At 46.3% G+C, this 72089-nt stretch overlaps 1 long non-coding RNA gene across 1 annotated transcript; it reads right to left on the bottom strand.

Annotated features, from left to right (window-relative positions):
• Positions 1-32928: 32928 nt before the first annotated feature.
• On the bottom strand, positions 32929-47114 carry LOC127692920 (uncharacterized). The gene is made up of 6 exons (XR_007979538.1): positions 47061-47114; positions 45019-45102; positions 43059-43244; positions 40638-41996; positions 33954-34208; positions 32929-33314 (listed from the first exon to the last, which is right to left on the bottom strand). It is a non-coding gene; the product is annotated as an uncharacterized LOC127692920 (long non-coding RNA).
• Positions 47115-72089: the final 24975 nt, after the last annotated feature.

Below are 72089 nucleotides of genomic sequence, written 5' to 3'. Positions count from 1 at the left end.
AAGGTGTGTGTGTGTGTGTGGTAAGGGGAGTCCTTGGCTCCTTGTGAGGGCTGTGCGGGGAGCGATGCTGTAACCCGGTGAGTCTGGATTCTGATATTGACATCCTACCTTCTCTGTGCTTCCGGCTCCTGTGAGAATCTTTTATCTCTGGATCCACGAGGACGCTCCAGGGCTAGTGAGTCTGAAGTGGTAACGCTGCTGTGGGAGACGGCCTGAGCCTGTGTGGCTTGAGGGCCCCTGTGCCCTCCTGTACCTGAGCAGCTTTGCTGGGCCTCCCAAAACCTCACGTCCTTCTACAAGCCCCTCCTGATCTCTGGAGATCTCTCCACTGACTTTGGACCTTCTCACGACCATCAGCTCCTTCCTCCACCTCTGCTCTTAGACATACTCACTGGCCAATCAAAGCTCAGTCCTGGCACAGTGGGCTCAGCTCTGGACACTTTTCTGTGTGTCCAGCGCAGCTGTTCCAGCTGTCTGCTGGGTGCGTCCTATACACATGTCCTGGGCATGTACCTCTTCCTGAGTAGACTTCCTCCTGACCAGCAGCTCTATGACCTGCTCACCTGGTTGGAGGAAGCTCCGCTCGTCCCGGTCTCCTGGTCCCCCTAACCCACCCAATACTAATGATTATAATACTAGTTCTAATATATAATATCAGTACTAATGATAATAATACTAGTTTCCTGTGCTTGCTTTTTCTCTACGCATCTTCTAAGACCCAACTGTGACTGTTTGCTTCCCTTATCCTGAAATCTACAGGTCCCATGAGCCCCCTGCTATATTCCTCTGTGTTGTGGGAAATATTACAAACGACCCGCCAGCTCTCCTGCTCCAGCCGGGCCATCCCTCAGGTGGTCCTGCGGGCCTGCCAACTCTCTATCCCCCACCAGGCCATCTTTCCAGCAGGGGGTCCCGAATACCTCTTGCTTTGCCCCCACCCCCCACCCCACAATCAGCCATCTCAACACTTAATTACCCGGTAGAATCGAGACCCTTAAAGCTTAATTAACCAATCAGATTTATATATCAATAAAATCACAATTTACAAGATGCCAATACAGTAATTTCAGAGCCAATTGATAATGATGAATGCTTTATCCCAATATTTCTAGCCTTGTTGTGAAATCATAGCTACTTGTGGCTGTTATTGGCCATGCAGATTCATGACTGTGGCTGTGGTTCTTCTCCTCCTCTGGGACGCTCCCTCTTTGTACAACTCTTAGCTCCACCCCCTTTTCCCTGTCCAATCACAGACCTACTCTGCACTAATGTAATTGGACAGGGAAAATCCTGAGGCATCTGTGCATGCCATTTCTAGTCTCATCATAAGACAAAGGATACGTCCTAGGAAGACTCCACCTGCCTGTCTCCATGGAAACCCTCTAGAACAGTTACCTCCTGTTCCTCTCAGTATTGGCTGGAGTCCACGGCCCTCTGTTGGTACTTAGGCTTCTGGGTCTCAAATTATAATTCTTGTCCTATGTTAGACTCCCCCTGTCCTGTGCTGCACCCTCTGACTTGTGGGGTGTCTACAAACAGCAGGTCTGGTTAGAGTAGTAATCCATAAGAGGCAAGAAGGCAATCCAGTTCAGCACAACTCAAGAGTTGGTGCTCATTTAAACTCCTAGAATCTGACACCTGGCTGTTTACATTAGGAATATTTAAGCATAGCACCATTTTGGAAGAAAGTTTCCCGACAATAATTAACTGAATCCTGAGTGTACCACAAAGCTTAAGGCATGCTTACATTTGAATCTCTTTACAAAGTACTTATGACCTCCTCTGTAAATGATGGGTTTTATTGACTGAGAGACAGCACTCAAGTAAAGGTCTAAGGAGGAAGAGTTTGGGATAAACATAATTGCCTGCAAGAGTCAGGTGTGGCCTTGTGCTTTCTACAATGACCCTTTCCTGAAGACCCGACCCATTCTGTAGCACAGAGGTCACCAGGATGTTAATTGTTGTTGAGGTTTTTACTGTTAACTGTCAGGTTAAGAGCTACTAGCCTCCAAGATTCGGAGTCTGAGGGACCCTACCCTCAGTTGATTCTGATTGGTAAATAAAGGTGCCAGTAGCCAATATGCTGGGGAGAAGATATATAGGCTGGGTTTAGGTTTCCCAGGCTAGAGACCACAAGGAAGGAGCAGAAGGGGAGAGAGGGGATAGGGAAGAACATGCCAGCGAGGAGAAAGGAGAGCTGCCGTGGGCTAGGGGCCAAGGGGACGTGGCCCAGAGGGCTGCCTAAAGGGAGCTAAGAGCAGCCGAGATGAAACGTGGTATGTAATAACATGGGTTCTGGACAGGAGGCAGAGTCTAACAGCATGGAGGGTAAGCAGCTGCTGCTATTGTGCTGCTTAAGGCACATTAACTATAAGGGCTGAGTGTGTGTCTTTCATCTGGGAACATAAATGGTCTAAGGTGGGAATTTTTAAAAAATATTATTTATAACAAACTGTACCCATTCCAAGCCTTCTGAGGGGAAAATACTCTCTTCCATTGAGGAGACAACCCTGTGTTTAACATTCCTGCTTTCTCCAGTGTTTGTGTGAACACAAAGGACCTCACACTCTACACCTGAAGACCCATTCCATTCTGTCGTTCCCATGATGACTCATGTTGTTCTCTCTTCCATGTATGTCTAGCTGTCGCTTGCTCATGATAGTTTGTTAACGTGACATAATTTAGAACTATATGGGAAGGAAGTCTCAATGAGGGTCTAGTTCAGATTGGCTTTGTAGGTATGTCTGGGGGGGGTGTCATCTTGATTAGTAAGAAGACCCAACCACCGTGGGTGGCACCATTCCCTAGGCAAAGGATCCCCGGTTATATACAACTGGAGAAGGCAGCCTTAGCACTAGGATACACTCATTAATTCATTGTTCTCTGCTTTCGAGTGCCAGTGCAATATTGCTTCAAGTACCTGCTACCTTAATGTCCCCATAGCGACAGATTGCCAGCTGGAATTGTGAGCCATTTAGAATCCTTTCTTTGACAAGCCACTTCTGTTAGAGTAGTTTATCACAGCCACAGGAAAAGAAACTAATAGACTCCTACTCCAAGGGCGGCAAGGAACTGCCCATTGAAGGTCTTCCCAGCATAGACTCAGGTGAGTACACAGTGTGTCAACTTTGTGCCTGTAGTGATACAGAAGCTGTGGAGGAAAGAGTTGAGCCCTTGGCCAAGCTCCTGGCCACAATGAGTACTTGTCCTGGGATAGTCTAGAATTCTTACTAAGTACTAAATTATATCTCTTCCAAATTCTTGTTGTAAGCCTCACCCCAGGGTGTCAGCCTTAAGAAGCTGGGTCTCAGGGAGGTGATTACGGTTAGATGAGATCTTGAGGAAAGGGACCTAGTACTTTTGTGAGAAGAGACTCTGAGAGGCGTGTGTTCTTTCTCATACACATAAGGACTGGGTATAAAGGCCACTCTCTGCAAAGCATTAAGAAGCCCTTACCACAACCTGTCTTACTTCGCTTTCTAATGCCAGTTTGGGGGAGAGAGCATTTATTTGTTTACAGGTTGGTGCTCATCTACGGCGGAAGCTCAAGGTTGGAGCCTGGAGGTGAGAACTAGAGCAGAAACCACGGAGGAGCCTTGCTTCCTGCTTCCACTCTGACTCACCCAGCCTACTTTCTTTTCTATGTTCGAGAGGTCCAGAAACCTTAGGATTAAGATTTTTCCCATTCCCTGGGAAACATACTGGGCTCCTCAGAGGGAGTCACTGCCAATGGGCCTTTAGTCAATGATGGCCCTGGCTTAGGGGGAACAAGTCTGGATCTGAGTCAGCCCCTGGGACACCCAGCTGGAGGAGGTAATAAGACCAGAACAGACTGGATTCTACAATTCTCCAAGGTCTCAGCAATTATAATAGAACCAACATAGCAGCCAATCAAAACTGTACCGATGTCACTGCTTTGCCCCTACCAATAATATTAGAGGTTGCTTAAGCCTTCTGGAAAATTCCCCTAGCCCTGTGTAAAAGGGGCCTGCAAGCCTCTCCAGTCATCACCATTTTGGTGAGTGGTTGACCCACCCCCTCATGCTGGTATTTTCTGCAGAATAAACACTCTTTGCTTTTGCATATTATTTGAGTCTGGGTCTTCATCTTGGACCCTAATATATTAATTTAAAACATACATTTTGATTAACATACAATTATACCACTTCCTCCCTCCATCCCCTCCCATGACCTCTTCCCTCACTCTCAAATTGATAAAACTGACAGTCTCTTTTATTTTATTAGTTACATATATTAGTATATATATACACAAATGTATAAATATAGCATTCTGAGTCCAAATAGACTCAGTAAATAAGGTTCTTCCATGGCTTGTGTTTATCTGGTTTCAGGGCTGACCACTTTATTTTGGGTAACCGAATAGGGGCATCATCCCTGGGAGAGGTCAATCCTCCCTCCCTCGCTGGGCCGTGGTGGAGCATGCCTTTGATCCCAGCACTTGGGAGGCAGAGGCAGGCAGATTTCTGAGTTCGAGGCCAGCCTGGTCTACAGAGTGAGTTCCAGGACAGCCGGGGCTACACAGAGAAATACTGTCGAAAAACCAAACAACCAAACAAAAATCCTCCCTCCCTCAACAATCTTAGCTGCTTGGAGTTCTTTGTATAAGGGTGGGGCCCCATGGGATTTCTTCTGTTTCGGAGTTAGCATGTCTATTGACACCATCCTTGGTCGGGTCTTGCTTTTTATGCAGCCTTCAGGGAGAGAGACTGTTTCACAGCAGACTTCCTGGTATTCTGGCTTTTAAAAAATCTGTCCATATTCTCTTCTGAGATGTTCCCTGACCCACAGATGCAGGAGCTGTTATGAAGGTGTAGCCACTGGGTCTGACCTCCCCATGGTCTTTGCATTGCTTGTCCGGTTGTGGTTTTCTGTAATTGTCTCCATTACTTTCACTGTAAGAGATGCTTTGTTGATGAGGGGTGTTAGCTACACTTGTCTGTGGGTATAAGGATAAGATACAGAATGCAGCAAGGAATTATGCTGGCCTAGCAAAATGGCAATAGTAATTTCTTGTCCAAGATCCGTGACCTCACTAGCCCTGGAAAATTGTTGAGGTTTCAATCCTCAAGCATGGCTTCCCTCCTGTTGGGTGGGCATAAAGTCCAAATAGAGTGGGTGGTTCCCGCTGACACATGTCACTATTGCACCCTTATGAATGTCTTGCCATGCTGCGCTTTGCCGTGGTTCATAGATGTGGGTCACAGCTGATAGGCCAGCCATTGTCTCTCTCCCTTGGCACCTTGCATAGTACTTTCTGGATCATGGAAGGTAGACATCATGAAGGAGTCTTCAAGGTCAGATCCAGCTTGAATCACCCAAGGTTTGGGTCCTAAGGGTACAGTGTCTTCAGCAATAAAGATTCTCTGGGAGGAGACCAAGGGCAACAGCAATAGCCTATATTGTTTGGGGAGTCACTTGGCCTACCCCAACTCTAAAAGGGTTCTCATGCCTCATACTCTTTTTTTTTTTTTTTTTTGTCTATGGATCCTGGGGGAAGCACTGCCAACCCAAATGGTGTAACTTTGTTAAACACATATGTGTGTCATGTTCAAAGGGTACAGGGTCCCTGCTGTGAGGAGAATTGGGACCCTACAAGACCAGCTGTAAAGAGCAGGTGGGAAAAGATCTGTTAATTAACAAACGCCCTTCCTTTCCCAACAGACCTGGATAAAAATTACATTTCTTTGGAGGTTGGAGACATACTGAAAATGAATTTTAAGCTTTATAGACTCATGGCTGATTTCACAGCTTTAATTGTGTGTGTGTGTGTGTGTATGTCTGTTTAGGGGCATTAGTTATATCTCTTTTGTCAAGAACTGTGGTTGGGGCAGCAAAGGTCACACTGTCTTGGAGGGAAGGGACTCAGGAGTCCCAGGAAGCTGGGGGTGGGGGACGGTGGAGTCTGGGGATGGGGGAATGTTGTCTCACAAACTGTTACAAACAATCCTGGATATTCTTCCTGAGGTGGTTCATCCAGTTTAGGAGGTCAGCGTGTCCTGGGTGAATATGGAGAGACAGTTCATGTCAAAAGGTCACCTGTGCATGGCCTGACCCTGTGTTAGCAAGGTCTCCTTACTCTCTTTGAAGTGTCCCAAATCAAGGCTACTCCACTTTGATTTTCTTCGTTGGCTGACTCATGGGCATGTATAAGATCAGGTGTACTACACTGTGGGAGACAAAACTGTGGTAAACCAGACTTTCAACAGCTCTCACTTTGAGACTCCACTGACCTTTTGTTGGGAACCGAACTATCCCCTCCTTTATACAAGGCTGATTGTGAGAATCAACTGGTCCTTATCTTGGCTGAAATCCTGGGGTTTTCTAGGCTGAACCAGCATTCCAGAAAAAGTGCTAGATGTTTCAAACTGCAGTCAGCATCTGCCCCAGATGATCTTCCCTCTTTCTATGCCTTTACCATTCCCCCTCAGCCCCTCCCTACTTCCTCTCACTGTGTGTTCATAACCAGGCTTACAGCCTTCCATTAAACAGACCTTGACAAGACAACCCTTTGCTTGGTCTCGCTCCCCTTTCTTGCCCGTCTCTCTTTTAGGCTTGGTCCTCCTCAAACACCCCCCCCCCCCAATAACTAGGTCCCTCGGGACGGGATACTACACTAATTACAAAATGGAGACAGACATGCTGGGCAGTACTCGCCCTTAGCATTCATATGGTTCACAGCTTCCATTCAGCATTCCCTGTAGCTTGGCCAACCTTTCAGGTTGTCTCCTGGCTCTCCATGTGAGACCTGAAAGGCACTGAAAAGACAGCTATATAGAAAGTGTACATGTGTGCATGCATGTGTGTGTGTGTGTGTGCATGTGTACGTGTGTGCGTGCGCAGTGTGTGTGTGTGTGTGTGTGTGTGTATGTGTGTGTGTGTGTGTGTGTGTGTGTGTGTGTGAAGCATTCTGTTGATTTGTTTATAAATACCAGACTCCAATGTTCCAGAAAGAATGGAACCAGGCACCATGAGACTCAGGGTTCCGCCCCTGGAAGGAGAGACCATGATAGCAATGTGCCAACACAAGAAGTCAGATGTTGTGTCAGACCACTGAACCATGTGATGGCATGCTGTTTTAAATATGGGCAAGGAAGAAAGCAAAGGCCTTGGGGTGGGGGGAGGAAGGGTGTAGTCACTGAGATGCGTGCAGTAGTGAGTGTGGCTGCCAAAACAAAATGGCAGCTCATTGGAACGCCATTGATGGTGGAGAGTTTGGAATATTGCAGGTGCAGAACTCCATTATATTTTTGATTCAGCTATTTCTAGACTCCTAAAGAGGCATTCCTAGTCTACTGCAAAGCTCTATTCTCCACCACCCAAAGGGACAAGAATGCATCAGGTAGATCTAGAGAAGTGGTTCTCAGTCTTTCCTAATGCTGGGACCCTTTTAATACAGTTCCTCATGTTGTAGTGACTCCCAACAATAAAAGTATTTTGTTGCTACTTCATGACTTTAATTATGTTACTGTTATGAACCATAATGTAAATATATGATATACAGGATATGTGATTCCCCAAAGGGACCTTGAGCTGGGAACTGCTGATCTAGAGCCCGAAGCTGAGGTTTCTACAGTTGGCTGAAACCTGCCTCTCTGGTATTTCAACCAATACCTTTTAAAAATGCTTTGATTTATACTTTTCTTTGTTCTTTTACTATAAAAACTCCATGAAACTGCTTCCACTCTAGAACATGAAACTTGGGGTAATTTTAATCCATGGCCATGGTCATTCAAATTTGGCTCAGAACAAACTGTTTCTTGTTCCTTTGAGGTGAGAACTGTTTTGACGTTGGCATTGACACGTAAGCTTAAGGATCTGTTTGGACTGCAGACTCATGTTGGAGGCCAGGTGGCAAGATGGATCTGTAGGCAAATATGATTGCTGCATAAATCTTGTGTCTTAGGGTTTTATTGCTGTGACAAGATACCATGACCAAAGCAAGTCTTATAAAGGACAACTTTTTTTTTTTTTTTTTTTTTTTGATTTGGTTTTTTCGAGACAGGGTTTCTCTGTATAGCCCTGGCTTTCCTGGAACTCACTCTCTAGACCAGGCTGGCCTCAAACTCAAAAATCTGCCTGCCTCTGCCTCCCAGAGTACTGGGATTACAGGTGTGTGCCACCACCGCCCGGCATAAAGGACAACTTTTAATTGGGGCTGGCTTACAGGTTCAGAGGTTCAGTCCATGATCAAGGCAGAAAGCATGGCAGGGTCCAGGCAGGCATGGTGCTGGAGGAGCTGATGATTCTACATCTTCACCTGAAGGCTGCTAGTGGAAGACTGACTTCCAGGCAGCTAGGATGAAGGTCTTATAGCCCACACCTACAGTGACATACCTGCTCCAACAAGCCACACCCAATACAACAAGGCCACACCCACTCCAACAGGACCACACCTTCTAATAGCTCCACTCCCTGGGCCAAGCATGTGCAAACCATCACACCTTGTGACCTGAATTAGACTCCCCAGAACCTACATAAACACAGAAGAAGAGGGCTTACTCCACAAAGCTGTCTTTTGACTTACACTCACACTCACACACACACACACACACACACACACTCTTTGGAGAAAATAAAAACAACAGACCAAACATAGATGGTAAAGTGATATCTCATCTTTGATCAGTTGGCAAAGGTGTATCTGAATCAAGTGTCCCATGAGACCTGGTCTATATACCCGCACTCCATTTCATCTTGGATGTCACTGGTCCCAGCCACTTGCTTGCTCTCAGGCTAGTTGATGTTCATGATAGCTCTTGGATGATCCCTGGCGGTAAGACCTCTACCACAGGCATCGAGTCCAGTTACGGAGAGCCTCTCACAAGATCATATAGTCTCCTTGGGATGGGAAGGCTCACGCTTTTCCTACGTGATCAGTGTCACTCGAAGTCTGGTCTACGGGACATGTAGAGTGAAGCACAGTTCTAAGGAGAGAGGTAAACAAGGACAGGAAAAGAAGGCTTTCTGTGAAATGGCTGCTTCTTGTTCCCAGAAGGCTGTGGGAACTGGCAGGAAGGCACAGGGACAGGTACCTAGATGGAACCAGTTGAGGAAAGGGAGCAGTCAAGGGGAACCTATTAAATACCCAGGCAGGCATCTGTTTAATGACCATTCAGCCTTGGTTTCTCTCATCCAGAATACAAAGCTCTTATCAGCCTCCTCTTTCTCCACAACTAAGACTTCTGTTGTTCTTAGCTGTTCAATTCTTTGTTCATGCCAGGAAATAAACTTGGTAGTCTTTTAGACACCAACCTCATCACTCCCATTCCAAGGGGACACAAACTGTTCCAGTGGCTGTGAAATAGAGACAAGGTAGTGTCCACAGAGCAGATCGTAGCCAGCCCCTGTGGCCAGCAGACACCCCGTGTTCTTGCTCCAACAGCCTAAGTGTGCTCTTCGGCTGAAACCCACTTGGTCCTGACTGCCATGTCTTCCTTCCATCCCACCTTGCAGGGAAATTCATTAAGCTCAGGAAGTAAACCACTCAAAAGTGTCAGAAATTCCTGGAAATGAACAGATTCACTAACCTCCCACCCCCCCAAGCCTATAGAGCAGCAAGGACTTCGGAGAGACACCCTGAGACAGGCGATGTAACAGAAGCCGAGGACAGATCTTGCTGGAAGAGGCAGCGGCAGCTGAAGTACACGAAGAGCCTCAGACCAACAGAGCTCCTGGAAAGCACGTGCTCCAGCTGTGGAGCTGCATGCAGGTTGTGCAGTCCACTGTAGGTGTCCAGCCTTTGTAAGCTGTCACTCACAATGGGGTGGGTGTTGCTGATGCATCTGTCTTTGAATCACTTCTGCCTCTGTAAGAAATTTCTCACCTATTGGGGTGGTTTTAACAGGACTGTCCCCAGTTGGCTCAGGCATTTGAATACTTGTCCCTAGGTGGTAACACTATCTGGGGAAAGTTAGGCAGTGTAACTTTGTTGGAGGAAATATGTCCCCCAAGGGGCAGGCTTTGAGAGTCTGGGGATGTGTAATCTCACATGTTCTGTTTCCTGTTTTCAGCTCAAGATGTGAATTCTTAGTTTCCTGTTTATTTTTTTGTAGCCCTGCCTACACTTCACAATTAGGACTCTAATTCTCTAACCCACAAGCCCAAATAAACTCTTTCTTGATCTCCAGTTGGTGGCACTATTGGGGAGACTTATAAGGTGGGACCTTGTTGGAGGAAATAAACTGGAAGCCTTGAGAGTTTAAAGACTGGTGCCATTTTGAGCTCTCTCTCTCTCTCTCTCTCTCTCTCTCTCTCTCTCTCTCTCTCTCTCTCTCTCTCTCTCCTCCTCCTCCTCCTCCTCCTCCTCCTCCTCCTCCTCCTCCTCCTCTCCTGTTTACAGTTCACAGTGTAAGCTCCCTGCTTTTGCTCTCATATCTGGTTCTTGTTGCTTCTGCTCCACCATCTTGAACTCCCCTCTAGAACCATAATCCCAATAAACTCTTTCTTCTACAAGTTGCTTTTGTCACAGTATTTTGTCAGAGCAACATAAAAGTAACTAATACACCCACAATCTTGTAATAACCCCAATAAAACTCACTGATTCACAAAGTTAGATATTGGTGATATTCTTACACATTGTTTCCCAGTCTGGGATGAGTAGACATTTATTCATATCTCTCCAGAAATAGTGTTACACAATAGGATCTTCAACAGGAAGGATATTGTCAAGGGTCTAAGATGTTGCTGAATGAACTCTTCTTGAAGATTTTCTGGGTGGGTACAAATGATAGTATTTCCGAGGAGAGAATAAAATTCGCTAGATACATTTGCAAGCACAGGAAGAATAAGGTCAGCCACACAATGGTAGAATGTGATGTATCACAGGAAGCAGGCAGAATATGAAACTCTGGGAATTGGCCTTTTCTAACAACCACTCAGCTGGGAAACTGGAATAACAACTTCTTTGGAAGATCTGGAGTCTAAGGAAATCCTTGAGGTGTTCAGGGGATCTGTGTGATCAACAGGCTGGGCATATGGCTTTGTCATGATGTACAGCTCTTGCCTTACAAACATAAGGACTGAATGCAATGCTGTGCACCCATGTGTGTAACAAGACTTTTCCTGGGGAGAGGGCAGACACATGCCTCTTACATGGGAGCCTACAATAAACTAAAGTACAGATACCACCAATGTCCAACTTGGTGAACCAATGGTAATTATTCAAGTTATTTACAGGGATATGGATCAAGTGTTACTTACAGTAACAGAAATGACTCAAAAGACAACTGTATTATCAAAGCCTATCTCAGCATGGGTCACAGCTCACAAAAGCTAGGAACCTGGAGCGCACTGCACAGTCTGCAGGCAACCCAACAGGTTGGAGAGTGCCCCTTCCAAAGTTCTGCTAGTCTTTGCTTCTTCCAGTGATCTGGTCTGGTCTCAGGCTTTGCAGCTTTGCATGTCTAAGAGTGAGTCTTGGTAGTCTTTACTGCTTGCTCTGGGAGGGAGGGGCCTAGTAAATCTTATCAGTTTCAGGGACTTCCTGAAGCTAGTTTGAGTTGTTTAACTTCCTGTTACCATCCTGCAGGAGCTTCCCTGCAGGATGAAATGTTTTGATCCTAGAGGAAACTTATACACAACAATCTATATGTCCAGAAATGGCAAAATGAGGTAGACCAGATTGGTCCCTGAAAGTACACTGCCTAGACTACTTGGCAAAATTCAAGACCACCTAAAGACTCTGTCTCTAACAAAATGTGGAAAGCATCTTAGGGGTGACACCTGAGACTGTCCTTAGACTTCTATGTGTACACACACACACACACACAGTGGTGGTGGTGCACGCCTGTAATCCCAGCACTCTGGGAGGCAGAGGCAGGCAGATTTCTGAGTTCGAGGCCCGCCTGGTCAGGACAGCCAGGGCTATACAGAGAAACCCTGTCTCGGAAAAAAACCAAATCCAAAAAACAAAACAAAAAAAAACAAAAAAGAAAAAAAAAAGAAAAGAAAAAAAGAAAAGACTTGCCTTGGTCGTGGCATCTGTTCACAGCAGTAAAACCCTAAGACACCTACACACACCTATAGATACATGCTCATAGGCCATGTATGCCCTATGGATGAAAAAGAGGGGGAGAAGGAGAGAGGGAGAGAGAGAGAGAGAGAGAGAGAGAGAGAGAGAGAGAGAGAGAGAGAGAGAGAGAGAGAGAGAGAAATTTTGGTGTTTTGTGTCACAGTTGCCAGCCTCTCATTCCCAGTATTAGTGTTGTGATTGTCTCCTGACAGGGCAGCTACTAAACCTTGTCTTCTAAATGAAACTGCATTCTTCCCAGTCTGATGTGTGCACAAGGGAATAGCATAAAGACTGGCTAGCATGTTTCAGCCCACTCAGGCTGAACCAGCATCTGCCCGAAGAAATTAGAGCGACAGAACGCTGCCTCTCTTCTCTCTTCTTATTAGTTCCAGGCAGTTAGGGCAACGGAGCTGGGACTTTGGAGAGCACATAGCACCAGGCCTGTAACTTTTGCAGAAATAGTTTAGAAAAGTCAGCACATGAACAGATAGGTGGAGTCCTTAACAGATAAAACCAGGTATTCCTGGGGAGAGCAAAGATCAGATTTCCAGAGTTACTATACTAAAACATTCAAAAATATCAAATTCTCAATATGAAAAGCAAGCAAGCAACAGAAGCCATTTCGAGGAAGTCCAGACATTGAATTTACTGGACCACACTTTAATCCTTCTCTATGCTTGATGAGGTCGTGGGCAAGGCACTCAGAAGAATGGCGGGTGAATAAGTATGGACCATTATTCACGTAAGTGAAAGCTTTAAAAACTGGATAGGAAACCTGAAGCTGGAAAGCACAATAGCTGAAATGAACAAGTCACTAGGGAGCTCTAGCCAAACAGATGAGTAGAGTCCACAGGACAAATGGAGTTATTCAGCATTTGATGGGGGGGGGGGACATGAATCAATGTCTGTCACCCCATATAGGCCATCAACAACAGAACAAAGAAATGAGTCCACCAGAGTCTGCCCTGGTGAGTCACTGGGTTTATTGAGGCAGATTCTGCAATACTATGGGGGAGGAGTTATTTACAGGTGTCACAGGTTTTTCCCTGCCCAATTACATTAATGCAGAGAAGGTCTGTGATTGGACAGGGAAAAGGAGGCGGAGATAGGAGTTGGGGAGACAGAGAGTGAGTCAGAAGAGTCGGAGGGAGAGGGAGTTTGCCAGAGGACAAGGGAAGAGAACTGAGATGGCTTCAGATGTGGACCACTTCAGATGTGGCATTTATTAGCCACAAATAGCTATGTTTTTTATAAGGTTAGAAATAGTGGGATAAGGCTTTTATCATTATCAGTTGGCTCTAAAATTATTGTATTGACATCTTGAAAATTGTGATATTACTTATACATAAATCTGATTGGTTAATTAGGCTTTAAGAGTTTTGATTTACTTGGTTACTGGGATGTGGGTCTGCCGATTATGGGGCTTTATGGTAGAGAAGGAACACAGCTAGGATGCTGTGGGAGCTAGCTGGGAGAGAACAGCTCTGTGGCCAGAACACGCAGAGGGGGACCCCACTGGGACTTGGTGTTGTGGTTTGGTGGGGCAGGAGAGATGGTGGGTCTTTTTTTTTTTAATCATTTCCCCGAAAAAACAGGAACGTAAATGACTCAAAGACAGCTCACCACTGGAGGGCCCACCTCAGCACAGCAATGACTCATGGAGTCTGCATCCCTGGAGCTTCGCGAGGTTGAGTGGAGAGTGTCTTCTCTCCATCCATTGCTGCTGCTTCTATAACCTGGGGGGGGGGGACTTTGTGAGTCCTGTAACTTCAAGAGCTTCCTGGGAGATTTGTTTACTTCCTGAGCCTTGTAAACTTTGCTACCTTCTCAGTTGTTAAGTGCCTTCCTTCTCCCTCCAAGAGGGAGCATCCCAGTTTGGAGAATCTTAAGCATGATCATGCTAAGATATGCTATAATCACACTGAAAAAAACCAAAGCACAGTGAAAATGTTGAAAGCAGAAAGAGACAACTTGACATAAGCACTGAATAATCAAGAGTCAGCTTCTTATTAGAAAGCATGGTAGCCATAGGTGGGGGTTGGGATGATGCAGGTGGTGGCGGTGCTACTGCTGCTGCTGCTGCTGCTCATGGTAGTGGTGCTGCTGCTGCTGGTGGTGGTGGTGATGGTGGTGGTGGTGGTGGTGGTGGTGCTGCTGCTGCTGCTGGTGGTGCTATTGCTGCTGCTGGTGGTGGTGGTGGTGGTGGTGGTGGTGGTGCTGCTGCTGCTGCTGGTGGTGGTGGTGGTGAGATTTTTATGCTGTTTAAACAGCAGTAAAACTCCCACCCAAACAGTTGATCATACTGGCACACACCTCAGCGGTGCATACCTTTAATCCCAGTGCTTGTAAGGCAAGAGGCAGGTTCATCTCTGGGAGCTCCAAGCCAGCCTTGTCTCTGGAGCTAGAACCAGGTGAGCCTGGGCTACATAGTGAGACTTTGTCTCAAACAAAAACAAAACCTAAAATCAAACAAAATAATGCAAACAAAACCAAACTTGTCATTTTGTATCTGGTGAAAGCCACCTTTCAAAAATGAAGGAAAAATTTGAAGTATTCTTCTTAGATTAAGAACATGTGATTGTCATCAGTAGCTCTGCCCTACAAGAAATATAATATGCTAAAAGTAATATCTTGGGTTGAAATGTAAGGACATTAGATGGCAACTCAAAGCTGTTTAAAGGAAGAGATCTTCAGTGAGTGTTGCTACACAGGTAAGTTTAGAAGACACTAGTACTGTATTTTGGGGTTCGGCCTCCTCTTCAGATTCCTATGTGATTTAAAAGACAAATGCATGAAGCAATGGTGATCAATGTTGAGGAAGCCACAATGCATTAAGATGTAAAGTGACAATAATAACTCAGAGGAGAGGTAGGGTGGAGCAGGTGTAAACACACATTGTTCACAGCACACAGGACACTGCCAATGGACCAAGGAAATGAGTCCACTGGAGTCTAGCTTTGCAGAGTTTATTGAGGTCACTTAGAGGAGCGTGATTGACGGTGCTACCAGGCAGTGGGCAGTCACAGGTGACCGGTGACCACTGTATCATTGCTAGAGTTCCCTGCATCGCAAGGTCTCCTCTCCTCTTACTGTTGTGTGCTGCATACATGCCCGTTGTATGTGGGGTGGGATGGCTTATTAATCATATTTGTTTCATGAGCGTCTTGGTAAGATTTGTGAGCTCCCAGGAGGAAATATCTCAGTCCAGAGGAAGCAATTACACAATAAATGGGGTGGTAATAGCTTTGGAATTGTTGGTAGTAACTCAAACTACACTGAAATATGCTTAGCAGGTTTATAACTACACTCTCCAAGGCAACTACTGATGTAATAAAGTATAAATATACTGGAAAAGAAGGGAAGAGGAAATTGAATGACACAATAGAAAAAAAATGATCACATACAGAATATGGTTATATTGGAAGAGGAAAAATGATTTGTGAAAATGATACGGGACATTTAGAAAAAACGATAGGAAAGTGGCTTGAATTTACCAATTAGAAGAGACACTTAAAAAGAAACTGAATTAAGTTAAAAGGGAAAACATGAGACAACTGTATGATTATTACTGTAAGCTTGCTTTAGACTCAAAGGAACAAATAATTTGAAAATAAAACAATGAAAAACAGGAAGTGGGTGGCTATACTAACTTTAGGGGAAATACTGACTGCAAGTTAAAAATCATTATACAGACAAAAAGCAGAAAGACAATTGCATATTTATAAAAGTGTTTGTTGATGGAAAGGTTAGAACAAAACCTTGTCTATATACAACGAATAACAATTCTACACGGTAAGGTACAAATATCAACAGACTTGAAGAGACTGGCAACTATTTCTATGGTAATAGTGGGAGCGTCAGTATCGCTGTTAGTAAAGCCGGAGCATCTTTACATCGACAAAGACGGAATAGAGAACTCAAGTAACAGTCTAAAACAACCAGACCTCACTGGGGTGACACATACCTTTAATACCAGCACTTGGCAGAGGCAGAGGCAGAGGCAGAGGCAGAGGCAGAGGCAGAGGCAGAGGCAGAGGCAGAGGCAGAGGCAGAGGCAGAGGCAGAGGCAGAGGCAGAGGCAGAGGCAGAGGCAGGTGGACCTTTGTGAGTTCAAGCCTGGTCTGAACAGTGTGTTCCAGGTCATGCAGGGCTGCACAGACCTTGTCTCAAAAGAAGCAAGCAAGCAACAAACAAACAAACAAACAAGCAAACAATACCCTAAATACAACAGAAGGAAGAGAGGAGTCTATCACTCTAACTTTATATTTTAAGGATGTATAAAAGCTAAAGCAAAGTAAATCCCAAGTGGGGATGTCACTCACAACCAAATTAAATGAAACTAAATTAGAAGATTCATAAGAACACTAGCAATGTACACCAGCACATTTGATCACCCAGGTGAGTGGATGTGACCCTAGAAGTACATTGTACTATTTTCTCTTCTATTGCTGTGGCAGTACACCATCACAAAAGCAACATCTAGAATAAAGGGGTTATAGAGGGGGTATATCCATCATGGCCAGGAAGATACGGCAGCAGGAAGAACCAGAAGGAGAGAAAACAGGAAGTGGAACAGTTTATAAAATCCCAAAGCCTGCCCCCTCCCCCAGTGACATACTTCCTCCATCAAGGCTCCACCCCCTAAAGGTTCCATAACCTGAAGTAGGGTCAGGGGACCTTGTGTCCATCTGGACAACAGGAACCTGGCCCTTTAAGTAGAGTTGCATCTTACCCTCTGAATTCCCCCGCCTGCCAACCCGTTGAGATTGCTGCTGATATGAACTGATGATAGCCTGGGAGGAGGAGAGAAACCCCACTCAAGGGAGGATTCCACAGGGAAGGACCAATCAGAGAGGAGAAGAAATCCCCTGGGAGCATATAAAAAGTCACTCCTAGATCTTCTTGGTTGGCCTCTCACTGCTGGTCTCTTCTCTCATCTCCTTGATGGAAGCTGTCTGTCTATACTAAGTTTGTAGTTTTTGTGTGATCCCCTCCCCCTCCCATTCCCCCTCCCATTCCCCCCCCCCCCCCCGTCATCTCCCCCATTCCCCCCCCCCCCTTAGCTGGTGCTTCTTAGTTCTTTGTCAATCTGTAATTGTTGCTTTCACTCTGTCTTTTCTGTTTCTGTGTCTGTTACTTTTGACTCTTAAGATCTCTACTTGTGCAATAAGGCAGCCCTGTTGGAGTATCCACCTCAGGATCTGTAACTGTTACTTTCTGTCAGAGAGACTACCTAAGATCTCTGTCACTTACACTCCCAGGGAACTGCTGCTTTCTTGTCCCTAGCCTCGGATCTCTAGCAACTCTGTTAGTGGCCTGACATGTGTCAGTTGTCATGTCACCATCCCTTGTGACAGAATTTTCTTTCCAGGGTGTGCAATTTTCAGTCCTTCATATGGAATAAACTCAGCAGCATTTCTAGATGTCCACTCTTCACTGGAGAACCCCATAACCTTCCAAACTGTGCTGCCAGCCGGAGACCAAGAGTCCAAACACATGAGCCTACGGGGGATATTTCACATTCAAACCAAGGTGTAAGCCAACTGACAAAACTGACTTCAGTGGAAATAGAAAATCTCGATAGACCTATAATGAGTAAAGAGATTGAATCAGAACCAAAACCCCCAAAGAAAGAAAAATTCAGGACTAAATGGTTTTTAGTGACACATGCTACCAAATACTTAAAGGAAAATGAATGTAGATCTTAAACTTTCTCCCAAATTAGTAGAGGATAGAGTGCCTTAAAAAATAAATAATTCTTATCTAGAGAGTGGTGGCACATGCCTTTAATCCCTGAACCTTTAAGGCCAGCTTGGTCTACAGAGCCAGGATGGCCAAAGCTATACAGAGAAACCCTGTCTTGAAAACCAAACAAACAAGCAAACAATTTATTTAAATATTGTATTGTGTGTCTCAAGGGTAATATTTTTAAAATTATTTTTGTTCTTTGGCAATTCATACATATATATGATACTTTCTGATTAAAATCTTTCCCAACCTCTCTTAATTCTCTACCATTCCTATCAACCCATGGACTTAAAGATGACATCACACAGCCATCTCAATAGATACTAAGAAGGACTTTGGCAAAACCCAACATTTCCTTATTATAAAAGTTATAGAGAGAGTAGGGCTGGAAGGAACATATGTCAACATAATGAAGGCTATACGACAAAACCATAGCCAAATCACCTTGAATGGAGAAAAATTTAAAGCAACCCTAAAACCCTAAACAAGACAGCGCTGTTCACTGTTGCCACTCCTGTTCAATACAGACTTTGCAGTCCTAGCTGGATCAATAAGACACGCGTTTGCAGAAAGATAGATGCTATGCATGAAAGACCATAAAATGTCCACCAGAAAACTTCCAGAACAAAACAGAAATATTTTTTTTCTTTTGTTTCTTGAGAAACAAAAATGGTAACCAAAAAGTGAGACAAGTCACCTTGTGGTTTCAAAACGTATAAAAAAGCATCAGTAATCAAAGTGAAAAAGCCAGGTTCCGTTTAGATGCTGAGAGCCCCAGTGTCTAATTGCTGTTTCAGCATCACTGAAAAGATCCCTTATACCATCTGTTGGCCAGTTTGATGGGGATTTTGGTCCCTAGCTAGGGAGGTTCATTCACCACATCTTCCCTACCCAAGGCTAGCTACTTTGTATTTACTGTCTCAGGCTCAGCCATTGCTCCCAGAGGACCTCCTTGGGGCAGGTGCATCTTGACTCCAAGAAACATTCAGGATGAGTGTTGAGTCCTCATCACCAGTATGGCTCTCTCCAGGGCGATGTAATTGAGAGGCTTAAACCTGCATCTCACATCCCGGGATGCAGAAGTGAGGTCTGGTCCCACTTAAGCAATTAATTATCAGTCTGAAAACCAAGAGGTCCTTCCAAAGGTTCACAGAAGAGACACTACTTCTCCATCCCTTGCTGTCCCATATTGGGGGGGGGGAAAGCTATTTTTTTTTGTGTTGTTCTGGGGGTTGACTTCCCTGTCTTGTACACATTAAGCAAGCATTCTACTTCTGAGCTATGTCCTGGGCTCACCTCCTTTGCATTTTTTATTTTGAGAAATGTCCTTGCTAACCTGCATTAGCCAGCACTAAACTTGCTCTGTTTTCCAGAAAAACCTTGAACTTTTGATGCTTCTATCTTAACCTCCCAAGAAGTCGCTATCACAGGCCTGATTCTGAAAGGCAGAAAACCCAGCTTCTATGGATTAAAACAAACACCTACCACCCTGTGATGGTTTGTGTATGCTTTGCCTAGGGAGTGGCACTATTTGAAGGTGTGGTCTTGTTGGCATAGGTGTGTCACTGTGGATGTGGGCTTTAATACCCTAGTCCTAGCTGCCTGGAAGCCAGTCTTCTCCAGTAGTGGCATTCAGATGAAGATGTAGAACTCTCAGCTCCTCCTGCATCATGCCTGCCTGGATGCTGCCATGTTCCCACCTTGATGATAATTCACTGAACCTCTGAACATGTAAGTTAGCCACAATTAAATGTTGTCCTTATAAGAGTTGCCTTGGTCATGGTGTGTATTCATAGCAGTAAAACCCTAACTAAGACATACCCCGAATGCCATGCATCTATACTGCTGCCCACTGATGAACATAGGGACACATTAAACTAGCAGCAGTGATCCAGGAGTATAGAGAGTGTGTGTATGTGAGTGTGTTTTCCTACATTTCCCAGCTTTTCAGAATCTAGACCTGTCCTTCCTGTGAAATGAAAGCATCTGGAGTGTGCAAAGGAATTTTAATCACCACATGGCTGCTGTGGAAAGGGATCCTATCCAAAGACCTCCTAGGTCTGTGTGATCTGGCTGGACTACAGACACACCTTTAGTTTCAGGAGTCAGAAGCAAGGAGATCTCTGAGTTCTAGCCAGTCAGTTGAGTTCAGTGCAGAGGAGATGAGCTGAGTCGGTTGGGTTGAGTCAGTGAGTTGAGAGCCAGGAGTCGAGAGCACGGCAGTTCAGCTGGAGGAATTCAGAGCCAGTTTTTTACTGGGAAAGTTTTATAGCGAGGTTTCAGAGAGAACAAGCTAGACACAAGTGAAGATAGAATGAGCCAGAGAATGAGAAGGATCCAGAAAATCACAACAGATTGCCAATTAATTTGTAGCCAAGCAGAGCAATTAAGTCAGAAGCCAAGAGAAACCAGGTTGAGTCAGTCAGTTTGGAGAGGAGCTTGAGTGGGAACAGCAAGTTGAACCAGCCAGCCAGAGATCAGAAAGAGCCAGAAAGGGTGAGTTTGAGTTTATTAAGTGGCAAGCCCGCGAGATGACACAACAGGGGAATAAAAGTTCCTTTTACAGGAGTGACTTTTTATTCTTTTGCCACTCAGTGTGGACTGGGCCCATTCAAGAGCCTGCTGATGAATTTTAAGTTGCAGCCACAAAGTATTGAAGGATGGTGGCCTGGAATGGAGCCAAAACGAGGAGACCCAAACACTTCCTCTTCTAGCCTCTTTCTCTGAAGTGTGAGAGGGCAATGTGAGAGGTTTACACCAAGGCCTAGAGGAGCCACAGAGACATGGCAGGTGGCTGGCTGAAGTTCTGCTTTCCTTGCACAGTGAGATCATAGAGAGGGTCCCTTAGTGAGGTTTCTTAGCCGCTCCAGCTTCCTCTGCCCCTTCCAATGGAGTGCTGGTGGTTGGCGGTCTAACAGATTGCCAAGGTCTTTCCCTGAAACAGACAGGGAGCTGAACATCTAAGAAATACAGAAGACCAGAAGCTGTGGAGAAAGGCAACATATCTTCTCAGGGTGGGTAGGAGCCACATCTGAGAGTCTGCTAAATGGACTCTGGGTTGGATGTTTTGAAAGGGTCCTTGGGTCCTCTTTTCTCCTGTTATCCTATTTAGATACTGCCCCGCCCCTCCACATGCTGTTATAACATTTCTCTTTACAGAGTCTTTAATGAACAAGCAGCTGACATCTCTGCTGTCTTGGGGAGCTTGGTTTTAAGTTCGTATCTGCCTATGTCCCTCTATTTGTTCCTTAACCTGCCCTTTCTTGACCATCTCCCACTGGAACCACTCTCTACCTGGGCACAGTCTGCACATGCTCAGGCCTCTGTTCATCTCAGTCTTTGACCCCGCCCCTCTCTCATGTCCTCCTCACAGCAAGACAGTTGTCATCATCAGGAGCCTGAGCTGACATCTTTGCTTGCAGCTCATCCCCAGGAGCAGGACTGTAGACTGCTGACTTTCCCTCAGAGAAGAAGGGATGGGGAGGGTCAGACTAGAGGCTCCAGCCCTCCCTTCAAGACACTGCTATGCAATTTTGTACTAATTGCATGTGGCCTCAGGGGCTGTGGGGGAGAAACTAATTAAAGGGGTTGCAGTTTTAGGGAAACCATTATTCATGCCTGGTGAATTTTCCAGTATGGCTTCTTTAAGGTCATTAATGCTACCATACATAACCCTTCACTTAGCTCTGAATTAGGTATGCCGAATAAACTCACTGGTCCCAAACTGATCTTTGGTGGAATCGGCCTTATTATTGAGACCTTAACAGGAGGGTAGACATTGTTTACATCTCTGCAGAGACAGAAGGTTCCTGTCATGATCTCTATTCTAGGATGCCACAGGGACAAAGGCCAGAGGGGCACAGAGATGCTGCGGACACAGCATGCTTCACTCCTCCTGTTCCAGACAGCAAGCCAATATCTCACCTGTAACGTGATATTAGGAAGGCTCCTGTCACCACTGTGGGACCAAAGTGCACACGTGATCTTCTTGGACTGCTCTCTGATCACCCAAGCTCTCTGGACATTTCACTGCTTTCTCTTTCCTCTGGCATGTCCTCTCCTGTTGCTCACCTGACAAACTCTGTATGGGCTCAGGCTAGGCAGAACCATCCTTGCGCCTGAGGTGCAAAGATTTCCCAGACTTTGAGGGATGCTTCCACCCGCACAGAGACATGCAGACTACAAGTTAGTACTGCATGCCCAGCAGACCTCTGAAAGGCAGTGCAGCTTTCCCTGGGATGCTGGGAGGAAGGGGTTGCTCTTCCCTTTTCCCTAGTTTCTCTCTCTCTCTGGCTTCTGTGATGTCTTTCCGGTTTGCTTAGAACAACGTATCTTATGAGAAATGAATTGTCATCTCAGCTTGGTCTAGATGCTCATTGCTGTTTTATGGGTGGAGTTTGTTAAGACACCCAGGTTGACAGAATACAAATCAACTCTTACAAGTTGTGCTGATTGTCTAAGCCTGTGTCTCATACATGGTAAGTAAAATGGAAAACAACCTTCTCTTTAGCACGGCTGGTGGAAATACGGTCTTGGGTCCCAGGGATTTGTAATGTAAGTCAAATACTAAAGGCATGATGCTGACTGGGAAGGTGCTCATAGAGGTGGGAAACCTTAGCTAGCCTGGTAAGAGATAACTAGAAACCCCATAGCCTCCTGGCCTCATGCCTTGTGGGTTTCCTCATTCATTCATTCATTCATTCATTCATTCATTCATTCATAATTCATTCATCCTTTCATTCTTTGCTTGAAGTCTGTGGTATGCACAGGCCTGTGCCAGTAGCTAGGATGGGGTCTGAAGTTTTGGAACAGAAGGAATCCACAGCACACCTGGTTCCTATTCACCAGGGAGTTTGTAGGAGGCTGAGATCTCAGGGATGGGACCAGAAGTGCTGTTTACCGTAATATGAGGATGTGACACTGCATGGGGGAGTATGTGATGACCAAAAATGTTTCTGATTTGTTTGGATCAAAGCTATACTTAGAAAAGATAGGGGCTGAGAAGTGGAGGAAAGACGAGGATTCTTTCCCTGGGACTCCATCTCTCCAGGTTTCTATCCAGCAAACCCTTTAAGTTTCCTTGCTTGCTCCTCGTTTCCAGCTGGAGACAAAGCGTGGTACCTGGCTACATGTGCTTTTTACCGCAGTACATATTAAACATTTCCTGTGCGATGACTCATTCGTCAGCTGTGACCTGCACGCGCTTAGTGCGGAGTCTTGCACACAACTCGTGCTTCCTGAGTCGTCGTGGTGGAGAATGAAGGTTCTGACTGTGTGAGCAGGAGCCGTGTGCAGGGCAGGAGTCTCCAGTTCCATTCCCAAGTGTGGCACTAAGATGTCCAGTGAGCGGTGAGGTCATTTCCTGTCTGTGCTGAGAAGCAGAAAAAAAATTGTGGTCTTTCTTTCCGAGCTTCTTCCTAGCTCAAAACCTGTGTGTGTCGCAGTGGAGGGCAGTTTGCAGAGTCTGAAGGGCCCACAGGGCAGTGGCTGTATTTCCTGTCCTTCGCTCTCTCCTTTCTCTGTTTCCTTTACCTCCATTACTACAAGACCCTCAGACCCCTCTGGATGGCCCTCCCCTGTAGATATGGGATTTCCTGCCTGTACTGGTTTCTGAAGATCTGACTTCAGGCTCACAGGTAACTTCCCGAGGCACAGCAGTCTCCGGCTTTAGCACCTCATTCTGCCCGAGGCTGATCTGTGGGGTCATCCGAAGACCAGCGCTCCTATATCACGTGACCCACTTCCTGCAGATAGGGCTCAAGGGTCTGCAGCTGTTCCAGGAGATTAATTATGTGGTGCTAGAGGGCTGAAGGCGATGTCTTTTTTGATCACGCATTGTGCCCATGACAAATGACTGGGTTTCCTGAAAACAGAACTGTGTTTTCCACTGACTGTTGTGCTAGAGGAAGCCCAAGCCTAGATTCTGCAGGTCGTTCATGATCCGTGCGGTAGGCTCTGCCTCCTAGCTGATGGCAGATTAGCCTTCCTCTCCTCCTCTCTTGTCAAAAAGCCAAACCAAAGAGCTAGCCAAAGAGGTGTGGGAGTGTTCCTCACTGCTGTGGTTTTAATGTGACATGTTCCCTGTGGGCTTGCATGTCTGAACACTTGGTCACTCGCCAGTGGAGCTGTTTGAGAAGGACGTGGAACCTCTAGGGGGTGGAGCCTTGATAATTGAAATAGATCATTGTCTGTGAGTCTTCAGGTTTTATAATCCAGCCTCTATTCCTGTTCACATTCTCCTTCCTAAGTGTGGCTGCAGAGTGACCAGTAGCCCTCGGCTCCAGTGGCCATGCCTTCTCGACAGTATGAAATATATGTCCTTGAACGTGATCCAAAACATCCCCTTTCTTCCTTAAGTTGTCTTGATTAGATGTTTGTTACAGTAGCAGATACACCTACTTACCATTGTCTTGGCCATGCTCAGTCAGGGGTACAGGAACACATGGACTGCATGCAGGCTCACAGAGTCCAGCCAGTGATCCCACTATCTACATGGCCCTGACATTGCCTGAAGAATGTTAGTTTGGTGTTTATACAAAGAGAAGGCCAGCATGGATACATTATATGCCTGGTACTGGTTAGGGTGCAGAATGCACCCTGGATGGATCTTTCTATTGCCTGGACATCTTCAGGGACGGGCCACCGTGACATATTACAGGCAGGCCTCACCTGCTGGAGGACCATCACTAAAGGGCTGGGTCTTACACACATTATACACTTGGTTGGTCCTGGCCAAGTTCGGTTCTTCACCAGGGTCTACCACACACTCCCTGCTCTGCATTAAGTCCTTTCCCCTGAGAGCCTGAGTTCAGCTGAGCTCCAAGTGACATTATCCAGCACATGCTTGTCACCAAGGCCTTCCTATGTCATGAAGAAGAATCAGGCATTTGCTTTGCCCTGGGCAGAACTCATACGCCTGCCATTGCATTGCGCTGGCTTTCTTAGTTGAAGTGAGTTGGGGTGCTGTATTAATTCATCAATGCAATGAGAGGCCTAATGAAAGCCATTGAAGTGGGGAAGGGCTTATTTGGGCCCACAGTTTGAGGGTGCGGTCTATCATGACTACAAAGGTACCAAGGCATAACTGTACGGCAGCGGGTCACGTTGCATCTGCACCCCGGAAGCAGAGAGATGAGTGAAGTGGAAACTTAAGGGTTCTTAGGAAAGCCAGTTGGATGCTGTTTGGCTGGGGCAAACCTGTGAAGGAGTGTTTACCTGAGGTGGACACAGGTGAAAGGCTAAGGCAGACTCCTGAAGGAATGTTTAGCTGAAGCAGACACAGGAGAAAGGATGTTCTGCTAAAGCAAGCATGTGAGAGGACATGTGATGAAGGATTCTTCACTAATTAGACGTGCATGTACTGGTTCCCCCTTACATTGTGTAGTTGAGTTGCATTTGTTGGGTACCATAGAGAGAAACACACCAAAAAACTTCTGGCGGGGTGCTGCTGCTCTTTTGCCACTTCCACAGACTCGGGGTGATTGGCAGAGTGATGACAGTGGAGACAGACACACGTGCTGAGACAAGACCTGCGGAGGATATGGGATGTTTGGAGGGTATAGATAGGACTCGATGGACAGTGGTGGAGACGGGGCTTGGCTTGCTGGACAATGGTTGTGGGTCTCACAGTTTCGCTGATCTTCACTTCCCCGAGAGAGGCACATCTGGGAACTTTTCGTGGTGTCCCTCTGGGTCATTCCTGCTGACTTGTGCCAAGGCTGAGGCCTTCCTGTCTCTGCTAGGTAGTTTTGAAAAAACTAAAGTTACAGCTGAATGCTGGTCTTCAGATCACATTTTTTTTCAGTCAGGATCCTATTGTATACAACTAGGTGGATTTCCCCTCCTGTCTCAGTCAGGGGTTCTATTCCTGCACAAACATCGTGACCAAGAAGCAAGTTGGGGAGGAAAGGGTTTATCCAGCTTACACTTCCACACTGCTGTTCATCACCAAAGGAAGTCAGGACTGGAACTCAAGCAGGTCAGGAAGCAGGAGCTGATGCAGAGGCCATGGAGGGATGTTCCTTACTGGCTTGCTTCCCCTGGCTTGCTCAGCCTGCTCTCTTATAGAACCCAAGACTACCAGCCCAAGTATGGCATCACCCACAAGGGGGCCTCCCCACTTGATCACTAATTGAGAAAATGCCCCACAGCTGAATCTTGTGGTGGCATTTCCCTAACTGAAGCTCCTTTCTCTGTGATAACTCCAGCCTGTGTCAAGTTGACACACAAAACCGGCCAGTACACCACCCCAGTTAAACCAACTACAAACTCTCACATAGACATGCTCAGAAGTTTGTCTCCTACCTGTTTCTAGATCCTGTCAGGCTGACAATATTAGCTGTCACAGGCGGGATCAGCAGCGGGTTTGCTGCCTGGTGAAGGCTTTATTCTGAGTCTAGGGAGTGCCTTTGAGCTTGGGACCTCGACAGAGACCTTTCCAGATGACCCCACCTGTGGTTCTCCGCCAGGGTTCTAGACTTGCTCCGTATGCGATGAGTCCTCTACCCTCACTGTGGAGGAGTCCTGTCCAGACCGTCCTTAGGCTCAGCACCCTGGGGCCCTGTCAGGCCAGAGCTTGCAAAGAGTCCTCACAAACAAGCTGGGGGAACTGCAGGAGAGGGAATCTGCAGTGCTTCCTGTAAGTACTGATTCCAGGCTTTTCCCCCAGGTGCCTCTGCCCTCTGGGGTCCTGATGGACTTAGGCACTCTGTCTGCCCCGGTGCCTAACATTGGCAGTGCTGCCTCGCCAACGTCCACTCAACTTCTAGCACCTGATGGGTAGCGGCTACCGCTACACAGCTTATGACACTTTCTCTGGTCCCTCCACAGCATCCCACAGAGATGCTATGGGGCATCCAGACGAAGGAGGAGGGTGGAGGCCAAAGGGTAACCTCAGGTGTTGTTCCTCAGCCGCCATCTACCTTTTCTTTCCTCTTCTTGCCTTTTGTCCTTCCTTCCTTCCTTCCTTCCTTCCTACCTTCCCTCCCTCCCTCTCCCTCCCTTCCTCGTTCTTTCCTTCCTCATTTTCTTTTTATAGACAGGTCCCTTGCTGGCCTGCCTCTCTGGAACCACAAGCCAAACACACCTCTTCTGCATAAGTTGCTTTTGGTCAGGATATTTTTTCCCAGTGCAAACGTGAAACTAGGACACATGGTAAAACAATAACTGCCTTTGGTTTGATGTGATTTGTGCAAATGTAATGTAATTTTTACTGTGGCCAAACTGAACATCTAATTCATATGCTCCTGGAAATTTAACAGTTATACATCTTTATCTGAAGGCTGCTAGTGGAAGACATACTTCCAAGCAGCTAGGTTCTCAAAGACCACACCCACAGTGACGCACCTACTCCAATAAGACCATACTTACTACTCTGACAGGGCCAAACCTTATAATAGTGCCATTCCCTGGGCCTAGCATATACAAACCATCACACTATCTGTCTATCTATCTCTTCTCTCTCTCTCTCTCTCTCTCTCTCTCTCTCTTATCTATTTATCTATTATTTATCTATATCTATTATCTATATCTATTATCTATTTATCTACTTATCATCTATTTATTATCTATCTATCTATTTATTTACTATCTATCTATATCTATTATCTATCTATCATCTATCTATCTATTATCTATTTATCTATTATCTATTTATCTATTTCTATTACCTATCCTTCTATCTATCAACCTACTATCTATCTATTATCTACTATCTATCTTATCTATCTCTTATTTATTTATCTATTATCTATCTATATCTATTATCTATTATCTATTTATTTATCATCTCTTTATCTATTATCCACCTATTATCTATCTATCTACTATCTATCTATATCTATTATCTATCATCCACCTATCTATTATCTATTTATCTATCATCTATTTATCTATTATCTATCTATTATCTATCTATCTATCTATCACCTATCTATTATCTATTACCTATCATCTATCTATCTATCTATCTATCTATCTATCTATCTATCTATGCTTGCCATTAATCTTTGGGAAGTTCTAGGTCATCACATGTCTTCCCTAATGTCTTAAAGCCCTTGGCACTATGGGAAGCAGAGCCTGAGATTTAGCTACAGAACAGCCCAGAAGATGGCTTCTTAGATAGCTGTTCTCTCTTTCCCTATCAGTTCTCTCGGGGGGCATTCACCTAAAACACGAGTCAGTTGCTTACACTGAGCCTCTGTCTGTGGCCTGAGAAATGTGGGCTTCTAGGAACCACCTCCCAGGGAATGTCAGGTGGAACTACTCAGATCTGGCATGAGGCCAAGTCTTGCAGAAGCAATATGGGAAGTTCACTGATGACCTCTGACCTTGTGACCTTTACAAATAAGGGAGCAGAGGGTCACATGCTAAGTCAAGAACTTAACAAAAGTGGGACCTTTAAACATGACAGAGTATTCTCTGTTGTATGAATGGTTTCCCTGGGAAGACACAAGGAAATGTCTACTCCCTTCTTTTAAGAGCTCAACAACAAAACTAAATATGACTTTACCAAAAGCCAACTTGATGAACCAATGAGCTCAGTGAGTTTTCTTACAGACCATGGTGTGAACTTACTTAGAGGAGTAAGCAGTACTGGAAAATCTCACCCAGCGCGGATGATGGCTTCTCCATAGCCACGGAGGTGGAGACACCCCTTCAGCTAGCCTTTCCTAGATTTGATACTCCAGTACTTCCTGACACACACAAAAAATGATGGCAGAATTATGTACAAATGACTGTGAGATGCAGGAGGAGGCAACTAATGACCTTCTGGGGGGGGGGACACCAGCAAACAAGAAGCCAGACCTTAGGGCGTTTCTAGTAAGTAATCTGATTTGCTAGAAGGACCTGCAAGAACTGAAGCTAACCTGTAAGCCCCACTTACCCAAGGGCAGATAACTCCTGAAATGCCGGGGCCTGTGGTCCTTGTGAGACAATAAGCCACAAACTCTCATTTCTCTAAACAAGTTTGTTTGACCCAACAGCACCAGGCGTGCTTGATCACATGTAGGCAGGAGGTGCACAGGTAGAAATCACATCAGGATATATGCTTACTCCTGGTAGGACTGGGTAGGAAGTATGTATCCTTGTAGGTTTGCCTATTTATTTATTTATTTGGTATATATACAGTATTATGTATACATATATGCCTACAGGCTAGAAGAGGACACCAGATTTCATTATAAATGGCTATGAGCCACCATGTGGTTGCTGGGAATTGAACTCAGGACCTCTGGAAGAGCCTTAACTTCTGAGCCATTTCTCTAGCCCCCGGATTTGCCTTTTAAAGCCTCTGCAAAAGGTGACTCATGTCCATGTCTCTGGGAATTCCAGAGTGGACCTAGTCAGTGTCTGTTTTCCTGGCCAGCACGAGCTAAAGCTTGTTAACTGGATAATTGTTAAACTGATTTTTCTCAAGACTCTCAGGTTTAATACACTCCTGATGTCCTCAATGTTCCCTCCCATCTCTTTCCCTCAGTCAGTGCTGAATGATACCTGCTCTGCCCAGTCCTGGTTCTGTGTAATTCTTCTCCCTACATCTCATTTTGTAACACCAAGCTTTAGTTCTTACTTAGGTCTGCCAGTCCCCCGAGAGACATGAACTTCGTTTCTCTGTGAAAGGTGCAGGTACCCTAAAGCGATAACAGTGAAAAGGGCCTGAGGGGGGGGCGTATTACACATTACAGACTTGTTTCTCACAAGCTGTGGGACTTTGGGTCAGTTATATAACTTCTGTGTGACTTAGTTTCCCCATTTGCAACTGTGTCTCAGTTTGTTGAGATGAGATGGGGAGTCTGGGAAATGGCTCAGAGGGTAAAGGGCTAACTGCAAGAGTCTAATGACTCGAGTTAATCCCTCAGCCACATGCTGTGGTGGACATTCTCAGTCCCAGCACTCCTGTGGTGAGATTGGAAGCAGAGACAGGAGAATCGATCGGAAGCTTATAGGTCAGCTGGTCTGGGACATGTGGAGCACTGGGAACAAGAGTAACCCTGCCTCAACATTTGATAGACAGACAGACAGATAGATAGATAGATAGATAGATAGATAGATAGATAGGCAGGCAGACAGATGAAAGATAGATAAGTTAGGTAAATAGATGATAGGCAGGCAGATAGACAGATAGAGAGGCAGGCAGGCAGACAGATACAGATAGATTAGATAGATTATATAGATAGATAAATAGACAGACAGACAGACAGACAGATAGATAGAAAGATATAGATAGATTAGATAGATGCTAGATGCTAGATAGATAGATAGATAGACAGATTTCTCATATACTCACCCACACAAACACATACACATACATCAAGAAAAGGAAGAGGAAGTCACTACATTTAGAAGAGGAAGTCACTAATCATAGACGGTGTCACTTGCGTGGGCTCACCAAGAACAAGATCTTGCACGGGCAGCTCCCTCCATTCCCCTCCTCCCAATCCTTCTTGTGTTCCTCCCTTCCCCTGCTTTAGAGGTTGCATGTGTGCAGGAACACATATGCCACAGCACACGTGTGTGGCAATGGCGGTCAGACAATAGTCTCTGGTGTTGCCCCCAGTCTCTGTCTTGAGTCATGGTATCTTTGATGTTCGCTGCTGCTCACACCAGGATGGTTGTCTCAAAATCTACCAGGGATTCTCCTACACCCGCCTCTCACCTTGCTGTGGAAACACTGGGCTTACAGACTGTTCCTGCATCCGTCTACCTCAGTTCTGCAGGATAGAAACCCAGGTCCCCATGCTTGGGTGGCAAATTCAGCCATCGTCCCAGCCTCTTTCCCTCCCATCTGTTCCCTCCCCACACCCCTTTCTGTTTGTCCTGGGAACTGATGTAGAGCCTTAGGGGATGCTGCACAAGCCCTCTCTGAACTCACTCAGCCTTGTCTCAGACATGCCAGGGGTGAACTGAGAGCCATGCTCCAGCTACACCTTCATGGACTGTCTTAACTCTGTCATGCTAGGCATATGCTGCGTTTCCAGGAAGCTCCCATGCGCGCATTTAGCAGGCAAGGCATCCCAGACCTGTGACAAAGATTCTGCTCCATAACAAGGGTCACAGCCACCATTGTGAGTTCAGAGAGGCCAGCAACGGCGCCACCTGTTCCACATGTCACTCATGTCACCATCAGGGTCCCATCCTGGACCCCGTAAAGCCTACCCAACTCAGGCTTTTCATCAGCTGCTTCCAACTCGACTCCAGAGATGGTTTTGGGGATTCAAGGGGAAGGCTCTACAAAGCCCTGTCCCAGGGGCTTCTCAGGCAGTGGGCAGTATGTCTTCCTCCTTGGTCTGGTCCACAGGTTCCCTGAGCCTCCATTAAGGTGTGGGGAGAAGCCAGTCGCCAGTCTCTGGTGCAGCTCTGCGTTCTCTGTGAGGAAGGCAGCCTGAGAAGGGCTATTTTGTCCCCTCGGGATTGTAGCCCCAGCCTCACCTGTCAGCTTTTCTCTGCAGTTTGTGGTCTGAGGTCTCCATGGAGCCTTCCCACACATGATCTTGTCCTTGGTAGACCATGCCAAGTGGTGTCGTTTGGTAGCCCTCTCCTGGCCTGCCCATCTGAAAACTTCCTCTTCTTAATACTTTAGTTGGCTTGTAAACGTATTGTGTGTGTGTGTGTTTTATATATGTGTGTGTTGTGTTTGTGTGTGTGTGTGTGTATGTGTGTTGTGTGTTTATTATATATGTATATTATGTATGTATGTTGTGGGTGTATGTGTTGTGTGTATATGTGTTGTATATGTATGTATATATTGTGTGTGTTATATATATGGTGTGTGCGAATTGTGTATATGTATGTATGTGTTGTATGAGTGTTGTGTATGTGTTGTTTGTATATTGTGTGTGTTATATCTGTGTGTTTTGTGTGTGTGTTGTGTATCTGTATATGTATGTATTATTGTGTATGTGTGTATGCATGTGTTTTATATATGTGTTCTGTGTGTGTTGTGCGTATTGTGTATTGTGTGTGTGTTGTGTGTTGCATATATGAGTTGTGCATGTGTTGTATATGTGTGGTGTGTGCATTGTGTATGTGTATATGTATGTGTTGTGCATGTGTTGTGCGTGCATGTGTGTATAGGTAGGATCACTTATGTGTTTGAGTTGTCTTTATCCTTCTCAGCTATCACTCTTTATCCCTCTCTGACTTGTGTATTTGGTTTTTGACTGTTTTACCCGATCATTCATTTGTGGGAGACTTGTGTGTTCCTATTATAGAGTCACGTGAAACCAGAGAATAGCTTGAAGGATTTGGTTCTTTCTTCCACCAGGTGGGTCCCAGGGATGGAACTCAGGCTTGGTGGCAAGCATGGGCTTGGTGGCAAGCATCTTTACCCTCTGAGTCAATCATTCTGCTGGTCCGCAACTTTATTCAATTTTTTTTTTTTTTTGATTTTTAAGACAGGGTTTCTCTGTGTAGCCCTGGCTGTCCTGGATCTCACTCTGTAGACCAGGCTGGCCTTGAACTCAGAAATCCACCTGCCTCTGCCTCCCAAGTGCTGGGATTAAAGGCATGCGCCACCACTGCCCAGCTCTCAACTTCATTCTTAAAGGGTCTCTTTATTCTTTGAGGATCTCTCATTAAACTCAGAGCTCACTGATTTGGCTAGGTGCTTAGTGAGCCCAGGGTTCCTTCTGTCTCAGTCTCCTCAGTGAGAGAACCAGAAGCAGGCACTACCATGCCTGGCCTTTCTGTGTGGGTTCTGAGGTTCAGCTCAGGTCCTCTTAGAACATACTTTCTCAACCAAGCCTTCTCCCCAGTGCCCTGATGCTTTTCTTCTGGATCATTTCCTTACCACAGGCCTATGTTTTCCTAACATAGCAAAGCTGACAGGTGACTGGGCTAGACTGGGAGTGGGGGGGGCTTGGTGGCCTGAGATATATTGCTGTATCAGGTAAACCTCTGTTACTTTGGGTAGTAGCCGGCAGGGCACTCTCCTTTGAAGAGTTGTCCAATACCTCTGCATGCAGTGTAGAAGTCAACTCCTGTTCATCCTTCAGTGATGTTAGAAAAAATACTCTCTTTGATCCTATCTCCTAATTTGTTTTTGAACTGCCATGGGTAATTCCCTAATCTAATGGTGATTACCTTCAGTCTGGTTCTAGAGAATCTTTTAAACTTCTCTCTTCCTTGCTATATCTCCTTCTTGTTAGCTAGATCCCCTCCTCCCTGGTGCTATGGCTTTCAAAGGCAGTGGACCATTCAAACAATGTAGAATTAACCCACACAGAAGAACTGTGAATTATTTTCAGGCTAAAATGAGCACAGGTTTTGTCTGGGGGTTTGGGAGTGTTAGTTGCTTTAATAAGTGAAGGCTAACCCCATGCTAAACCCATGTCAAGGCAGAAAGCACAGCGTCTCTTTCTTCCCCTGGGAACAGTCTTCTTCGAGGTCTTGAGCTGCTGGAATTGGAAGGGGCCTGATGCCTCCTCTGCAGACGGCTGGGGGCTTCTCCACCAGGGTGACCCTCTTCACTCTCTGTCATGCTATGTGACCTGGTGGGGACCCAGCATGATGGGTCCTCAGAAAATGAGTGCTTCTGTGTATAGGAAGACAAACGTCAAAGCAGGTCCCTGAAGCCATGATGCTCATATGTGCAGTCAAGGAATGCTGACCTCTGTCTGGGGAGATGGCTTGTTGCACAAGACTAGAGTATTTTTTCTCAGAATCCATATTTAAAAAAGCCAATCCTTGGGAGCACAGACTGACACTAGCTAGGCTAAGTGTTTCAAGAAGGACTGAGTCTAGATATCCAGAGAATGAGGTAAAGGTGCAAGGGATGTGTCATGGTTTGAATATGCTTGGTCCAGGGAGTGGCACTATTTTGAGGTGTGGCCTTGTTGGAGTAGGTGTGTTACTGAGGGCGTGGGCTTTAAGACCCTCATCCTAGCATTAGAAGTTACTATTCTGCTAGCAGTCTTCAGATGAAAATGTAGAATTCTCGGCTCCTCCTGCACCATGCCTGCCTAGACGCTACCTTGCTTGATGATGATGGACTGAACCTCTGAAACTGTAAGCCAGCCCCAAGTAGATGCTTTCCTTAGTAAGAGTTGCCATGATCATGGTGTCTCGTCACAGCAACAGAACATGGACTAAGACAGGGTGGCTAGACTCAAAAGCTGTCACGGATCCCTGGTGAAATGGAAAGGCTCCTCCCAGCCATGTTTTCCCCACTTACAGAATGGAGTTGCAGGCCACAGGGCTGATAGTGGAGGTCACCATCAATGGTCACCGGCATCGATCTGTAGTGGGTGGACTTTTCCGCAGCAGCAGCTGCTGTCTGAGGTTGGCTTCCCTGTCTGTAAAATGCTCGCACAGACCTAGCAGGCTGGGAGTGGGCTGACTCCCAGCTAAAGTGGAGCCTATGATCTCAGCCTCAGATGTCAACATTGGCAAGCTTCTCTGTACTCATGGAGGGAATATGTGGAAGCTCCTGCCAAGAGGGGAAAAAAAAAAACTGGATTTGCCCACATGCACCCGGCCCACTGATCTGTCTTCAGAGACGGAATGAGGAAGCTACGGCTTTGATCCAACGCTATTTTTATCTGCCTCTGAACAGTGCTAACGCTGCAGTCAGTGTGCTGTGGGGAGAGGATCATTGTCCCAGTCCTGTAAATGGCATATTTTGTCTTTGTGGATGGTACTGGGGGGTCCAGATTTGGGCCACCTGCTGATGGATCTAAGCAACGGCATCTCTGCTCATGAGACATGGGCACTGTCCAGTTGGAGAAAGGGGCTCTGATGGTTTGTGCTGGCTGTCAGCCCGACACAGTCTAGAATCACCGGGGAGATGGGCCTCTGAGAACAACTGTGAAGGACTGACTGTCTTACATTCATTGATGGGTGAAGACCCCTTCACTGAGAACAACTAGGAAGGAGTGTCTTACATTCATTGATGAGAGAAGACCACTCACTGTGAATGGCACCATCTCTCTGGGTTGGGTATAAAGAACTATATAAAAATGAAGATTATGGGGCTAGAGAGATGGCTCAGTGGTTAAGAGCACTGACTGTTCTTCTGGAGATCCTGAGTTCAAATCTCAGCAACCATGTGGTGGCTCACAACTATCTGAAATGAAATCTGATGCCCTCTTCTGGTGTGTCTGAAGACAGCTACAGTGTACTTGCATATAATAAATAATAAATCTTTTTTTAAAAAGTGAAGATTATGAGCTGAGCTGTAGTATTCATTCATTCATTCATTCACTCGTTGCTTTCAGTTCTAGACTGTGGGTGTGACTTGACCAGTAGCTTCCAGCTCCTCCAACCTTGAATTCTCAACTGTGGTGGACTTGACTATAACCGGGAATGGGGTATTTTTTACTCTTTGAATCTAAGACAGAGGTAGGGATGTCTGTGGAGCAGGAAGGCCTAGTGGGTGTCTGAGCTATCAAAGGTCTCTGCTTGCTCTCCTGTCCCTAGCTTGGTGGCGGGCTTTTCATGCATGCTTGTCACGCCATTAAATCTTTTGCCATTGGGATCTGTTTGGGTAAAGGCTGCTGGGCCCCTGATTATCCAGAGACTTGTGTATCTGTGGGCCACCTGTTCTGGAAAGGGAACCGAGGGTGGTTGTGTCCTGGGCCTTGTGATCCAGGATAAATACAAGGAGAATGGTGGTCTACGTGGCTGTCACCCAGGCTGTGTGCCCTCTGCCAACTGTGGCAGCTCTCCAGACACAGTTGACTTCAGATCCAGTGTGATGAGATTGATTGGGTCACAGAATGCCTGCACATGTTACATGTTACATACACAGTTCATGTGTGTCTGTGAGGGTGACCTGCCTTTGAACCAGGGAGTTGGAGAGAGCAGCTGAGATCTTAGTGTGTGTGGGCCTCATCCACTCAGCTGAAGGTTTGAATAGAATGGAGGCTGAACAAGAGGGACATGGCCTGACTGCCTTGGCCCAGCACTGGTCTTCCTGACTGGACTCAGAGGTTAGCTTCTCCTGGGTCTTGAGCCTGCTGCCTTTGTGCTATTAGCTGGACAGATGTCTGTTTGATGTCTTAGCTGGTGACAATGCAGTGGGTTGTGGTGTGTGTGTGTGTGTGTGTGTTTGGAAAGAGGCAAGCAAACATGCCTCACCATTTTTGAGGTGAGGGCAGACTGAATACTGAGTGGAATAATTTTTACTCAGTTGCAGGTGTTTATATTCTACAGTTTTTCTTCTCTAAGGTTAAGGCAGTTCATCTTGTCAAGTTCTTATATGAAAACCAAAAGAGGGGCTAGGGATACAGCTCAGTTACCAGAGTGTTTATCTAATGTGCATGAAGCCAAGGGTTAGAGTCCCAACTCACCAAAAACATGTACACAATTTTCTTCCTCTAACCACTATGCTCTGTGCCAAGTTATGTCAGTGGGGTTGTACCACAGAGTGACCTGGCACCTTTGACACACACATGCACAAGCGTATGCACTGTGAAAATAACATGAAAAAATTATCAGTGTACCTAGGCATGTTGGTACACCTGTGCAATCCCAGACCTCAAGAGACTGGAACAAGAGAATAGCAAGTTCTAGCTAGACCAGGCTACCCTACTAGAGATCTTCCTATATCAAAACAAACAAAATAACAAACAAACAAATCCCCAAACAAAATAAAACAAAACACTGGGGTACAGTGTGTAGATCAGTAACAGATTACTTTCCCATTATGTTCAAGGCCCAGGTCCAATCCCCAGAATAGAAAATGTATGTACGTACGTATGTATGTATGTATGTATGTATGTATGTATATATGTATGTATCTGTCTGTCTATCTTTCCATCTATTTATTTATCTATCTATCTACCTACGTACCTACTATCTATCTACCTACTATCTATCTATCTTTCTATCTATCTATCTATCTATCTATCTACCCAGCTACCTAATGTATCAGTGCTTTTCATCATAAGTAACAAGAAAAACAGAGCTGTGGTGCGCATTTGCAATCCCAGTGCAGGAGACACGAAGACAGGCAGATCCCTGGGGCTCGGTGGCTAGTCAGTCTCCTCCACTTAGTGAGAGGTAGGGCAGTGGGAGAGCCTGTATTGGGAACAGAGAGAGAGCTGTATGGGCCAGTTTGTGGATAACCAGAATGGACCAAGATGGCTAACACCAGATACCCAGGGGGCTATCACACACACACACACACACACACACACACACACACACACACACACACACAGGCTCTTACCATATTCTGGGGAACCCAAAAGGAAATAGTTCTGTAAGGTATAAACAACTTTGATAGATGTCACATTTGTATGAGTTTTGTATGTACATGGCCTTGAAGGTTGGAGGCCTTCCTTGTACTTGTGCCTTTGCCAGTCTGTCTATGTCTGTCTGTCACCCTATAGACATCTATGCGGCTGTGTGCTGATCTCCCCCCTGCTGTGTGTGTGTGTGTGTGTGTGTGTGTGTATGTGTGTCTGCCTGTGTGTAGCACGAGTGTGCTGGTGTGTACCTTCGTACCAGATGATGTCTGCCTGCCTAGGGCCTTTGTCTAGAGAGAACAAGGTTTGTTCATCTGCCTGCATTTCCTCACAAACACTTCAATCTCTTGGCCTACAGTTCCCCCCTTTCCTTTCCAGCATCAAACCCTGGACCTTACATCTGGCAGAGTCAGCATGATCCTGAAGAAACGAACTGGAGCCTCGAATCGCTGGGAACAGGGCAAAAGGAATGTTTTTACTGTGCTAAAAGCTGGCCTCGAAGATACTTTGTAGGGGGAAGCCAAAGAATGAGAGAGCTGGGAGCCAAGATAAAACCTCAGGATGTGATTTAGAGCATTAAGTCCCTTTTGCCAAATGGACGGGAATGTAGACAGAGCCCCGGGGAGCCAGTCCCTGCCAGGTTGCTGGACCTCTGGGATGAGGGGGAAGAATGTCTCATTAACTGTGGAACAGATGGAGAAATTGACCTCTCTCACCACCCAGCTCTCTTTAAGGAAGTGCCTACAGGTCCCAAGGCCACAAAACTGGGGAGAAGAGTTGCTAACGAGCTGGCCATTAGCCAGAGCATGTCTGGTATGGACCGAGGCTGGTGAATTGCCGGAGACTATGAGTAAATAAACCACCTACTTGTACTTAATACTGATAGTCTGACAGAAAGAAAGGAAAAAAATGTCAGGCTCACCAAATGAAGCAGTGCTTGGAGGAGGTGCTCTTGAGACGGAAAGGCTGCCCGCGACAGAAGCAACGGGACCGAGTGGGCGGAGCTGGGACCGAGTGGGCGGAGCTCCTGACCAGCCTCTATCCACCATGCTAAGGCTGAATGAATTGCTAGTGTATTTTTACTAAAATCTCTCTAAATATAAACAAGCACATTAGGTCTCCACATGGTGCTCCTTCCATGGCTGAGAATATCCTAGAGGTGAGCCCAAGGGCTCGGTTAGGGAGGACTCCAGATGGCTGGAGTCTACATTTATTTCGCTCATTACTGATCCTCCACTAATGTACAAAGGGCATTAACTCCTGTTGACATCGGAGTGACCGCAGGGTCTTTGGGACCCTGTACTGGAGATGTGCATGGAAGGCTATGGTGGCCACATGATCAAGGCCAAACTAGTGACTGTGACTGTTTGGGACCACTAGCCACATCCATCAAAGGACAAGGTGGTTGATGTTTGAGGAATGATTTCAAGACTGACCTCTGGCCTCCAAATTCACACTATGAACGTGCATTTCATACCTGATCACACAGGTATATGTACCCACACAAACACAAACACAACCTCCCATGTGGGGGGAGGGAGGGAAAGAGAGAGACAGAGAGAGAGAGACAGACAGAGACAGAGAGAGAGAGAGACAGAGAGAAGGGACAGCTTACTTACTTCCATGCCCAGAACAGTGTGATCTCAAGCCATTACAATTTCCTTGAGGTTTTAGAGACATTCTTACTAATTACAACATAAAACACTTGATAACTATCCTTGTTAAAAATTTAAAAGATCAAATTAAGCAATTACTGCCCAATTGGTTCAGCAGAAAATAGAACAGAGGGACAGAGTGGATTAGTTAATTCTAATATATATATATATATATATATTATATGTATAATATATATATAATTCTAATATATATAATATATATCTCATATACACATACACATACATGTACATATACATGCATGACAAAAAGTCAACCTGATCTTCTTTCACTGTGAGGACAGCATAGTGCTAACGTGAAGGCATGACATCACCAGACATGGACATTCAGGTTGTAAAGACCGGGGATTACCAATAGAGGCAGGCCTCTTCCTAAACATGTTCAACTGGTGACTACATTGTTTTATACACTGTGTTCACAGATGGTGTGTGAAAGAATTTAATGTTATAGTGGACAAGTTTACTTTAGGGCACCCAGGCGAATGATTCTATGATTTGGACTTCTTTAAATGTCTCCTGTGGTTTTCTGTGGAAGATATCTCTGAAACCAGGAACCAAGTTGAAGGGACACTAGGAGTCTCTTTAAGGGGCTTCTTCCTCAGAAAGCCCAGGAGTTGGCTTCTGAGTTCCTACCTACAAGTTACCAGGTGCAAGACATGTCACCTCAGTGGCACCCCAGTGCTGGCTGCAGAATTGGGCTCATGAGTATGTGTCAGGTGCCAGGTGATCACAGGATGACAGGGCAGACATGTCCCATAAGATGCCAGGGAAGAGAGAAGGCCGCTACCAGCACTGCCTGAGCCAGACATACTTAGCAAAAATGGGCCCCTTTAGTTCTTCATTCAAAGTCTGCCTCAGTTTCCCAGAGCCTTGGCTTCCCAGAGCAGGAAGTATGCTGGGGGAGGGACTGGACATAGTGGGAAAGCACTCAGGGTGGGGCTTGTGAATGATTGGAGTTCAGATTTCAGAGGGCTGAGGGCAAGCAAGCCCAGGAACCATGTGCTCCCCGAGGGACATTCTGATAAAGTAATGGGTTCAGATACAACGGCCCAAGAATCGACTGGTGGAAGGTCCTTGTAACTCCAAAGGCTGGAAGGGAGCAGCAATATCTTAAAACTCCGAAGGGAAATCATATTGATTTGGGCCACACTGCACTCTGGGTTCCCTCAGCTGCCAGAGCCACAGCCAGAGCCCGAGAGCTTCAAGCAAACAACACATCTCCTCACGTCTGTGGGCGATGAGGGCCTGAGACTGCAGTGGCAGCAAGTTTAGCTTCTTCCTGGGCCTTTCTCCTCCTCAGAGGCCATCACTCACTCCCAGGCCCACATGTACATGTCCATTCTTTACAAGGTCACCTTGCATTGCCAGTATCCTAATTCTTCCTTCTAATGTTTCTTTTTGTTCGTATGTGTGTGCATTCATATATCGTATATGCTTATGTGCACGCATGTGCATATGTGTGTGTGTGTGTATGTGTGTCAGAGTGCCTGTGTGTCAGAGAAGCACATTGGATATCTTCCTATTGCTCTCTGCTTTATTCCCTTTGAGGCAAGGTCTTTAACTAACCTGGCATTTACTATTTTAAAATGTATAATAATAATAATAATAATAATAATAATAATCACTATTTTAAAATAAATAATAATAGTGATGATAATGGCCTTCACTATTTAAAAATGTATAATAATAAAATAGTGAATGCCAGGTTAGTTAAAATTATTATTATTATCATTATCATCATCATCATCATCATTATTATTTTTGGCTAGGCTAGTTGACCAGCAAGCCCTGTAAATCTTCCTATTTTCCCTACCCCTCACCTCAAGTGCCAGGCATGTAGAGCCACTTCTGGCCTTTGCACGGGTGCTGGGTATCTACCCCTGGGTGTTTTTGTGTGCAAGGAAAGCCCTTTTACCTACAACTCCCAGCTCCTACTCTTTTAATAAGGTCTCAAGCCATGCTGTATTAAAACTCCCAGTAACAGCATCATCTTACCTTAATTGCTTCTTGTAAGGCTATGTCTCCAAATACAGTCAGACGATGAGATAGTGGAGTTAGGACTTCAACATACGAATTCGCTGTAGACGTAACTGAGCCTATAACTTGGGCTAGCAATCAAGGGTGTGAAAGTAAGACATTTCCAGATGTGCACACTGCCCAGGCTGCAGGAAACAGGAGTACAATGGGACAGAGAGCTAAAGAGACATCCCAGGAGAACAGTGTGGGGAGCCCTCCCCTGGCTGAGCAGCTGGAATCATCAGGGGCATCCCGGGAGAGTCTGTAGAAAATGCAACTAATGGATTAGGCTTCATTCCATTTTACTGGAATGAAGTGAAAGAAATTCGATACCCACAGGGAAAGGGGTCCTGGGGTGGATTGGAGTTTGGGGATAATTTTGGAACAAATACAAAGAGTGTCAGGTCCAAAGGAAACCACTGGCAACTTCCCCCAAATTCTGGCAGTTAGATAAAAGCCAGCCTTCCTCAGGAACTACCAAAGGAGCCAGTTCCCTTATAGATGACTATAAATGCCTATCTGTGGTGCCTGCTAACACACCCAAACTCATGCTGGCCCCCAGGGTTCCAAGTGCCTGTCACACAGTTCAGAGTGACATCACAGCTGGCATCCTGGCTTTCGCACTGCCCCTTACCCTAATGCTCATGGGCTTCCCCTAGGCTAAGCATTTCTCCACACAGCCTTGCTTTTCCTGCCTTGTCTCCCGCCCTTGGTCCTCTCCCTTTCTTCCTTCCCACTCTTCCCCCATCTCTCTCTCTCTCCTTTCATACCATACTGTTAGGTGGCTGTGTTCAGTCTACTTCGTTCCCGTTCCCTTTCTGCTCTGGACTCTTCCAGATGCCTCTGGCTGCCCTCTGCCTCATACCTTCAATAAAACCCATCTGCCTCCTTCACCATACCTTGGAGTGATTGTGCCCTCAGTCTACATGAAAATAAGCACAGGTAATGCAGAATAATTAGGCAGTTTGGGTAAAATGAACCACAGCCAAAGACAGAAAATTAAGTAGATGAAAGTCACAAAGCAAGCAGTAACTACGGGAAATAGAAAAAAGTTATGAAGGATAGGGCTTGGGTGTGAAAGTCTTAATTAGCATAGCCACAATGTATACATTGAACGATGGCTTTATCAAGCACAAGGAGACCATCTCTCAACTCAGAAATCAAAAGCAAAACTGGACTCACTGCTCACTCAAGCAAGCAGGACACTGGGGTTCAGGCTGTCTCCAGGAGGGAGCCACACAGCGGGAATTCTGACCCACCAACCACTGAGGCAGGGGACTGACGGAGCCTGTTCCTCCATTGGCTGAATTTCACACAAGGATGACACTGATTGGTTGTCTGAAGAAAAAAAAAAGTCTTCCCGGAGGCCTTTGAAAGGCTTTAGCCCTGGTTCTGCTGCTGTGTTACCATGGCTACAACACAATTGGGCTTTTCCCCAGGAGTGTGGGAACTTCTTCGTTCTCAGTCCATACAGAATTAGGATGTAACTGTGCTGTTGACAATGAGTGTTGGAAATTGCGTACCTTGTGTGTGGTCCTGCTGGCTGCTGGGGAGCAGAAGCTTCCAGAGGAGAGAAAACCCTCCTTCCAGTGTGAGGAGAAGGATCACACCCAGGAAAGCAAAGTTAACCCCATATGTAGTTCCTTAGACTGATAACTATAAATTCAAACAAACTGTTTCCTCCGAGGAGTCACGTGTTCTGGGCTAAAGCGAGGGCATAGCTGTTTATCCAACCTTGTAGAGTTATCTAATGCTTTAAACCACACAGACGCATGATTAGATAAGTGTGTGCACACATGTGCGCACATGTGCTTGTGTGTGTGTACACACATTATATGTGCTTGTGTGTGTGCATGGGGGTATGTATAAATATATATATATATATATATATATATATATATATATATATGAATATATATATGTATGAATATATATGTATATATTCATACACGGTGGCAGTGGATATCCTCTTCAGTTACTCTTTGTCTTAATTTTTGAGACGTGATCTCTTATTCATCCTGGAGCTCACAATTTGGTTAAACTATCTGGACAACAAATCCAACGGGCTGTCCTGTCTCTGCCTGCAGGTAGGTGGCTGACGGGATTCCACCATTTGGTGCACAGGTTTTATGTGGTGCTGGGGATTTGAACTCAAAGCCCTCAAAGTCCACTCAGCCAGTTACCCGGACCCCCTTGAAAATTTTTTTTAAATAAAAAATTCAACTAACTTTTAGAAATTTTCGCCTTTTGAAAATACACATTGAAACGTTTTGTGATAAAGGGCAGGAGTTTGGTTTCACAGACAGCAACAGGTGGTTGGACTTCTGGAGTTCTCCTGTGAATCTAAGGGAGAAGTCTCCACTCCCACCCCATCCCCAGACATAGAAAGCCTTTCTCTACCTCCCTGTGCTGCTGGGACAGCTGAGAAGGTGGAGCAGGTAGACAGATCCGTCTGGAGTCACAGTGCCCGCCCTGTGCGGTTCACACAGGCGCCTTGCGTGGCCCTTCCATCCAGAAGAAGGGGCGTGGCCTTCCACAGTCGAACCGGAAGCTTGTTCCAAAAGCAAGCTGAATTCACGGAAGAAACTGGAAGAGCAGAGAAGGCAGTTGATGAGGCCTTCAGCAACAAACTACAAATCCCAGTGTTTCAGAAAAAAGAAAAAATGAACATGAGAGAAAAGCGGGTAGAATACACAAACGCTTCACAGAAGCGCAAGAAGGACGCCATTTCTCATTAGTGAGGAAATAACTGTAAACTGAGGACTCTGGAAAATTCCATTCCACACAAAATAATCCAACAATGTCGTATTAGGGCCAGAGGTATGTTCTGCTAGACTACAGGGTTTGGGACAAATACCGAACTCAGCATATGGACATGGAATGGTCGTGAGATGTTTGAAGGGGTGTATGGAATCATCCTGACTTCAAAGGCAGGCTCGATCGGCCTGCTCCCAAGAATCTCCAAGAGATTCCCTTGCAAATGATTGTCCTCTGCAAATGGCTCAGAGCCGAGTCCCTGGCGGCCATAAACTGCCTTCTGGTCCATTACATGACAATCAGTCCTGGGATGTCTCCCTTCCCTAACCTCCAGTGCCACAGAGCACTAATGGCCTGCCCATGGGCCCAGTGACGCTGTCTCTGGGGCTTTCCTTCTGAGGACTGTCAAAGTGCAGGCGGCAAGGAGGGAGAAGCCTGTGGGAGTCTGCTTTTTATTAGTGAAACAAACGCCTGAGAGAAATAGCTTATGAAGAGAAAAGACTTATTTGAGCTTATAATTTTGAAATTGTGTGTGTGTGTGTATGTGTGTGTGTGTGTGTGTAGGTCAGAGGTCAACCTCAGGCACTGTCCACCTTGTTTTCTTGAGACAAGGCCTCTCACTGGCCTGAAACTCACTGAGCAGACTGAACTGGACCAGGAAGGAGTTGACGGAGGATCCTGGAGGCAGGAAGTGAAGTGGAAGCCAGAGGAACACCCCCTGCTGACTTGTTCCCCATGGCTTGCTCAGCCCCTTCTCACAGCTCACCAAAACGTACCCGTCCCCGAGTGGCCTGGGCCCTCCCACATCAAGGAAATGACCCACAGACTCATCTACAGGCAGTTTTGATGGAGCCATTTCCCAATTGAGGTTCCTCTCCCCTAATAACGCTAACTTGTGTCAGGGTGACAAAACCCAACCAGAATACTGTGTTAATCGTTTTCCTCACCACTATGACAAACTACTTAATACAGCCAGTCTAATGGAAGAGAGCTTCATTTTGGTTCACAGTCACAGAGGGAGCGTGGGGTGGGGTCTGTGTGGGCTGACACGCTCAGTCGATGACAGTGGGAACAGGTTTAGCCGGTTCCCCTCTTAGGTCAGGAAGCAGAATGCTCTGGCTGGAACCAGGAACTGACATCACCTTCCAAGACTATCTAGGCACGGGGAGCCTAGGGACACGTGGTGGAGGTGTGACCTGGGCATGGGTGTTCTCTTGGTAGGCTTGTGCTGTCAGCCTGTGCCAGAACTCAGGATGCAGGGGGGCAGTGGGGGACAGTGGGCCCAGGACAGGAGCCTCACTCTGATCCGTTCTGCTCATGCTCTGAGCTGTAGCCCACTGTCAGGCCTTGGCGCCCCCTGCCAGCTGGCCACACTGTACCTATAGTCAGGCAGGATGAACGCCTGTGTCCTTGTCTTCTTCTTTTGTGTGACCCATTTTTCAGGTTAGGCCTTTCCATTTCAATCAAGCCTCAATCAAGAAAATCCCCCACAGGCATTCCAAGAAGCGAAATAATGCCAGGCAGGTGTACCCAGAGGCTTGTCAAGTGGCAGTGAACACTGGGGATCACAACAGGGACGTCACGGTCCCTTACTGGAACTCACCTGCATGCCGTGGGCATCCAGACAAGGCATAGGGTGCCATGCATGGCCTGAAGCTCCGTGGGGAGGCAGAGCTGGCAGGATTTGCTAGTGGGTGAGAATAGTGGAGAGAGTAAGAAAGAGGGAGGAAGAGGCAGGCACGAACAGCTGGGTGGAGCCACCACTGAAGAACTGAGAGAAGGGGCTGGAGAGATGGCTCAGCGGTTAAGAGCACTAACTGCTCTTCCGAAGGTCCTGAGTTCAAGTCCCAGCAACCACATGGTGGCTCACAACCATCGGTAAAGAGATCTGATGCCCTCCTCTAATGTGTCTGAAGACAGCTACAGTGTACTCACATATAATAAATAAATAAATCTTAAATAAATAAATAAATAAAAGAACTGAGAGAGGAAAAGCCGACAAAAGAAAAGAATTAAGGAATTAAGGTATAGCAGCTCTGCTCCACAGCACAGACGAGAAACCTCAGCAGGACCTGGGGATGTGGTGTCATGGGTGGGAAATTCCTGGCACATCTCAGGTGTTATGATTGATAGCATCTAGACAGTATCTAGAATGGCGAGTTTTCCAACATCTGATGGTTGTAATCCCTTTGGGGGGATCAAAATGACCGTTTCACAGGGATCACATATTAGATATTCTGAATATCAGATATTTACTTTACAATTCATAACAGCGGCAAGACTACAGTTATAAAGTAGCAACAAAAATTTTATGCTGGGAGGGAGAATGCCACCACAGCATGAGGAACCGTGGTAGAGGGTCACAGAGTTAGGAAGGCTGAGAACCGCTGCTCTAGCATGACCAAGAAGGCAAACCTCTGAGTGTGTTTATAATGGACTTTCCAGGCTGGGTTTATTAAGGTGGGAAGACCCACAATCCACATGGGCATCATCATCACACGGGCTGAGGCCCCTGAGAAAGGGAACTCAATACCAGCACTCGGTTCCAGAAGGGCGAATCTATTACTAAGGAAAGGCACGGCAGCTGGAGCAGGAAGCAGAGAGCTGACATCCCCAGCTGCAAGCACAAGGCAGCAAGATGGAGGGAGGGAGGAAGAGAGGGAGGGAGGTCTCAAACTGAAGTAGGTAAAGCCAGTCCCTTGGCGATGGACATACTCCCTCAGCAAGGCTGTACCATCTAAACCCTCCCCAAACAGCAGCACTAATTGGGTACCAATAAGTGTTCAAATGTCCAAGCCTATGGCGACATTACTCAAGCCACCCCAAGGAGCAGCACTGTTCATCCGTTCAGACAATCACTGGACTGAGCCATTGCCTGCACTGAGGCTATGACCAGAACCAGATGCAGACTACAGGAGATCAAGAGGACCAGGCTTGATGAGAAACAGGGGGCTCTCGACGGCAGGAGACAGAGGATGGCAAATAGAAATCGCTCATGCAGAATTTACAGATCCAGGAACTGGAGCATGGCTGGTTACATTTAAAGTCGGTTAAGTTCAAGTGTTAAAAATTTATGTGTAAAAACAGCTTCACAAGGTTTCTGTGGGGACCTGGGAGAGGGCTGACTCAGCAGAATGCTTGTCTTGCCAGTGTGAGGCTCAGAGTTCATGCGCTAGACCTCCTGGGATAAAACCAGAAGTGGTTTGTTATGCCAGCACTGAGGAGTTGGAGACAGGTGGATGCCTGGGGCCTCTAACTGTCCAGCCTAGTGCACTTGGCAAGTCCCAGACCAGTGAGAGACTTTGTCTCAAAAATGGTGGAATCAGGAATATCACTCAAGGTTGACCTCTGGCCTCGCTATACACACATATACACGTATACATAAACCCACAGTAACACACACACACACACACACACACACACACACAGGCACACGTACATATACACGCACTCATGCATGCAGCAGTATATGTAGCTATAGATGGATAAAATGTGTAATTTTCAATGAACAAAAGCACGAACAAGAAAAGTCAGCCAGGACAGCAAAATGCAAGAGAAAAATAAATCAGAAGCCGAAGCAAACAGAAAACATAAAATACTGTGCTAAAAGGGGTTAAAGAAAAACCCAAACAGATCAGTACTCACCATAGCCACAGCAGCCAAGCACCCCTGCTTAGACAGGAAAATAGCTACTACCAGGTGGACCTTCTAAAGAATGAGCTTTCAGAGGTAGATTATTTATAGAATCACACCCAAAACACAAGTAACCAAACAAACCCTTGACAATTCATAGGAAAACATCCCCTAGGGAAACAACAACAACAACAACAACAGCAACAAAACCATTATAAAGGAATTGTGAGGAAAATTTCTAATTGAAAACACAAGAAGCAAAAAGAACTCACCAGAACACCTTAAATTATACATAACAAAAATTATACACGGCTTCATGTTTACAAAGCCAAAGGTGAGTAGAAAAAGCAATTCATAATGACCCAGCGAGAGCTCGTCATCTCCATCGAAACCCTATAAGGACACACAGACAATTTGGACTTGACGATTAAGCAGAATTGATTGAAGAGCTATGCAGCTCAGAAATCAAAAGACAGAACACAGATCTGGGTAACGTGTGGAACTTTAACAATACATTGATCATCTGCTAAGCCTGATGTCAATCTCAATGAATTGCAAAGATGTTATAGCATATGAACAAGCCCGAGATCAGTCAGAAAAGAGGCCACGAAGGGCTCAGTTGTGCATGAGTGCCTGCTCTGTAAGCATGAGGAGCTGAGTCTGGGTTCCCAAAACCTACAGAGACAAGCCAAATGTGGCTCCTCTGTGTCTGTGATGCCGGTCCTGTGAAGGGGGGATGCAGGAGGATTGGTGGCGCCCGTTGGTAGCTATGGTAGTTCCATGTTCAATGGGAGACCCTGTCTTAAGAGTAAGGCGAGAAGGAGAGACAGAGCAGGACATCTGACAGCCTCCTTTGGCTTCTATATATGTTCACTCAGCCATGTGAGACTGCACACACACACACACACACACACACACACACACACACACACACACAAATACACAGAAAAAGAAAAGAGCAAAAAGAAAAAACATAACAGGAAACTGATGAAAAAAAGCCACATATTTGAGGACATGAAAAAATATGTAAGAATAACTCATGGGCTAAAATTAAAAGAAAAAAAAAGAATGTTAATAGGAAACATTTAAATTTGAATTTGAAAAACTCTACTTTCAGGGACTGTTTGTATAGTTTCTTAAACTTGAACTATGATAAAAGTACTAGATATTAAAAAAAAAGAGAGGTTGTATTTAAACAGAAACGTTCAGTTTTGCTTATACTAATGACTAACGACGAATAAGACATCTCAATGATGAGATTAATAAGAGTGTAAGCCCAAGGGGTAGAAAGCAGAAAAGGCAAGGAACAGAAATCAATGTGAGAAGAAATGAAAAACAGAACTGTGATTTTAATCGATTGAAGGATGCTAAAACCTTATGCAAATGTAGCCAATCAGGAACGTCTTGACAAGTTTTACTTACTAAAACTGACTCATGACACGATGGAAAAGCTGAATGAACACAAAATCATCAAGAGAATGAGACTGGTGTTTAAACGTCTGAACAGGGCTGGGAAGACGGGGGCTCAGTGTGTAAATCACTGTTAGCGAGAGCTGGACCTTAGATTCTCAGTTTCCTCTTAGCTGGCACGGCAGTCAACCCGTGATTTCAGTACAAAGTGGGCAGAGAGAGGGGATCCCTGGAGGATATTGGCTGTTAGACTAGTCACTTTAGTGAGCTCTGGGTTCAAGTGAAAACTTTTCCCCTGTAGATAAAGTGGAAGCAGATTGAGGAAGATTGGCGTCAACCTCTGGCCTCCACATACATACTCACGTATGTACATGTATACCCCACACATGCACACGACCTCACACATACATATGCAAAAAAAAAAAAAGCTTATACGCAGCGTCAGCCATTGCTCTGGGGTGGAGGGAGATGCCAGAGATCTATAGAGTGAGTTTTCAAAGGAATCAGGGTATGTATGTATGTATGTATGTATGTATGTATGTATTCCATGGTATGCAAACTATTCTGAAGAATACAGAGAATGGTTCTTGGCTCATTTTGCATGGCTAGTATAACCTTATAAATAGATAGATAGATAGATAGATAGATAGATAGATAGATAGATGGATAAATAAATAAATAAATGAAAAATCACAGCTCAACTACGCTCATTAACATAAATAAACACTAATCAAACTCAAGTAATGAATAAATGAAATAATGTGCTACAGCTGAGCTTTTCCTCAGAAAGCAAAGCAATATGGAGTAACAGTATAAAACACAAACCTAGACAACATCTGAGAAGAGACAAGCACAACAGAGAAAATGCTAATGTCCAGGTGGCATTTTCTAGTTAGTGATTGGTGGGGGAGGGGCCAGCTCGGTGTGGGCGGTGCCACCCCTGGGCAGGTGGTCCTGGGATGTTTAAGAAAGCTGAGCCAGCCATGATCGAGCAAGCCAGTCAGTAGCGCCCCTCCATGCCTCTGCTTCCAGTCCCTGCCTCCAGGTCCCTGCCCTGATTGAGTTTGTGTCCTGACATCCCTTGGTGATGGACTATTTGTTCCATGGAAATGAGGTAAAATAAACCCTTTCCTCCTCAAGTTGCCTTTGGTCATGGTGTTTTTGTCACAGCAATGAAATCCCTAAGACAAAAAGCAAAATTCATAATTTTACTACAGATGAAAAAAAAAGAATAACAAACATTTAACAACTTAGGAACTGAGGGAACTCCTGCAATCTGTGAGTGTGGGTTTCAAGCAGTAGTGAAATGCTGTAACTAACATTTGCATCCTTGGTTTAAAATCAGTGGCAAATGGTGAGTGCCTTGTTCATCCTTAAGCCTGAGGCCTGAGCCTGTGTGGCAGGAGTGGGAGAAGCAGGAAGGAAGAAAACACATTTTACTGTTTGAAGACTGTACAATTAATGTATAGAAGTGTCTAGAACAATCTTCAGGTTGCTTTAGTTGAGGAAAGAACTCAGCCCCGATACAGACAGATACAAGAGAACAGTCATACTGTGTTTGGGGGCAACAACACAAAAAAAATTTAAATGTAAAGTTTTGAAAGATACAAACGACAACAGCTAAACACTTATAACAGTATAATATACTTGGGAATGACATCTGTGTGTGTGTGTGTATACATGTGTATATATACATGTATGAGACATGTACAGAGATGGTTCATCCTGGCCAGTGTACTGCACACTGAGCCTGTCACATCACAGACCAGATGTGACTCATTCAGTGGCAGCTCCTCCTCCTTAGAGAAAGTTCTAGGACATCGCTGGAAAAGCCAAAGTAAACATGAATTGGTGGAGAGTGTCCTATACCTCCCTGTAACAAGTGTCAATATATTGATACTAGTTCTCCAAAACTTGTTGTGAATCCATTGTTCTTCAAATTACAATTTTAACAAGGTATTATTTCATGGTATGTGAGGAAGTGCCGTTTCAAAATATATGGAGAATTAAAGGCTCAGAATATGACCAAAATTGTGAATAATTGATAGGGAACTAATGATCCTGTCATACATTACAATCTAAGAAAGCTCAAGGTTGAGCGGTGTGATAGTGGCCCAACAGGAATGTAATGGAATAAAGACAGCCTAAAAATAGACCCAGGCAGATATGCAAATAATGTTTGATGGTTAGATGAAAACAGAGGGGTCAGGGTTTTTTCACAAATGATATAAAGACAAGCACTATTCTCAAGGTGGGGAAAGTAGATCTTTTCTGTGTGTAACTGCACTGGCTCGTTTTAGTCAACTTGACATAATCTGGAGCTACGTGAGAAGACGGAACCTCACACACACCTGAGGAATTTCCTTCATTAGGGTGTGTCTGTGGGACAGTTTCTTAACTGCTAAGTGATGTGGGAGGCTCAGCCCACTGTGGTGTGTCAACACTGAGCTGCGGTTCTGGGCTGTATAAACTGCAGGCTGAGCATGGCACACACACACACGGGGTGAAGCAGTAAGTAGCAATCCTCTACGGCTTCTGTTCATGCTTGAAGTCCTTCCTCGGTGATTGGCTGGGACCTGTAAGCTGCCTCCCAGGTTGTTTGGGGTCGTGGATAAGCTTGGTTTCGGTCACAGCAAAGGAAAATTAAGTAGGATCATTTTGTACAAAGTGAATTAAAAATATAATCATGCACTGTAAAACCTTTTAGAATATTGCAGATTATCTTATGATCTCATTATAAATAATTTATTGAAGAACACATGAAAAAACACAAAGAAAAAAGATGAATTTATCTTTAATAATAAAACCATATTTGTAAAAAAAACTCACCCAAACAATATAAGAGCACAAATCGTTTTGTTAACAAAAATTAAGTAGCCAACCTATATGCAGAATTCCTACATATCAAAAAGGGAAAGACAACATATTATAAAGTGTGCAGAGGTGGGAAGATGAACACTATGAATGAACCATTCATAAAATGAAGAGCTCATTTATAAAAAATAGAAACATCAAAAAAGCGTCAACCATGAATAAAGGTGTCTTGGACCTCCCTAGTAAAGGCGGAAGTCAAGACTCCATAGGTTTCCATAACTGTAGATTTCCTCAAGTGTCTACTATGACGAGCCTACAGGTGAAGATGAATAACCCTGCCAGTCTAGATGGAGGAGGAGAGAGGTCGGCAAAGACAGCACACAACATGCACGTGGCTGAACGCTCGAAGTTTAGGTACACTGCCACAGTAGGAACTGCTGGCCTCATCCAGGGATTGCAATGAAAGGTCTCCCGAGACACAGGAATTCTGGGTTTTGAATCCTAAAGCAAATATGACATTTATTTCAGAAGCCACCTTCTGTGGTGTAGCTCTCAAACTATTGAGAGAAGAAAAGTCATCGTGGACCACGAGAAGGGCTCAAGAGCAAGGTGAGAGGATCTACAGTCTTTAACAAGCTCGGCTCTTAACGTGCTGATGAATATGGGAAGCACCACTTAGATACCTCATAGGTATCTTAAATGAAGCCGCCCAGGACCAGAACTGCCGCTCTTCCTCTAACTTAATTGCTCTATAGCATTCCCAATTTCACTGCATCCTTCCCAAGTGCTCAAGTAAAGACCCGGGGGGGCTGTGAAGAGCTTGTACTCCACTTCTGTTAGGGGGAATCTTTACGGAACCCCAAGCAGAAGAGATTTCAAATCTGCATTGCTGGAGCTCTAGGGGTTGGGAGGAATAATTGGGTCTCATCTGGATTATTGGGTCTCATCAGCCCTCTTAACTGCATTTCTCCATACACAACAGTCTTTGGGCCTTCAGAATAAATCTTCAAGATGTTTATCACTCAAGGCCTGTGTGTGTGTGTGTGTGTGTGTGTGTGCTTCCCACCTGCTTTTTTTCCATTTCTGTGATTGTGTGTGTTGCATATATGTACAGGTGTCTACATGCATTGGTCATATGCATATATGGGCGCCTGTGCATGTGGGTGCTCGGCTACGTGGAAACCCGAGTTGAAGCTGGCAATCTTCCTTAACAGCCCTCCCACCTCATCCACTGAGTCAGGGTCTCTCAGTCAACCCCAGAGTTTGCTGATTTGATCGCCTGAATTGGGCAGCTTGGTCTGGGGATCCATTGCGTCCATCTTCTGAGGCTGGAATTACAGGGAGGCCACCATGCCAATGCCCAGAACCATCTGCCCAGCCCTCAAATAGCTCCTAATACAAGGTCAACAGAACTGATAGATCCCACATAGATTCTGGTGACAGGGTCGCCAGAATAGAGACCCTTAACAGGTGCAGGACAAGAATGAGGGCCTGAGGCCACACTCATGGATGGGGTCACCTCCAGGCATCAAGTATATTTTGCTGAACTCTTGTTGACAGAGACCTTGAAGGTGAAGGGTATGGTTCAGGCATGAAAATGCTTGTGATACAAACATGAGGACCAATGTGTAGATCCTCTAACCTCCATGCATACTGGATTGGCATGGTGGTCTCCCCGTAATTCCAGCCTCAGAAGATGGGCGCAATGGATCCCCAGACCAAGCTGCTCAATTCAGGCGATCAAATCAGCAAACTCTGGGGTTGACTGAGAGACCCTGACTCAGTGGATGAGGTGGGAGGGCTGTTAAGGAAGATTGCCAGCTTCAACTCGGGTTTCCACGTAGCCGAGCACCCACATGCACAGGCGCCCATATATGCATATGACCAATGCATGTAGACACCTGTACATATATGCAACACACACAGTCTAGCCCTTGGAGCCTCCTGTGCTGAGAGCAGGGTCCCAGAAAGCAGCATTTTACCCCGTAGGATCTGGGGACGAGACAGATGCTGGCGATGCTTCTAGGCAGTTACTCTCCAGTGTAATTGTACCCCTGCCATGGCTCTGTTGACAATACCATGCAATTATTCTGTACATATATGAGTTGCAGCGGGGCTGGGTACAGAGATTCAGGGATGGATGCAATCTTTCCCGTATTACAGTGCAATTAATTTATTGTCCTGTCTACCAGAAACTGAAGCCCATGCTCCCTGTAATTGTGTTAATCAGAAATCACATCTCAAATCCACTTCCCTCCCTCATTTGTCAAAGTCACGCTCAGGGTAGGTAGGCGGATACCTCTGGCTAGATTATCAGCCCCTCACAGGATGGGCTGGAATGCACTGCTAAGGGCTCCCGAAGGGTAAATGAATGTTGCATTTTTCTCAGTGAGTGGTTTCTGAGGTCTGTGAAGTAGGGCTGTGTCAGTTCTGGGAAGCCCCTGGAGAATACCCTGTCTGAGCTGGGGTTGAAGTTTTCATTGACATTGTCAACAGCCCAGTCAACCAGGGACCATGGAAGTGTTGAGTGGCTTCTATATCCTTTATCTTCATACAGATAGGGGCTCATTTTCTAAGAGATCTCTTGAAGGTGTTTGGCCAAACATAGTGGGACTCCCTCAAAAAACAGCCTACCTTTGACTTTCACAGTTGGTCTCAATGGAAACAGTGTCTGCTCAGGAATCCTTGCTGTGAGAGACCACTGTGCTTACAGGCTCACATTGGTCTTACCGCCCATCTACTCCAGGAGGACATGCATCCTTAGAGAACTGGTTGGTCAAGATGAGGCCCCAGCTTCCTCTGACTGCACAGTTCTTTGTAGAATGGCTACACCTCCACACTAAGTTTCTTTCCATTCTCCAGAGCTCTAGTCCCCTAAGAGGCTGCTTTGGGCAAGTGTCAGGTGATGTGCATAGGGACCTATGGTCCCCAGATACTTCATAGGTCCAGGCCTAGCCATGAAGCCACCAAATATGGGCGACAGAGAGAGAGGATGACATCTTGGGTTTCTGTGTGTTACAGCAGGAAGTTAGATTTGTGGACTCTGGGGAAGGCCTAGAGGACAAGCCAGGAGGCAGGAGATGACATGAGAGTTCCCAACGACGGCCATTGGCCAGAGACTCTGAACCCATTACCCCCTGGAATTAGTCTTAAACAGTCACATTCAGGGTAGGCTCTCGTGGGTGAATGCCGAATACCGAGCAAGCCTGGGGTTTGTTGAGCAGGCCTCACCCCTACATTGTCCGGGAGAGTCCTCGGGACTCCTAGCAGGGTGCTGATCAAGGTACAGAGACAGAAATACATGTGGGCCGTCTGGAGGACAGGAGATAGACTTGGTAGGGCTTAATGGGGTATTGATCTGGGCCAATGGAGCCTGATCTGGTTAATTACAACTGTCAACTTGATACAATCGAGAACCCCTAGGGAAGAGAGTCTTAATAAGGAACTATGCGGATCAGGTGGCCTATAGGCATGCTTGTGGGGGGCACCACCCTGCATGTGTGCAGCATCACTTTATGGGCTGGGCCTCAGCTTGTGTAAGGGTGAAGAAGCCGGCTGAGCAGAGGCACAGGCAAGCGAGCGAGTAAGCAAGCACGGATTTAGATCTCTCTCTGCTCTTGGCCGTGGCCGTGACACTTTGGGTTCTTGCTCTGGCTTCTCCATAGCGATGCACTAAGACAAACAAACCCCTTTCACCCATGTCACTTTTGCTCAGGCTATTTCCGCACAGCAACAGACATGAAACCAGGACAGAGCTCAAGGTTCATTGGTGGACAGCATGGCTGAGCTGGACCCTGGATGTACTTGAGTGGGCAGAACCCACCTGATTTTTCTCCTACCCTGCCTAAGAATGGACTATCCCTTTTAGACCTTCTTCCAGCAGGGTGGCACTGAGACAGTGTCCGTAGGAACCTTGTGAAGTCTTCCCAGTGGCAAATAAGAGTGACGTAATATATCGACATTGTGTCTGAGCCTGGGCAGAGCCGTGATGGGGCTCTCATGAGGGAGTTTTGAAGTGTTGGATGACTTGGACACTAGGTAAATCACGCTCTGTATTAGCTGCTTTTCCTGTCGTGTGGTAAAATGCCCGAGCAGCAACCTAAGGGAAAAGTTGTTTATTTCAGCACATAATTTGAGGATACAGTCCACCATGACAGGGACGTCCTGAAGGCAGGAGAACAAGACTTGTTACCTTTTGTTACAGTTAGAAGAGAAAGGCATTTCTCCATTTTATTGTTAGGTACTCTAGCCATGGTCATACAGTTAGTGCAGGTTTTCTTTCTCCAATTAATCTAGTATAGAAACTCCAGCCCAGGAATGCCCAGAGGCTGCTCTCCCAGGTGAGTTTAGATCTTGTCAAACTTACTGTGTTAGCATGCTTATTCACAGAATGGTTTACCTGTATGTGGTGGCCTCTGACACCTAGACTGGACCCATCTTTGTCCCCCATACCTGGAAACAAAGGGTTGTATGAGGTCACAGGGTAGGCATGGCCTTACAGGTCTGAAGATGTGTGATACAAAGTGCTATACTCAATCTCTTAGACATCTCAGAGTCTGGTATATGCCCTCCCACTGCTGCGCAGGGTGGGGCATTAAGCCTGCTGGCTCCCATGGTTTGAGTCTCTGCAAAGCTCTTCAATGGCTCCCATAACCACACAATCCCCCACAGAGACCACAGGGTCCTGCTCCTGCTAGATGTTGGTCCTGGCCCTGCTGACTAAGTTAGAGTTTGACTGGCCAGTTTTAGCCAGGTTGCTGATTGGAGCCAGTTATACTCACTCCAAGGGCAAGAATAAACACACTGTTCTTAGAGGAGCTATATCAGAAGGCACCACTGCATGTGCCAGAATTCCCTTATCTTTCTACAACAGACATTTATTTCTTACAGGAAAATTGTAAAGGTTTTTCACTCATCAAACTACTAGGACACGATCTGGGAAGCCCTATTGCTTGTGGCCTGGCATATTTCTGAAGGTTTAGTCTTAGGTCTAATTTTTGTTGTGCTGACAACGTGGTTTTGACAAGATTCCTGGTGAGGGTGACCTTGGACCGCAGCATTCCAGGCTGTCTGGAAACCCCAAGTGTGCCCCATGTGAGACTCCTGGGTTCTAGGATGAGCCCTGCCTTTGTTTGGGTTCTGTCTTCCTAACCTCACGACCTGGACAGGACACTTTGCTCCACTCTTCTTGGGATAAAGCAGGATGCCATCAGTGAAGCAATGAATTCTACTCATGCAGAGGAAACCGAGTCATCATGGGAATACAGTTTGCAACACCCACGTGTTCAGTAAAGAAGAGGGGAATGTCTGGAATTCTGAAGACAGCCAGTTGCTGAGGGACACAGCCGGCACGTGTCCTGTTGTGTCCAGCTTTCAGTCAGATTCTCTCTGTAGAGAGAGTGGCAGTTTGGAGCTGAGACCTGCTGACCTCACCAGGCCTGTGTGTGGCTGGTTTCTACTTGCAATGGAGACCTGGTCTGAGCAAGCGTATGGAGTGAGCTACCCAGGGCGAGAGAGCCTTCACAGTCAGACTTGGCAGCCAGCATCCTTAGCATTCTGTTCTCAGAATCCAGCTTTTGTGCTCTTGGCCAAGGATGTTCTTGGCCAAGGCTATTCTTTTTCTGGGATGTCAGGACCTTTCAGAACACGGCTGTCATCTCATCTCTGCCTCCTAGGTCCGGGTGGTAGTGTAGGTGACCTTTTCCAGCACTCACGATCTTGCACATATTTTACAACTCACTTGCTGCCTAGTGACTGAATGGAGAGTGCAGAGGGAGAGGCCTTCCTGAACCTCTTTGCCTGGGGAGTACTGAGCTGTGGAAGCTGATTCACTTCCTGAGGCTTCTAAGTTTCCTTTATTTCCTTAAGCATTAAAGAGCATCCCTCATTTCAGCCGGGATGGGAGTGGGTAGCTCTATAACAGTTTCCCTTGGTAGAAGCCCTCCTCCCTGACCCAGGGAGGAGGGAGTCAAGGACTTTCCTAGAGGGCCTCTCACATCAAAGCTAGTTCCAGTTCTGTCCCCCCCCCCCACTCCCTACCCTCACTTCCTAATTTCTGCCCTGGGTGCTATGGGCTATGACAGGGGAACAAACTTTCCAAGCAGCTTCCGTGTCTGCCTCTGGTGGTTTGCAGGCAGCCCCCCTTCACCATGGCACAGTTGAGGCTTCAGGGTGGGGTTGGGGTTGGGGTTGTGGGTGGAGCATTAAGGGGAAATTTGAGCTGGGAATGCAGCTCAGGGGTGATGTTTGTGCTTAGCATGCATGGGGCTCTGGGCGGGTGTCCATCCTTAGCCCCAATCTCAAGAGAATAACACCCTTGTCTATGTCACCTAGATTGGAACACAGTCTGAGTGCCTTCCTCCACCCAGATGTCTGTGTGAAGCATCCCTCACTTTATCTAAGTGGCCTCTGAAGCTTTCTGTAACTGGCTTTGCAGTGTCTATCTCAGGCTATTTTAGAAAGACAGGCCAACAGTGGTGGGGGTTCAGACTTGGGACCTCAACTCCCTGGGTCCCAGTTTCTACAAAGAACCATCAAAGTCCTCCCTGTTGGCAAAGCCGTGTGGTTGGTCTGGCTAGATCCCAACTTCGGTTGCTCACTCTTCTTCATCTCCACTGATGACCCTGGTCTTTCTGGACCTTCCCAGTCCTAGTCCTCTGTGGTCTTCCTGGACCTTCCCAGTCCTAGTCCTCTGCCATCCCTCTCCAGCTGAACCGACTCAAGAGAACCATCCCCTCCTCTCTGTGGGCAGGGCAATCCCCGATGGGATCCCATTGCCCACCTCACCCCCTTTTTTCTCTCTGTGGGAAAGGCTGAGGGAACCTCTGCTTCTGGGTTTGTTTCTTAAGCTAGTAACGTTCGCAGGGCTCTTTTGAGCAAGGAGGTCAGAATAACCATTTGGGACATCACCTGCTTCTGTGGTTTCATTCTGTCCTCTTGGTGGGTAAAAAGGTGTGTGTGTGTGTGTGTGTGTGTGTGTGTGTGTGTGTGTGTGTGTGTTGGGAGGAGTACCTCAATAAGAAGTGATAAATTTATCTCTTACAGGTTTCTATGTACTTCTGGAAAACTAAAACCCTTGCAAGTGTTGAGCAAGTGCTTGTAGCCTTGTTACTTTCTGAAGACCATGGGGTCTGGTCCTAGCTTCATCTTTTGAACTGTCTCAGTGAGGTCATTTGGGACTGAAATGTCTCATCTCTTGGTACTCAACAGACCCTGGAAATCCCCAGTTCACCCAGGTCAGATTTTTTTTTTTAATTTTTTGTTTTTTTTTCTTTCATTTTTAGTGTTCTTTCTTGGGGTGGGGAGAGTGTCCCTGAAACTCTCATCATTTGCATATCCACACTTCTTGGGTCAGGGACCAAGAATAGACCCAGAGTGGGAGGTCTGAGGGTGCTGATTGCAGGAGAATTGAGTCAGGATTGTGTGGACTGAGTGAGAGCAGGGTTCTGGCAGAATCTGTGGAGGGGCCTCAGCTGGTCCAGTCAAGAATTCAGCACATAGTGTCAGAGTTTCCCAACTAATGCAAAAGTACAAGCTGTTCATACTCCTGTAGTCTGTGGTCCACCACAAGCATCACTCAGGAGCTTTGGAGCCCCACTATAGCTGGCCCCTGTAGAGATACAAGGATGCTGGGCATGGCGGCATGTGATTGTAATCTCAGTGCTGCTGAGGCAGAGACAGGTGGATCCCTGAGGTAGGCTGGAGGTCAACCTAGCTTGTCAGGTAAGATCCAGTGCAGTGAGAGTCTATCATCAAAATCAAGGTGGATGGCAGAGGATACCCAGGGTTGTACTGACTGCCACACATACGTGTATACATTTGTGTCACCTGCACAAACATGGAAGGAAGAAATGAATGAATGAAGGAAGGAAGGAAGGTAGAAAAGAGAGAGATGACAAAGTACTGGGCTTAATAAGCTGCTGGACTGGGGAAAGGAGGGAAGGAGCCTGCGGCAGGGTACCTAGAGGACATCCTTAATCCCAGCAAATGAGAGTAAAGACTGTTACCCAAATTTTTTTTACTTGAATTAAGCAAGCTTTATTAAGACAGAGCTCCCTAAAAAGCAAGAGTTTGAGGAAATAGCGGTAAACATATAGAGAAAGTGGAGTTTCTATACCCCGCTTTCCAGACTGCAAGACTAGGGGCTTTTCAAGGGTTGGGGGATGTCCAGAGGAATTTTGGTTATGTAGGAACTTGGCTGAGCACTTCAGAATACTTGGCAGAGCATATCATCTCATCAGGGTGGAGGTCAGGGTACAGGGTGTGGAACGTGTCAAATTCCAGAAAATGGGTCAACCCCAAATTTTACCGAAAACAGGAATGAACTCACTCTGACCTTTCAATGAGATGGCTTCTAATTTTAAGATGGAGTCAGGATGGCCCATCAACTGGCAGGCCACTGTGTGCCACCACTGCACAGATAGGGTCCCTGTTAAACAGTTTTCAGTGCCCAGATTTCTCCACTCTTCCTCTTCCCTGTTTCTTTCTTTGGGGTGTCTAGGTGTGTTAGGTCACTATTTCTGTTGTTCGACAACCTTAGATCCGGGGACCGTGAGTGAGTAGGCGTGTGACCATCCTTCCGTCACTGTGACAAAGAAAAGCTTTGGCTTCGCTCCGAATTTTGCAGGCTCCACTCTCTAATCATTGAGTCAGCACTGCATGGTGGAGAGCGAGAGCATGGAGCAGAACAAAGCGGCTTCCCTTGTGACTAGCATTCAAAAGCTACAGGAAGAAGGGGTGGGTGGGAGGACAGGGGGAGAGAAGGGGGCTTACGGGACTCTTTGGGAGTGGGGAAATCATTTGAAATGTAAATAAAAAATATATCGAATAAAAAAAAGATTCAAAAAAAAAGCTACAGGAAGGGCAGGGGAGGGGGAGGAGGGGGAGGGGGAGGTGGCTCAGTGGGGAAAGTGCTTGCCTTGTAAGCATGGCTGATAGGTGCTTTGAGTTCAAATCCCAGGACCCTCTTAAAAAACAAAAAAAAACCAAACAACAAAAAAAACACCAGGCATGGGGGCACATACCTGTAATCCCTGTACTAAGGGAGAGAAGACAGGTGAATCCCTGGGTTTCACTGGCCAGCTGACCCAGATGAATGGGCAAACTCATGTAAACTCCAGGTCTCAGTGAAACACCCTCAAAACTAAGGTGGTCTCAGAGGAATGAGGCCTAAGGCTGTTCTCTTTTTTCCACAGATAGGTGTATATTTATGTGTTAAGTACCAGCACTTTACCCCTTTAAAAAAAGTCACAGGAAGGGGAGGGCTAGAATTCCACAGGAGGGACTAGGGTATCACAGGAAGAGGAGGGGCTAGGGTATCACAGGAAGAGGAGGGGCTAGGGTATTACAAAGAGGAGGGGCTATGGTTACCACTATGCCTTTAAAGGACATATTGTGAACAACCATGGCTGAGGAGGATCGGAATGAGTTAAGGTCTCTGCTGCACTTGCAGCTACGTCACATGAGTGGCACTTTGCTTCTGTAATCTTGCTTACTTCCTGTATCAGATAGCACTCCCCTCACCCACTACCCTGAACGTGCTTCAGTGGACAGTTGCAAAATGTTCCAACCATATCATTTTTCCTTCTGTAAATATGCTCAATCGTGGTCCTGTAATCATATATGCTAAACCCACCAATGACAGAAAAAGTTTTTTTTTAAAGTGATGTCATACAGTCTATAAATATTGTGGAAAACTGTTGGATCAGGGCCTAACTCCTCAGAGCTTTAGCTCAGATGGGTCTGCCAGCTGGGCCTGCTGGCATAATTAAAGATGAGCTCTCCAGCTCTCTGGGTTCGATTTGTTTTCTTGAAGGTCTGATTTCTGCAATACATAACACACACACCACCCCCTTTTGCTTTCACATTTAAAATCCCCACTAGTGCTGTTGTGGGGACCAAGCCAAGATCAAGCCTTTAGAGGATAGTTAAGATCCAAATTCTAGTACTGTGTACAGTTGGTCAATAGAACAGTTTTAGAAATAGCTCAGGGTTTCACTGTGCCACGCCTGGTCTCAGACTCTCAGATTCAATATCCTGAGACAGTCAGGTGTCTTCTAGGATGGGATCATAAGCACATCCCCTTTCAAGATGGAGACGGGAAGGGGAACCTTGAACGTCTTGGTCCAGACATCTCCAGTGTATGATAGTTTGACTGTTCGGCAGATCATGAATGATACATGGTCAGAAGAACACATCATTTGAATGCTGAATTTTGATGTTTTCCAAGTTACAGATAGGGATATAGTCCACTTTTGTGATGCTTGGTAGTCTAGTGGCTCAACGGTACCTATTCTTCTAAGAGAGGGTACCAGAAGTATACTAGAACCAGTTTCTGCCTATATGTTTAGCTTGCTATGGATTTGGGAGACATCATCCACTGTTAGTTAAAGAGCATCTGAAGGAGGCACCTTGTGCTCAGTCTTGATTGTCAGCTTGGTAGTATTTAGAATCTCCATGGAAACAAACCTCTGGGCATGTCTATTAGGGACTCTGTAGATTGGGTTGAGTTGGGAAGACCCGCCTTCAATGTGGGCGGTACCATGTCCTAAGCTAGAATCCCGGACTGAATGAAAAATAGGAAGTGAGCCACACATCAGCATTCCTGTGCTCTCCCTGCTACCATGCTTTCCCAGACACGGTGCACTGTGTGTTAACCGTGACCAGATGAACTTGTCCTTTCCTGTATATGAGTACATTGTAGCTGTACAGATGGTTGTGAGCTGGGAGTTGAAGTCAGTACCTCTGCTCGCTCTGGCCTGCTTGCTCCGGCCCTGCTTGACAAAAAGACTTATATGTAAGTACACTGTAGCTGTCTTCAGACACACCAGAAGAGGGCGTCAGGTCCCATTATGGTTGCTGGGATTTGAACTCAGAACCTTTGGAAGAGCAGTCAGTGCCCTTTAACCGCTGAGCCATCTCTCCAGCCTGAACTTGACCTTTCTTAAATCTTTTTATTTTGGTCAAGGAGTTTGAAATAGCAATTTGAAAAGCGACCAATATGTGCATGCATGAATGGCATTTCCTAGTTTCAACCACACTCTGGTGTTGTTACTGCTGTCCTGCTTACAGGGAAGGACTTCAGACAAAAGTAGAACAGTCACCATTTTTGCCCTTGTAGAGTCAGAAAGGGAGAAAATAGGTTTTCACTTGATTTGACACCTGAAGTGCTCACTCATCTTGGGGCTTTGGGTCTGACTTTGAGGGAGAAGCGGCAGGTAAATATGGCTGTTTATGATTGGGATTTTAGTAAATTGTTAAGCCTGTGTTTGATCTTAAACACTTCGCTCAGTTTTTCTGTGTATATCTTAGGGTTGATTATCTATTATCAGGCAAAGAAGCACCAAGGAGAAGAAATTTTAAAAAAGATTATGGTTGCTGCTGGAGCTTGCCCAGTTTATTAAGAGAAGACATGCCCCGATGGTGTTTTTACTGTGCTGATAGCAGGATATAAGACTGGATACTCTTAAATCAAATGCACTGCGAGCCCTGTGAAATACTTGACATTTCTAATTATGTTGTTATGAGCAAAATGACAATATGGGGCGACCTAGGGGGATTGCAGTGAGAGAGGCACAGAGTGGGGTTTTGTGGCCCAGCTTGAAGGGGAAACCTCATTAGACTCAGGCACATTTGGTGTTTAACACCGTGGCTGCAGGGCTCTGCGGTTGAAACAGTGTACATTACCCAAAAGCAAAGTCATGACAGCGACAGGACAGGACAAAGGCAGCTGGAGCTCCAAGAGGGAGATGCTCTCCTCCAACAGAGCGAGAGCCTAGAATGGTGGCCGAACCTGGGCCTGGGCCCTGAAAACACAGCTGCGGGCTCATGTGCTGTGTGCAAGATGACCACGGTTTGTCGTGGAGTTGGACATGGCAGGATCATGTGAGCTATGAGCTTCCCCAGAGGTTCATGGTATAGTTTTATAAAATGTGTGTGCATGTACATGTGTATGCAAGCACTTGTGTGTGCGTGTGTATATCTGTGTATACCCACTATGCATGTGTACATGTATGTGCATATGTGTGCAGGTATACATGTGTACATGCATGTGCATGTGTGTGCATGTGTGTGAGGGTGTGAGTACATGTGTACTGGTATGGTTCCTCAGGTCTCATCCATCTTGTTTTTTCAAGGCAGGGCCAGTTACCTTTTTCTCCATTCTGGTTGATTCAGCTTGGCTGGCCAGTGAGTCTCAGGGATCCACCCTTCTCTGCCTTTCCAGTGCTGGGGTTATAAATGCACACTGCCATGCCTGCCTTTAATGGTGATTCTAGTGGGTTCACTCAAGTCCTCATGCTTGCAAGGGAAGCACTTTGCCGATGACACATCTCAGCACTGTGACATATTTAAATCTGTTCTGCTGCTTAGAATGCAGACAGACTTCTTAGGGTTCCAGGGAATTCAAGGCAGAAAGCACAGGCTGGATCTCTGTTTCTTCATGCTGGTCCTCACTCTGCTCTTCTTCCAAACAGCCATGTTCCCGATGCTTGTCCACCACCTAACTCACCCACTCGTCTAACTGTGTCCATCCTTTTGTGCATCCATCTCTTGATACCCTCAACTATTCATTTGTACACATATCATTCTACTGTACATTTGTTTGCTTGACTGTCAGCCCACCTGGTTATCACCCATCTTTGTATCTGTGTATGCATGCATCATGCATCCATCCACTGATTCATGTACTCTCCATGTATGGATACATGGACGCATGCATCCGTCCCATGCATCTCTCCATTTAAGTATGCATCCATTACACACCTGCCCACTTTCCACCTATATATCCAACCATCCTCCAGCACCCCAGAACCCCAGTACCACAGCATTCCAGCACCCCAACATCTCAGCACCCCAGCATCCCAGTACCCCAGCACCCAGTACCCCAGCACCCCAGAACCCCAACATCCCAGCACTCAAGCATCCCAGCACCACAGCACCCCAGCACCCCAGCATCCTAGCATCCTAGCATCCCAGCATCCCAGCATCCCAGCATCCCAGCACCCCAGCACCCCAGTACCTCAGCACCCAGCACCCCAGAACCCCAACATCCCAGCACCCAGCACCCCAGAACCCCAACATCCCAGCACCCCAGTACCTCAGCACCCCAGAACCCCAACATTCCAGCACTCAAGCACCCCAGCACCCCAGTACCCCAGCACCCCAGCATCCCAGGTACTATATATAATTGGTGCTGAGAAACAAATAGGTGAATCAGATAAAGCTCATGCTTTCAAAGAACTTACAACCTCTTTTCAGGTGCCTGCGGGAGAGAAGCAAAGGCAAGAGAGTTCCAGAGGGTCTCACAAGAGGAGGAAGTTTCTGCGGTTCAAGGAAGGGTAGGAAAAGGGAAGCCACTGGGGATTTCAGCATAAAAGTCCATGGTAAGCACCTCTGAGCAGGCTAGATTAGTGGAAGGTGAGGAGAGGCTGGCTCCTTGGTTGGCTGCTCCAACAGAACCCATGGGGACATGTGGCCTTGGGGCTGGAAAGGGAGAGAGGGAGTGGTCAAGATGCTTGACTGGGGTAGGTGCAGGCTGGGGTCTGTAGAGGGCACTGGAGGTGAAGATCAAAGATTAGTTTGCAATTAGGTCAGGTTCAGGGTCACAGAGCCCGAGGCATCATTATCACCCGCGGTCTATCTTCTCCTGGAAGTACTGGGACTTCTCTTCTTCCTCTCCTGCAGTCCTGACTTCTCCTTCCCCTTCCTCCCAATTCTGGAATATTCTAAAAGCTGGCATCAACCAAGGGTCAAGAGAAAAGTGAATTTCCTGTTTGCAGATCAACAGTGGCACACAGCCCATTCCTCTCGGTTCACTCTGACGGGCAACCATTTATCTAGATAATACATTTATTATCACAGCGCCACTGTTTCCCATTGAGATAGCCGTGCAAACCGAAGCACTGAGGACTTGCTTGCACACATTAACCGTAGGGAAGGAATACAAAATTGGACATATTAGATTATTTTGGCGTTAAATTCAATGTTTGCAGCCTCCCGTTGTTCTCCATCACCCCCTCTCTGACAAATCAATTTATAAGAGTTTTGTTGAAAATAACACTGAGCATCAAGAGCTGTGGGCAAACCCAGCTGCAGTGAACATTCTGTTACTGGAAGACAGAGATGCCGAGGAGGGTTCACCTCCCTGGCTCCTGTCAGAGCAGCTGTGCTGAATGGGTCTCCTACTTCCTACTCTTAGTATTCTGTGGCCTAAGGCAAGAACACAGATAATCACACACACACACACACACACAAGCAACACTCTAGTATTTATGTACATGCAAGCATGTGTAATATGTTCATATATATGCTGTACACATGTGTGTGTCCATGAATGTGGAGACCAATGGCCAACCTCAGGTGGTGTTCTTAGGAGTTCTGCACCTTGGTCTTTGAGACTAGGCCTCTGATGAGGACCTGAGGCTTGGCATTTCTTTAAGCTGTGCTGGCAGGCCAATGAACTCCAAGAATCCACTTGTCCCTGCCTCCCTTCCCAGTGCTGGAGTTAAGGAGCAAACATTATATCCAGTTTTGTGGCATGAATTAGTATGCGGGGGTTTTCAAGTTCTGCATGGGCTGGGTCCCACTGAGTTTCAGTTTCCACATCTGTACAGTGGTGGCTCTGCTCACTTCAAAGGAGTTAATTTCCCACACGTCATTAAATGTGGTGCTTGTGGTATCCCGACCTTGTCCTGGTTTGCAAGTTTGCTAGCTCTGTGGCTTGGGGAGAGCCACTCAGCCTCTGTGAACATGGGATTTCTCATAGGACTCGTCTTGTAGATTGTGAGCGTGTGTATATGTGTGTGTGCGCGCGTGCACTTGAGTGTGTGCATGCATGGTTGTGCATGTGAGCGTGTGTTCAAGTAGCTAACTGTGACCCTGTGGCTTCATAGTTTGCTTGGCGCCTTCAGTACACAGTGGTGACTGCGACTCATTAAAAGGAAGACATTAAGACAGGTGGATGTTGGAGGATCAAGAAAATGTGATTATTTTATGGATCAGAAAGAGATTCAGGAAAGGAAGCAGCTTTAAGGAAAGTAAGCTTTCTTTCCACGGCTTCCTCCATCATGCTTTTAAAAGAGGTAAACCGGGCAAATGAGTTGGCTGGAGAGTCCCAGGACCAACCCTGCTCAGGCGGCCCCACTTCTCTTCACTTACTATGGTCCCCGCAGATGACCGCTCTGGGCCGGCCAGGCCTTGCCCAGTGCTGCTGGTACACTGTGCCGTTAGCACCCAGGGTGCCATGTCTCTCTCTGCCACCCTCCTGCTGGCTGTTGGTGGTCTGGGCCTTGTGAGGGGCCCCTTGCGGCTCCTGTAGCCCTCCCTTGTTGCCTGTGGCTGTCTAAGAGAGCTCAGGGTTGCCAGCTAGGACACGCAAGACTGCCGTAGTGGCATTTCTTCAGCTCCTAACAAATTCTTCCAAACTTCTTTTGTAGACAAGCTCAGCATGGAGGTTCTCTGATAGCTGCCATTTGGAGTGGAGGAGGAGAAGAGGGAGGAGGAGGAGTCGAGGAAGGAAGAGATGAAGAAATGCAGTGTAGATATCTTCCATTCTTCCTCCGTCAGGAGCCCAAGGTCTACCTTGCTGTGGTCCCGGAACTCCATCTTCCTCTCTGAGTTGTGAAGTATCCCCAGCCCACGACCACTGTTTTCAGCTTCTCCATAAATCCATCTTCTTTCTATCTGTTGCTTGTTAGGTCATGGAGTCACCTAGGCATAGCTTGTATTCCCAGAGCCTCCTCTTAGCCGATGGGACATTTATACATCCACAAAAAAGGATGTGTTTAATGTTAACAGGCTCCTTCTTGTTTGCCCTTTCCTTCATGCCCCTGCCAATCCTCTGTCCATGGCCCTGTGTGTGTGTGTGTGCACGCATGTGTGTGCTTGCACATGTGTGCACACGAAAGCTAGAAGTCAACCTTGGATTCCGTTTTTCAGGAGCCACACACCCTATCTTGACTTTCATCTTTTTCTGAGGACAGGTTCCCTAGCTGGACTGGAGGCCCGTGGATTCAGCCAGGCTGCTTGGCCAGCGAGCCCCAGGGATCTGTTGGCCTCTGCTCTGGGATTTGGGCTTGAGCTACCATGCCCGGGTCTTCCGCGTAGGGACCAGTGATTGAACCGAGGTCCTCTCACTTGCATGGCAAGCACAGCTGAGGAGAAATGGAACTGTTTCTCCAGCTCCTCTGACTCAGGGACCTTGAGTGCTGCCCAGAGGCCACATTCTGGCCATGTGGGTACAGGGATGGCTTGACTCAATAGATTTTACAGATTTTAAAAGTATGGACCCTTCTTTTAATGAGGGTAGGCAACATTTACTAGTACCTGGGACAATGGTTTTCCAGGCTAAAAGGAGGAGGAATCCAGGTGTGAGATGCTTGTGAGTCATTCAGTTGCTGGGATACCAGAGAGGCCAGACTGTCTCCTTGGGCTCCCACTGAACAGTAGGCACATACTTCCCACAAGCCATAGGGTTGCACTAATGAGCTAAGTCTGTGCTGTCTCCAAGCTAGCTCTGTGCAGATGTGAATGTCAGGGTGAGTTCTGTGAAGATACCCATACAGGATTGCCCAACCCTGCATGGTAATAAGAAAGAAGTCTTGCAGACTTATCTCAAGCCCACTGAAGATTGCACATAAGCAAGTGGCCTTCAAGCTTGGGGACTTGGTGTAGCTGGTAGCTTATTCCTTCCAGAACTCTTTGCAGATGATCTATTTGAGAACATCATGTTCCCTGACCCTGGAAACACAGAACCTTAGACTTGGTGAGCTAGTGTGGATACAGAACCCCCTTCTCAGATTTTGGGGTATGCATTGAGTTTGAGAGTGGGCATCTTGCCTGAGATCAGAGTGTTGGCTGCTCCTGTAGGTGTTCTGTCAAGGCAGACATTACATAGAGCAACCTAATGGTCTCTGTCTCTCTCTCTCTCTGTGTATGTGTGTCTGCACATGTAGGTATGTTCATGTGTGTGTGTGCATGTATATTTGTATATATATGTGTGTACAAGAAGGGTGTGTTCTTGTGTGTATATGTGTGTCTATGTATATGTGTGTGTACACATGTAGGTGTGTTCTTGTGTGTGTGCATGTGTGTCTATGTATATGTGTGTGTACACATGTAGGTGTGTTCTTGTGTGTGTATGTGTGTGCATGTATGTGTATGTGTGTGTGTGTATGTGTGTGTGTGTATGTGTGTGTATGTCTGTGTGTATGTGTGTGTGTGTGTGTGTGTGTGTGTGTGTGTGTGTAGGGACTGATGCTGGGTGTCTGCTTTGATCGCTATCCACTTTTTTGTTTATGAGTCCGTGTCTCTCGCTAAACCTGGAGCTCGCCAGTCTGTGGGTGGCTGGCTCCGTAGCTCTAGGCTTCCATCGTCTGTCGTCTCTTCCTCGCAGTACCAATGGCCTCGTTTGCCCTTTTACATAGAAGCTGGCGATCCTAACTTGGGTCCTTTTGCTAGCACAGCAGTTACTCTCTAATTGAGCCATTTCCTAGCCCTTCCCTATCTCTTGTGGCTGTGCGTGTGTGATGGCTAATCTCAGTTGTCAACTTGACCATGTCCGGAATCAACTAAACCCCAAGCAGCTTGGCCTGCCCATGAAGAATTTTCCTGATGGGATAATTTGATATGGGAAGACCCACCCGAAACCTGGACCACACTTTCTGACTGACAATCCACATGTAAACACACAGAAGAAAGAAGAGTTTGCTCTTAGCCTGCTTGCCCACACTCGCACAGGCAAGGTCTATCCTGTTGCTGGGATATTCCTTCCTGGTGTCAGAACCTGCTTCTTAGGGCTTCCAGTGTAGACTGAAGACTGCCAGTCATCTAGGAATCTTCCAGAACCCCAGAACCAGCTTGCGACTGCAGAGACACCCAGGCTCCTAGACCAATGCTTGGCCTTTCCATCTGGAGACACCACTGTTGGGATACCTCCATAGCCTGTAAGCCACCTTAATAAATCCCCCTTTAATATGTATGCGCAGAGTATGGGTGTTTGTATGTATTCTGTCAGGTCTGTCCCTTTAGAGAGCCTTAGCACAGTATATATGGAGAACAGAGCAATCTTATGTGTCACTCCTCGGGAGATGTACACCTTGGTTTTTGAGACAGGTTCTCTGTTTGGCCTGGCACTCACTGGTTGGGCTAGGCTGGGTGGCCAGGGAGTTCTAGCAATCTGCCTGTCTCTGACCCCTGACACCACATCATCAAGATGACATGTATGTGTGGCACAGTATCAGACTCTTCTTTTTTAGTGTGGGCCCTCGGGATTGAATTCAGATTCATAGCTGTGTACAGCAGGTGCTTCACCTGCTGAAATCCTTCCTGTGTTTCTATGTCTCTTAAGCACACCATTTCCTTTCAAAGGAAGCTGCTGGCCTTCAGTGTCTGATCACTATGCCTAGTGACATTTCCTTAAGAAGAAACTTCTTTTCCCCTTTCTTAAATGTCAGGCACTGTCCTTGCCTGGACAGGCATAAAGTCCGACACCTGCCCATAGCTCACCAGGAGGACCATCCCTGGCCCACCAGAGATGATCCCTTGTGGCTGTCTTTCCAGCATCACTCTTCTTTTTGTCCTAGGGTCAAGGGCACAAGATTTAGGTGTAGCTCACAGTTGGTTAACTTGGACCTTTACTTCTTGAGACCTCAGTTTCCCCATGTATAACTGCAGGACATGCTGTCCTGTTCCTGATTGTTCTCATAATGGAGGCCAGGATCTTGTGAGGTCTCTCTGAACTGTCTGGATCTGGCTAGGTTATGATGAATGACCATTCCTTGGTGGTCTCAGTCTTCTCCACCCGAACATTGGGATAATAAAAGCGGATCCCTCAGGGTGTGATGTGAGCATTCTGGGTACCCAGAATTTGTCTCCCTCCCCAATAAGAACTCAGTCTCTGGATTGGCCTAGGGGACTCAAATCTCTCTATTATGCACAGGGTCACTCCAAGTCATGAGTTTGTTTTGCTTACTCAAGTACGGCTAACTGTCCTCTAGAACATAGGATGAGTACCCAGTAAATAGTCTCTCAGGGCTGGGTGATTGCACACACAGCACTGGAGGCAAAAGCCGATGTGGTAAAAAACAGATCATGCCAAAGCTTCTTGGTGCTCTGGCCTTGGACTTGTGTATCTACACAGCATTTGTGTATTAACACAATACAAGGACTTCTGTCCCGATAGGTGAGCACCCCCCTCCCCACCCCTCAGCTACTTTGGAAGGCCTCTATGCTATAGCTACTCTGCTGTTTGGGATACCCCCTCCCTCTTCCCGTAGTCACTCTGTCAGCATGGAACAGAACAGGGCTACAAGCCTGTGTGGGAAGAAAGCCCCACACCAGCTCACCCCACTGTCTCAACAGCCTGGTTCTCCTGGGGCTCCACCAACTCCTCCTAAGCTACTGTGGTAGGGTCCAGGAATGCTCTGTGAGTGTGAAACGTGGGCACCCCCACTCCTGGCAGGAGATGTGACCTATAATGGTGCTCTCATGAGCTTATGCCAGGAAGTTGGTGGTCCTCAGACCTAGATCACAGGAGCACAGCTTTTCCTTAGAAATTTAGCAGCGGTACCTTCTTTTGGAGCTTCTGACACCCCTATACCTATGGGACTGTGCCACCCCAACCTCTGTGTACCTCCTCTGTTGTACTCTTCTGACACCTTTTTCATAGGGACCCTGTGATCACATGCAGAAAAACCATGAACACCCTAATTCTCTCCCCACCACCAGCATGACTTTACGCACATCTGCAAGGCCAGTTCACCGTTGACGTTTCTTCTTTTAATGCTCCCTGGTTTGTGTTGAAATTTGACTCCTTTGTGTAAGTAAGAACCTTGGGGAGCGGTGATCAGATCATGGGGTCTCTCCTAACACCTTGATGTTCTCCTAAAAACAAGTTAGTTGCGATGCATCTAGTTATTGCAACGCAAGCTTTCCCCTCCTGCTTTGCTGCTTCTGTGGGTGCCTGTCACAAACGGCTGCCATGCATGCCTACTGCAGGAGCCCACTGCACGTGCCTACTGCGCATGCCTAGTGCGCATGCCTACTGCTCAAGCCTACTGCATATACCTACAGCGCTTCTTTCTTCCGTAGTGACCTTGATCATATTCTTCAGCTTCCAGACCTTGGAGCCAAGGTGAGCCTCTATCCTGCAAATCTTTCTGAGTTTAGGAACCCTGTGTAAGAGCTTCCATTTGCAGGACCCAGAAATTAGGGTCCTGCCTTACTAAGGCAGGGTTGTCTGTTTCATTCTTCTGTTACGAGGACTCTGTAGTTTTCAAAATGTGCCCATATAAAGACAGAAGCACAGAGGGATCTGGGAGTTGGCTCAGTGGGTAAGAGCGCATGTATAGCAAAACAAGAACCTGAATTCAAATCCAGCAGCAATTTAAAAAAAAAATCACACATAGCTGCATATTCCTTGTATTATGCTTAAAAAAAAGTTTGTTGTGATAAAACACACCCAAAGAAGGTTGAAGAAAAAGGGCTTTTGTTCATTCATAGTCCATCTTGATGGAGAAATGAAAGCATCAGCGCCTTGAAGTGACTGGGAACATTATGTATAGAGTTAAAAGGAGAAAGAAGAGGAGGAAGAGGAAGAGGAGGATGAGGAAGAGGAAGAGGAGGAGGAAGAAGAGGAAGAGGAGGAGGAGGAAGAAGAGGAAGAGGAAGAGGAGAAGGAGGAAGAGGAGAAGGAGGAGGAGGAAGAGGAGGAGGAGGAGAAGGAGGAGGAAGAGGAGGAGGAGGAGGAGGAGGAGGAGGAGGAGGAGGAGGAGGAGGAGGAGGAGGAGGACACCTCTACTCAATTTCATCTTCCATTTA

This window comes from Apodemus sylvaticus, chromosome 9 (assembly GCF_947179515.1).
Source record: "Apodemus sylvaticus chromosome 9, mApoSyl1.1, whole genome shotgun sequence".
In the NCBI taxonomy this organism is placed as follows: Eukaryota; Metazoa; Chordata; class Mammalia; order Rodentia; family Muridae; genus Apodemus; species Apodemus sylvaticus.
Note: the sequence above shows the minus strand (reverse complement) of the source record. Positions and strands in the feature narration are given on the sequence as shown.